This window comes from Eulemur rufifrons, chromosome 19 (assembly GCF_041146395.1).
Source record: "Eulemur rufifrons isolate Redbay chromosome 19, OSU_ERuf_1, whole genome shotgun sequence".
NCBI lineage: Eukaryota > Metazoa > Chordata > Mammalia > Primates > Lemuridae > Eulemur > Eulemur rufifrons.
Genome location: NC_091001.1, coordinates 19,680,680 through 19,741,881, shown reverse-complemented (window position 1 = coordinate 19,741,881; position 61,202 = coordinate 19,680,680). Strand labels below are relative to the sequence as shown.

General features: G+C 45.8%; 1 pseudogene; it reads right to left on the bottom strand.

Annotated features, from left to right (window-relative positions):
* Positions 1-9,341: 9,341 nt before the first annotated feature.
* On the bottom strand, positions 9,342-10,181 carry LOC138399423 (CCR4-NOT transcription complex subunit 7 pseudogene; annotated as a pseudogene).
* Between the last annotated feature and the right edge of the window lie 51,021 nt (positions 10,182-61,202).

The window sequence follows — 61,202 nt, the reverse complement described above, 5'->3', positions numbered from 1 at the left end:
CCTGTGTCCATCAGAGGGACGCGTCAGCATCCTGCCAGTCACAAGCCTTTTCATCTCAGGAGCTCTGCAAACAAGGAGCCTCATTAAAGTCCATTTTACAGATGAGGAAACTCTAATTATTATAATGACATTGCATAGAGAGTGGCCTTTCATCTGTGGATCACAAAGGACTCTTTCCGCATACTAATTAGAAGTCCCAGTGGAGGAGGCGACTGTTCTTGCCACGTTGCAGTCCTAGAAGGAGGAGGTGCAGGAAGGAGACTTAGGATCAGAAATGTGGGCGTAGCCCGTGTCTCAGCCAGGCTGGCTCAGGAGCCGCGTGTGTACATCACTAACTGGCAGTTAGGCACCAGGAAGGGATTTAGGAGCGACGAAGCCCGCGGAATGTCACTTGTAATAGTAATAAGCATGAGAGCTGCTAGGACTAGATGCCTCCTGCAAGATTAGCACAGTCCCTGAATGACAGGCGGGGTGAGGGAACTGTGAAGCATTTCCCAATGCCAGGGGGCCGAGGGTCATGGTCCAAGTTCTGGTTCAGGCTTGGGGCTTCCCAGACAGGACCTATTTTAGGACTCGGTGGCAGCAGTGGAAAAGAAGGTGGCTGTAGAGCTGTCATGAAGCAACCAGCAATGGGACCCCACAGTAGCTAGATACAGGGAACATGGCCAAGAAAGGAGCTATGTTTGCTTCCAAGGTTTTGAGCGAGGTTTTCCAGGGATCTGGGAAACCGATGTGCCTCCGCTATCCATGCTCTAGCTGCACCTGGGGAGCTGTCTAAAATGCTCACGCTTGGGGCCACGGCAGATTCTGATTCAATCAGCCTGGAGTACGGTCAGATGTGGCCTCTGATGTGACCCTAGTGGACAGCCGGAGCTGGGAACCCCTGTTCTAAACCCTCGTGTGTGGCCCACGACGCACAGCATCGCACCACTTGAAAAGCTGTGAGAAGTGCAGGTTCTCAGGCCCTGCTCAGGCCGGCTGAACCCAAATCTGCACCCTAAGTGCTTTTCAAACTTGAGTGTTCCCACATATCACCTGGGGATCTTGTTAACAAGCAGATTCGCATTCCGATTTAGATCTTCCTGAATCCTAAGTCTGAGATCTGCCCGGGGCCCAGCAGGTTGTCAGCACGCTAATAATTGACATTTCCACGGTGAGTTAGAGCTCACCATACGTTTGAAGTGACCTTCTTGTATTTTGCCTAACTCCCAACCTCCTCCCGCTCTGCAGAGCTGGCTGGCCAGGCGTCATTACCACCACGTTAGTGGTTCTGTTTGGCAAACTAGAGACTGAGGCTTCCTGAGCTGCCGCTTGCTCAAAGACCCACCGCTTGCTCAAAGACCCACAGCTAGTATGGGCCAAGTGGGGACTTGGGACTCCAACTCTCTGGCACCAGACCACATTGACTAGAGCCTCCTGTAACGACTTGCTAGTTGAATGACAGCTTACACCTCCATGAAGGGGGAGGATGATTAGCATGTGACTTGTGGGAAGGGAAGAAAGTGGTCCCGGAGCAGTGGTTCTCAGCCTTGGCTACACAGTGGAATCTTCTAGGGAGCTTGAAAAAAATCCTGAAGGCTGTATCCCAGCCCCAGCCCTAGGGATTCTGTTTTAGCAGATCTAGATGTGGCCTGTGCTTTGAGACGTCTTAAAAGCTACCCAGGTGATTCTAACATGCAGCGGAGGTTGGCAACCCTTCTACCTGCTGCCACCAATGACACAGTCTTGTCCTGCGAGTGGAGACAGCCTTCTGACTGCTCAAAGCCCTCTCCCCACGCCCTGGAACTGGTCCATTGTCCCTGGGCAGTCTTGCAGTGGGGATGCCTGCTGAGAAAGCATGCTCTTTCCTTTTTTGTTTTAATCAGTTTAGGTGACATTTGAAGCATGTTCTTTCAGACTCCCAACCTGCATCCTCATTTAGCATTGCCACATATGGAAAAAACAAAAAACCAAGATGCGAAATAAATTTGAATTTCAGACGAACAGTAAGTAATTTTTTAATATAAATGTGTCCCATTGCAATATGTAGGATATATTCATACTAAAAATTTATTTGTTGTTTATCTGAAATTCAAATTTAACCAGGTGTCCTGTGTTTTTATCTGGTGACCCAAATTCTCGTTCCCTGTGCCCATGGTGTCTGATATGAGAGTATCTGAGGCCAGGGTGTCTAGACATGGTTTGGGGCATCCAGCTTTGTCAGGTGAAGCTGCCAAGAGTGGTTGGTTTTCAGGTTTCTTTGTTAAAACTGCCCCAGATGGACAGACACAACACCCGCCTTGTCTTCCTGCCTGCAGAGTCAGTTTTCCGTGAATACGTCTCATGGGAGTGAGCAAACCGGTTTCTCCTCTCCCTGGCACCAGACAGTGTGCACCGACCATGCGGTCCAGCTAGAAGCTGCGAGCCCAGAACTTGAACATGGAAAATTTTTTTCCCTGGAACCATGTAACATGAGCTAAACAGCTATACATAAAATTTGGTAGAAATGTTGCAGGTAGCACATTCTAAGAAGGTTGGACATGAGTGATCTTGACTTAGATATGTAGCTGGTGCTCACACTGAACGCACACAACTGATGCGATCTAAGAAAACCAGTAATTGTGGAGTGAAGTCAGGGTGACGGCAATCTAAAATGCAAGGGTATAAATTAGTATAAATTGCCTGTTCATTCATTAATTCCTTCAGGAATGATTTCTTGCCCACCTACTATGTGCCAGGCATTGGGGGTACAAAGATGCACCCTGCTCTCAATTTGCTCCATTCTGTTGAGGGGAGACAGAGGAGTGAAGGCAATTATAATGCAAAATGATGAGTGCTTTGATGAGGGTAAGTACAAGGTGCTATGGGGACCCTTGGAGGGGACTGGCCCAGAAATGAAGGCCAGGAAGGGGTCTCTAGACGAAGACATGAAGCACAAATGGGAATTAGTGGGGAGAAGAGGATGGGAGGAACAGAGAGTACTCCAGGCAGAGGAAACAGCAGATGCCAAAGCCGGGAGAAGGGAGAGAAAGTGCAAGTTGTGGGGTGTAGCTGGAAGGCTTGAGATGGGAGCTAAGCAGGGGGCCAAAGAGGACATTGGTAAGCCCAGAGTTTGCAGCAATGGAAAGATATTTAAGCAGAAGCAAGATATGATCAGATGTGTTCTGGCTATAGCACAGAGGATAGATTGGAAGGGGCAAGGCTGGCATCAGGGAGACCAAGTTGAAGGCTGGTATAGACATCCATGGGAGAGAATGATGGGCCTGTCTGGCTGGTGACAGAGGGTGGAGAAAAGTGGGTAAGCTGGAGAGACATTATTGAGAGAGGGTCTGTAGGACTTGGAGAGTCCACAGGATGTGAGGGGTGAGGGAAGGCTAGTGTTTGATGGCTCCCAAGATAGAAGACACATCTGGCAGTGTAGATGATCAGGGCAGGAGATGTACCTCCAGACTCAAGCTGGCACCTGAGCTCCAGATTTGAGGACCCAATTTCTTTCTTGACCATTGTCATGGACAGCTAATAGGCTTTTCCAACTGGGTGTGACTATAGGGGAGGACAAAACTTTTCTCTCTACTCTTTTAGGTTCTGTAATAAGGGCCCTGCAAATTAAATTGACAAATGACAGATTAACAGGAGAAAAGGCATATAAATTTTATTTGATGTTAATATTTTAATTTTTATGTGTACATGAGGGTCTCATAGAAAAGGAAGTGAAAACCCAAAGAAATATGTGGGCCTGAGAACTTATATATTGTTTTAACAAAGAGTGATCAATTTGTGGAGAAGCGACAAGACAAAGGAAAAGGGTTTGGGCTTCTAGGGGAGGTAAATTCTGGCAAGGTAAATATATGGGAGAAACTAATGGAAGACAAGGGTCAGTTCAGTAGGGTTTGTTTATGCAGGCTGGAGTCAGTGCTGTCTCCAGCGATAAGAGGTGTTTCCTCTTCCTGGTACAGGAGAGGAGAGGAGAGGAGGGGCACCTTCACAAAAGGAGATTCATGCCCTGCCTTTATTTATTTATTTATTTATTTATTGAGACAGAGTCTCACTCTGTTGCCTGGGCTAGAGTGCTGTGGCATCAGCCTAGCTCACAGCAACCCCAAACTCCTGGGCTCAAGTGATCCTCCTGCCTCAGCCTCCCGAGTAGCTGGGACTACAGGCATGCACCACCATGCCCAGCTAATTTTTTCTATATATTTTTTTAGTTGGCCAGATAATTTCTTTCTATTTTTAGTAGAGATGGGGTCTCGCTCTTGCTCAGGCTGGTCTTGAACTCCTGAGCTCAAACGATCCTCCCCCCTCGGCCTCCCAGAGTGCTAGGATTACAGGCGTGAGCCACAGTGCCCGGCCCATGCCCTGCCTTTAGATAGAAGGAGGATGGTGGACAGCTTTTCCTGCATCTGGTGTTTCTTAATTGCTTTCAGCTCAAAGTAATCCTCATGCCAAAGTGGCATATTTTATTTAGGGTGGCATATTCTGATCCCCTTTGCAGCTGATACAGATGTCTTGTTCTCATCCTTCCTCCCCTCTGGATCCCTCTCTCCTGGCCCTCTCTCCTCCCCTCTTTCCTTTCCTTCAATTCCAGTCCTGCAGAGTCTACTTGACCTCAGGTGGGTCATCCAACCCCTCTCAGCCTTTCTCTATCAGTAAAATGGAGGTGCCAGTGAATTCCTCTAGCTTGTCTTCAAGGCATCTTGCTGTTCTAAAGTTTGAAGACTTGGGCCTTGGAGGAAGCAGAACGTACCAGTTATGATGTGGGCATTCACGTCTGACCAGCGGGGTTTTATTCCGGCTCTACCAATGCCAGCTCTTTAATCTAGGGCAAGTCCTATCAACTGTCCACGCCTTGTTCTCATGAATACAGTGGTAACGATAATAATGTCTACCCCATATAGCTGTCGTGAGGAGCTAATCTATTTAGTACAGTTCCTGACATGTAGTAAGCACTCAATACATGTTAGCTATTAAAACATAATTATATCAGGCGGGGCGCGGTGGCTCACGCCTGTAATCCTACCACTCTGGGAAGCTAAGACGAGAAGATCATTTGAGCTCAGGAGTTCGAGACCAGCCTGAGCAAGAGCGAGACCCCATCTCTACTAAAAATAGAAAGAAATTATATGGACAGCTAAAAATATATATAGAAAAATTAGTTGGGCACAGTGGTGCATGCCTGTAGTCCCAGCTACTCAGGAGGCTGAGGCAGAAGGATCGCTTGAGCCAGGAGTTTGAGGTTGCTGTGAGCTAGGCTGATACCACGGCACTCTAGCCCCGGCAACAGAGTGAGATGCTGTCTCAAAAAAAAAAAAAAAATAATAATAATAATAATTAAAAAATAAATAAAAATAAAACATAATTGTATTAATATAGCCATTATTATTATCAATGCACTAAACATGTGGCCAGCAGATGAGGATGATAATAACTAATGCTTATTGAGCACCTGCAATATCGCAGGATTTTTTCTGCATTTTATGCAATTCATTTACTTTTTGCACAACTCCATTTCACACCGGGGAACCTGCAGCACAGTGAAGTTAAGTCACTTGCCCAAGGTCACGCCACTAAGAAACGGTTCCAGCCCTTGGAATCCAGGAAGCCTGACTTTGAGGGTGACACCAGTAGTCACTATGTGGCACGTGGACCTGTCAGAATACACACGTTCAGCATTTCATTCAATCTCTGCTCATTCTTTTGCGACACCCTAAGCATCTCCTCATCCAGAAAAAAAGACTTGATGTCCATGTAGCTTAGATTATTTTCTCTACCTAGAATGCTAAATAACCCAGATCTGTGTTACTCAAACTGTGTTCCATGGTTCGTCACTTCTGTAGCAGTAACATACTGACAGAAATTATGCCCTCAAAGGGTTCTGTGTGGCCAAATGAGCTTGGAAAAGACTAGACTGAGCAAAGTTTACTCAGGATTTTAAAGCTGTGTTCCCCAACCCCCAGGCTGTGGCCAGGTACCACCCCACCTCCCCTCACCCCCCACCATCCATGAAAAAATTGTCTTCCATGAAACTGGTCCCTGGTGCCAAAAAGGTTGGGGGCCACTGCTTTAAAGCACCAATGGACACTATGAATCTCTGGGTGGGAAATATAAAGCAGTGTTTCTCTAATACATTGAACCATGGAACCCTCCCTCTTTGCTTTCACAAAGCATCTTGTGGCTCTTATGTTCCATGAAATATACTTTGGGAAATACTTACCTAGCTGCTAATGTTGAAACAAAATAACAAAAAGACTGGCGAGATTGAAGAGGAACAGGGCAACTAAAATCTACAGTTTGGCAGTAAAAGCCAAAAGTTTGAGTACCAGCTCAGAGGGAACAAAAACCTTATCTAACTTAGAGATCAGAGAGGAAGAAGGCAAACTGGAACATGGATTTTATTTGATTTTCACTGTTTAAGAAAAAAGGGCAGGGTGAATTTTTACATAAATGTCCAGGATCAGAGAATTTGATAACACCAGGCGCACATTCCTACATGACAATAATCGGCTGCCCTGCTTGGATTAGGCAAACTTCCTCAATTTGCTACAGTCCCCACCATACCTTAGATTATAATTGGTCCACTTCTGTCGTTTATGTTACATGGAAGTGTTTGAGTTTGTGACCCCTGGTCTAATTGCATCTTGTAAACTTCAGGCATATATTTTTATAACTTGTTCTTTTTTCCTCATCATAAAAGTTACTCATATTGGTTATAGAAAACTTAAAAATGTAGAAAAACATGAAAAATAAAACAATGACATGCATAATAACCACAATTCACAGATGATTGTTTATCTTCTGGTATGTTTTTTCCTCTTTTTCTTTGTATCTAGACTGCTACATTTTCATCATATTTTTGGATCAAACCATATTTGCAGTTTTGTATCTTACCGTATTCAGGGGACATTCTATCAGCTACTAAGAATGGTTTGTTCTGTTGTATTGCAATAATTGAGTTTCTAAGAAATCTCATTTTATTAAAAATCACTTACAGTGGGACCAGAGAGTTTAAGGCCTACAAAGTTTTAGACTCTCAACGAGTAGGGTAATTTTTCTTGCTGGAATGTCTATCTTAGAGTAGTTTTTTATAGTCATAGGGTACAGCTCTAAAAGTTAAACATTATTGGACAAATTCAACATTATGTGGTTCAAAAGTTCTAATAAAAAGGAAACTTTAGCTGGGCATGATAGTGTACACCTGTAGTCCCAGCTACTCAGGAGGCTAAGGCAGGAAGATCACCTGAGCCCAGGAGTTTGAGGTTGCAGTGAGCTATGACGATGCTACTGCACTCTAGCCTGGGTGACAGAGTGAAACCCTGTCTCAAAAAAAGAAAGAAAGAAAGAAAGAAAGAAAGAAAGAAAGAAAGAAAGAAGAAAGAAAGGAAGGAAGAAAGAAAGGAAGGAGCTGTCAAAGTGTATAGTGAAGAGCTTGAATAATGTTATTTCATTAAATGTGAGAATGAAAAAAGCAAATTTTCTAAATTCCTTTTTAAGAAAACATCTCTGAAGCCTTTATTTACAAAATCGTTAAAAACAAGTGATATCCTCTATTTTGTAAATAATGTTTTGTTTAAAAAGGACCACGCATATCATGAATAAAGAATGTATAAGGAAAACAAACCAAAGTGGCTGACATTTGAAGATTTGCTAATATTACTGATTGAAGTGTAGATAACACACACTGTAACTTGTAGTTTATCATTTCAGGATAGAGTTGAAAAATTACCAAAAATCCTTGGCTGGTCTGATGGTAGAGGGTTATCAGAACTTATTAACATTAGTGTCACTGAAGTTGATATTCAACCCCCCACTGCTAAATTTTTTGACTAGCTTTAAAAAAAAAAAAAGTCTTCTACACATGCTCTAGTCTGATCACATATTTTGTATGGCTAAATATTTGACAATCTCTTTTGTCAATATATATAAAACAGATTGCAAAGATATACACAATAAAATAAACAAGCATTATACTCATCAGGTAATTTTATCAGCTAGATATATCTGGGAAAAAATATATATAGAGAGTATTTTGTTGTTTTGTACCAAATCTCTTGATTTTTTTTTCATTATTTTTACTTACCACAATATTAATGAGAAAAAAATCTCTTGATTTTTTTCCTCTTTTAAAAAATTTTTCACTGATTAATCTTTGAAGCAACTATGAGAGCACAATTTTTGTCTTCTAATTTAATTTGGTACAAAATATACCTAAAGACTTGTTATCTTTGGATTTTACTAAAATTGATGTATGTAGTCCACAAATCGAGAGCATCATAAGTATGGCTACAAAGAGAAAAAGCAAGGTAAGTCGTGATAGACTGAAAAGAAGCAGATCAAGGAGAGTGCGCTGTTGTAAAATAACTCACCAGCTTGAGCACAAGTTTCCTGGCAGATACTAAACAACCAGTCCCACAGGATTTTTCCTGAAGAATGTAAAGCTGATTTGAAAATCCCTCAGTCACAGAGCAGCCTCCCCATTGCCAATTACAAACTGGCAGACACTACATGTCTTGGAAGATGAAACACTATCTCCAGACACAGCAGTTACTGAGCTCCTCAGTAGTTTCTTGTCTTTTTCTGTTAGTCTTGCTGAGTCAACAGTTTGCACAATGAATGTGCTTTATTCTGTGGGTCAAATACCGGTGATTACTGTATAAAGTTGGTAGATGGTCATTCTTCCAGCTAAGAACAAGAAAACCCAACATTTCTGATAAAGCAGAGGATGTGAGTCAGAATTACTCTCTAAAGTGCAAAATTGATGGTCCATAATCTCAAACAGCTAACACTCCTGCAGAATAGAAGGGAGAGACTTGAAATGGGGAAATAAATGACAGTCAGTGCTAGTTAATTTAGGAATAGAGACAAGTAAACCAAGTTCAGGTAGGTAGAGATTGTCAAAATATTCAATATGATATAGCTTTCCCCACTCTATTACATATCCTTGCTAGCAAGTATATTAAGTTAAGGGCAGCCCGGTGCAGTGGCTCATGCCTGTAATCCTAGCACTTTGGAAGGCTAAAGTGGAAGCCCCTTGCTTTAGGCCAGGAGTTCGAGAATAGCTGAGCAAGAGCAAGACCCCAACTCTACCAAAAAATAAAAAATTAGCTGGGCGTGGTGGTGCACGTCTATAGTCCCAGCTACTTGGGAGGCTGAAGCAGGAGGATCCCTTGAGCCCAGGAGTTCAAGGCTGCAGTGAGCTGTGTTTGCACCACTGCATTCCAGCCTGGGTGACAGAGTGAAACCCTATCTCAAAAAAAAAAAAAAAAAAAAGAGCTGGCATAAGAACGGTTAGACTTAGTACTGAAAGGCAGAAAATATAATGGGCTATGAAAGGGAAAAAAGAAAGGTATTGTCTATGGTTCAAGGATTCAACCAGAGATAAACCTTGTGCAACTTAAATAAAATAAAAATAAAAGGACTATCTCATGCCATGACTGCTTGTTGGTGTCTTCTTCCTATGTGTCCCTGTGCCACACTGCACACAGCATGAGCCAGAGCCAAGGCCATTCAAGTGACCACGGTATATGGCATCAGAGAACATTCCTCTCCTTTTGAAAAAGGCCATTCCTGTGGGCAGTGAATCAGATCCTGCCTGATGTTGTGGTCCTATCCGTTCCAGTGCTAACTGTTCAGCAACTTCCTGTTATCCACCTTTGAGATTTTTGCAGCTCTCCATGAGAAACTTCACATCATAAAGGACAGGAAAAAGCAATCGAAGGATCTCGAGAAGACGAGTTCTTCAGGCAAGCCAGAGTTGGTCGGGACCCCTCAGAGACGAGCACTCCCGACGTCATGAGCGGTTCTGCAAGGTACTGGCTCTCCATTCCTTCCTCCTCATGGCTTTCAACTGGATACCAGCTGTTGTCAGTAGCTCTATAGCGTCCTGGGCTTACATCTCCTCTGTCAAATGTAATTTGAAATTAAACTGCCAAGTTGAAGTTCCTGAAGGGTGTTTCCCTTGCTCACTGGTAGCTGTCAGTCCCAGCTGAACTGCCTGTAACAAGTCTACATTGCATTGCAGTCATCGGTACTGATAGCATCGCTCCTGAATTCTCCAGGAGGTCTCGCCCCACGCCTGGAAACTCGGTGTCCCTAGCAATGTCATTCTATTTTCAAATAACTGGACGGATTTTCTTCATTTCTTTACCCAGGTTGCAAGCCCGAACTTCACAATTTCTTTGGCTGTGATCTATAGTTGCTGCTGGCATGGTGAGGGCACAAGGGAGTCTAGGTGCCAAGACTCAAAATGTTATACTTGATTGAAGATTTGCTTCACAAAATATGCTTTTTAAAAAAAATTTTTTTCAGGTGCCTGTACCTGAAATATATATCTTTAATTTATGTCCCTATGTCACTGAGCTGATGCTCCTCCTCCTTGCACCTGTATGGGGCAAGGAGGGCGTCTATGGGGCATCTCTTCATACTATCATACTGAAAATATGATTATTTTATATAATAAGTGAATGTAAAGATTTGTGTAACTGATATAATGAATTGAAGGTATGAATTTAACTATTTCATCTACATTCCCCAAAATTTGTATATTCAAATTGCTCAAATTCACTGGAAAAAATGGGAGATATTATGGGCAGCATAAATAGTAATCATATTCGGCACTCTATTTAGAATCCTAGAAGTGAGAGGGTTTTGGCAGTCATCCATGTAACTCTGTCCTTAGAGTAGGAATCCCCTCTACAAATCACAATAAGTGATTGCCCATTCTCAGCGTGAAGGTCTCTTGAAGAGGTGCCCCCCGCCCCACCTAAGAGGTGCAGCCCAGAGCTTGGTTATTAAAAAGTTTTTCTTTATATGGAAACAAAGTGTCTTCTGCTGACTTCCACCCAGTCGCCCAGTTCTGCTCTAAGTCTAATTCCTTTCCATATGACAGCTTTTAACTATTTCAGGAAAGCTATTATGTTGCCAAGCAATCTTTTCTTTTCTAAGCTATGCGTCTCTAATTTTTTCATGTTTCTGATATATCATGGCTTCCAGATGTTTTTGGAAATTCAGAATGATTTTAGGATTACATGAACTTAAAAAGGAGTTAGATGAAAACAGCTTTGAATCAGAATAAGGACAAGGAAGGGAAAGGGAATCTGGCTCACAGGAGGAATATTTCATATCATCTCAATTAATCCTCCCAGCTGCCCAGTGAGACAGTGTTGGTGAAGACTGTCCTGCAAGTAACGGAAAACTTAACTCAACCTGGCTTAAGCAAAACAAATAAACAAATACATTAATAAGGAGCTGAAAAGCCCAAGAATTTTTTTTTTTTTTTTTGAGACAGTCTCACTCTGTCACCCTGGGTAGAGTACAGTGGCATCATCGTAGCTCACTGCAACCTCAAACTCCTGGGCTCAAGTGATCCTCCTGCCTCAGCCTCCTAAGTACCACCTTGCCTGGCTAATTTTTCTATTTTTAGTAGAGACAGGGTCCCACTCTTGCTCGAGCTGGTCTTGAACCACTGACCTCAAGCAATCCTCCTGCCTCGGCCTCCCAGAGTGCTAGGATTACAGGTGTGAGCCACTGCGCCCCCCAAGGAATCTGGATTTTTAACAGACACGGCCAAAGGAAACTTTCCCTTCATCCTCTGAAGTTTCACTGAAAAATCAACTCACAAAAGGCAGATTAATTGGAGAAGAGACGTACAAATTTTATTAGCGTGTGATTACCTCCCCCACCCACCATGGGGTTCAGAAGCTCATACACCGTCCTGGCAAAAGAGGTTAAGGGACAGAGGGAGAAGAGGAATTCTATGGAGGGGAATGCTAAGGGGAAGGAATGGATCAGGGAACAGAGATTAAGTTGTATATCATCTTGTGAAGGAACTGTTCAGGTGTGGTTACATTCTTTGTCTCACAGGGAGGGGAAGAAAAGATAAGTGTTTCTTTTCTTGGATCTGGATCTTAGGCAGATAAAGGCCTTCAATTTCATCCTGTGCTTTGGAAGAGATGGTGAGGGAGGGAGGAAGGTCAGGGAGTCCGAGAGACCTTGAGGCTTCCTCAGTTCAGCATGTCAGAGTGCCATATTTTTGGCTATGAGTTTCTGAGCCCCAACAAACTCAAATAATGCCTGTCGGTCCTGGTTTCTTTCCACCTCTCAGCAATGTAATCTTCTGTATTGCCTTCATTCTCGGTCAAAAATTTGGTGACCCCACAACGCCAGGCTACCTCCTCCCCAAGTTCAAGTTCATCAGGAAGAAGCATCTTTAGTTCCAAAGTCTCATTGTATCTCACTGGCTCTGACTACATCACATGTCTGCCTCTGAACCAGTGGTTGGTCCAGGGACCTGGGTAGTCCTGCTGGCCGAGTCAGCGTCCCATGTCACCTCTGAAGCTAAGGGTGGTGACACCACCATCCAAAATGTAAGGACTAAGTGGGGGAGGGGTGGTTCCCTAGAAGGAAATCTGGGTGCTGTTACCCAAAGAAGTAGGAATGGAACACCAAATCAGCCATGTTCACTTATTGTTTTTTTATTTTTTTTAGTTTTATTTATTTATTTATTTTTTGAGACAGAGTCTCACTCTGTTGCCCGGGCTAGAGTGCTGTGGCATCAGCCTAGCTCACAGCAACCTCAAACTCCTGGGCTCAAGCAATCCTCCTGCCTCACCTCCCCGGTAGCTGGGACTACAGGCACGTGCCACCATGCCTGGCTAATTTTTTCTATTTTTAGTTGTTTGGCTAATTTCTTTCTATTTTTAGTAGAGACGGGGGTCTCGCTCTTGCTCAGGCTGGCCTCGAACTCCTGACCTTGAGCAATCCTCCCGCTTCAGCCTCCCAGAGTGCTAGGATTACAGGCGTGAGCCACCGCGCCTGGCCTATTGTTTTTTTTTAATTCCCCATTTAAAGACCAGGGGATCAAAGCTCAGAGAGAGGAAACTATTTGTTCAAGGTCACTCACTCAGAAAAAGGCAAAACTGGCATTTGCGTGTACTTGCCGGGAAAGCCTTTCTTTTTTCTTTCTCCCCACGGCATCCAAGGAAGTTCTGCGGACTGTAACTGGACCATGGCAAATGCATCTCCACTTTCTATGATTCAGTAACTTTGAGTGCCAAGTAACTAATCTTAAACCCTGGTGATTGATAAACTGTCCCGAGTTGTTTGGGCTAAGCTATGCATTTCATACAGAATTCCTGGCAAACGTGTTGGAATGTCTCCATGATTGATCAGTGAGCTCACTGGCGTCTTCCCAGAACTCGGGGCATGCGCTGGGATTGGAAGCCAGTCACCCACTTCATCTTGATTTTCACTTCCTGGTAGTGATCTGGTACTGTTTGTCCTGCGCCCTTGTTTCAAGCAGCCTCAACAGCCTGCACAGTCTGGGGACACCAGAGTGGATGCTGGTGCTCCTGGGATGAGACGTGCTCAGCCAGTGCACTATTTTAAGATGGAAACGTGAATGTCTCTGTCACCACGGGCACCAGTCCCTATTATCATTCTGCAAAGCATTTCACACATTTATCTCTCTGTCCTGAAGACATTTGAAATGCCACCACTGATAGAGTTCAGAAAGTTAAACTATGTCCCTCATCAATAGCAGAATAAACTGTGATATAACCGTGCATAAAATACGTTCATACACAGAATACCATCCAGCTGTTAAAAAGGATACACTGAAGTGGCCATTTATCAGTGTTGGTAAATCTCATAAATGTAATATTGAGCAAAAAAAGCAAGTTATAGAAGGAGGCATGCAAAGTCATGGGATATTTGGTGTAGAGCTACAAAAGAGGTAAAAATATAAACACATGCACGGGCATTTTCAAATGCTAGATCCTTGAAGTCAGAGGGAGGAGTTTCAAATGGTAAAGAGGGAATGGAGGCATCAATTTTATTTGTAATGTTTTGTTTCTTAAGCTCAATGGTGGGCACAGAGATGTTTGTCATGTTACTCTCTATACTTCTTTTTTTTTTTTTTGATAAAACATTTGCTAATGAAACATATCTTCCTCCCCTCTGTCCCAGTCATGGTCAAGTTTCTACCTCTCAGACGTTGTATTTGTCAGGCATCAATGGCAGACATTATCCAAACTGGCTCCCTAGCTAGTTTAGGCTAAAGGAGAATTAATAGTGTTTACAGAATCGATCAGGAGGCTGAAGGTACCACTCTGAGCTTTCAGGAATAGCTATGAGAGCCACGAAGAATGGGAGTCAGGCACCAAGAGGACCACTGACTTTTCTGAGCAGGATGCTACCAGCTGAATTGGGAAGCCACCATGGACTCCGTAGGAACGGCACTTGCCATGAGAAAGAGTGGAAGCAGCAGAAGTGTGGCCCCCTCATTGCTTCCTCCTGGCTGGTGGAACCTCGGGTGCATCTGGAACCCTAGAACTTGGAATTGTAGTTCTTAACTTTCTGGCCTCTGCAGTGGAGGAAGACACACTAGCAGAAGGTAGGAAATAGTGAGTCACCGTATTTCAGGACCTGTATGGCTTCATTACAATCTCTTGCAGCTTCTACACTGGCTGGTCCTCTAACCCTTAACCCCCACCATGGCCCCCATTCTGAACTCCCACCCCCAGCCTCCATAAGAGATCAGGGTTGGCAGTTGGAGAGATTTTTGGTGAAAAACAAGATGCAATTCAGTAAGCACTGTTATAAGATGCTGTGTTTATGCATGTAGGACCCGGGCACAGGATTGGGACAAATGGATTAGATCTGGAAAGAGATCTGGGGTCACAGTGGACCACGGTCAGCTAGATGGTCCCAGAGGGAGGCAGTAGTGTTTAGTGGTGAGAGAGCTCAGCTCTGGCCTCAGACCGTTTTTGATGGCCTCTCCACTCGGTATGCTCTAACTCATTTAATTTCGCAGCAACGCTGGAGATGGGTCCTTTTTCTTGTTTTTATATATGAGGAAATTGAAGTTCAAACACAGCGTGACTTTGTGCTCATGATCACTACATGATGCTTCTCTTGGGATACAGGAAGGGCTTGGGACAAAGTAAGCACCTGGTGAGACCGAGGTAACCCTCAGCTGTTATAACCAGGTGGAGCCGGTGGAGAGAGAGGAGGGTGGGGAAGGAATAACAATACTCCGTTCAGTCAAACATGTGCTACCTGTGGCCTGGGGCCAGGGCATAGCTTCGCTGAGCCCCCTGAAGGTAGCTGTGTTATCTGTCACCGGTATGTCCCCACCTACAATGTCCCCAACTACAATGGAGAGGGCAAAGAAAGGAAGAAGAGCCTACAGCAAAAGCAGTTTGATTTTTGAGCAAAAGGGAGACACCTTGTCTACTAAAGAAAAAAAAAAAAATTAGCCAGGCATGGGGACACATGCCTGTAGTGTCCCAGCTACTCAGGAAGCTGAGGCAGGAGGATCACTTAAGCCCAGGAGTTTGAGGTTGCTGTGAGCTATGATGACACCTCTATATATTAGCTCTGGTAGCAGAGGGAGACCCCTGTCCTACCTCCCAAAAAGAAAAATAGCAGTAGATAGATACGCAAAAAGTATTTACTCAGCCTTCAGATAATGAATGCTTGGTGAATACGTGCATGAGAGGACAAGGGGGACAGGAAGGAAGAACAAGGTCCCGAGCCCCCCAGCCCCCATCACTTCCATACCCACCAAGCAGGCCAGCTACATAACTTGCAGGGTCAGCGCAAATGGAGAATGTGGGCCCCACGTCAAAAACTTATTTAGAATTTCAAGACAGTGACAGCAGAGCATTAAACCAAGTGCATGGGCTTTTTAAGCATGGGATCCTGTGAAACTGGGCAGGTCACACACACCTGAAGCTGGCAGCCGCTGGGAGAGCCTCCCCAAGCAGGAGAGAACTCTGGATGCTGGACGATGGCTACTCTACTGGAATCCCTTTTTCATTCTGATAAGCTGGCTGCGCAGGGTGACAAGAGATTTCTGTGGACTACCTCATATACGAAGTTCAATGGGCTTCTTATCGTCCAACTTCTAAGTGTTTATCAGGCATTTTCTCACGTGGGGAGCAGGGAAAGACATAGAGTCCATCTTCTTTGAGATGCTCACAATCTAGTGAAGGGGATAGTTTTGCAAGCAAACAATTAAAACACCATGCAAACCCTAGTGCAAGGGAGGTATGGAAAGGGTACATTCGGGAAAGGGGCCCCAAGTTGGCCTCAGGACAGCAAGAAAAGGTCCTCAATGGACCATTCCAAAAAGAGTGGACTTTGTACACAGTAGGGAGCTATGGTTGCGATTTGTGTTTTAGAAAGTCATGTTGGCACAGGGTGGACACGGGCAAGCTCATGCCGGGGAGCCCAGTCATGGGACTGCTCACTGCTCTGTTAGAGCACAGCCAGGTCCTGATCTACAGCAGTGGTGCCTGGCATAGAGAGGAGAGGTGGATTCAAGAGTTAATTCAGGCTGGGCACGGTGGCTCACGTCTGTAATCTCAGCACATTGTGAGGCCAAGGTGGGAAGATCGAGTAAGGCCGGGAGTTCAAGACCAGCCTGGGCAACATAGCAAGACCCCATCCCTACAAAAAATAAAACAATTAGCCAGGGATGGTGGTGTGTACCCATAGTCCCAGCTACTCGGGAGGCTGAGGCAGGAGGATCACTTGAGCCCAGGAGTTTGAGGTTGCTGTGAGCTATGATGCTACTGCATTTGCCCGGGTGACAGGTTTTTTAGTAGAAACATGGCAGAGTTGGAAAAGTAGGCAGTGGGTTAAAGTGAATAGAATGGTTATTCTACCTCTGAAGCAATCAAAACAGTACTGCTCGGGAAAAGGAAATTTAGGGCTGATGAGTGTTTCCAGTTCTGTAATTAAGGACAATCATTCTAATATAAACATGTGTTTTAAAAATAAAAACAATTTCCCTAGTTTTTATCACCAGACTATTTAGTAACTTATTTATTTACACCTTTAATAGCCTGAACTCAGGTCCTTAAATGAAATGGAGTGAGGGGATGGTGGGGAAGGAGGATCTCTCTAAAGTTCAGCTAAAGCTTTCAATTTGAAAAATAACCTTAATGGTTTAATTGCTTCATAGTCACCTTGTGTACACAACACAGATCCTTGAAATGATTAACAGGAGGAAAAGATGGGTGGCAGCCCATAACATTCTCCTTATTTAGAAGCATCTGGAGCAGACTTTATGATGCAGTCTTAAAATAGCTGCTAATCAGATTCCCATGTCAGGAGCCGAGTGTGGAAGCCCAGCCACATCCCCTGAGCGGTAATTAGCATTAAGCGACACTGTGTCCATTTCTCATTTCACAGTTTATAGGCCCCTTAGTTCCACCTCAGCAGTAATGGAGGGAAACTATTCAGATATTCATATATGCCAGATCACACCAGGTACCCTCGGGGGTGGGAAATATTCCTTTGGTAGAACCTAGCAAGGGAATTCTCGTCTGCTGAAGTACATGCCAGTTTTCAAGGTACCCAGCGCTGGTCTTAAAGCAAAACCTTTTCTTCCCTTCGACGTGGTGACGAGGACTCCGACACATTGGGTCTCCACCTCTGAAGCCACGTGCTTGTCTTGGCTTGGCTTTGGGAGACAGGCAAGGGGAACTGCAATGCCTGAGGCTCCTGTCTCAGAGCCGGCTGCTTCCTGCAGGAGGGTGCGGCTGTCGCAGTTGGAAGGAGAGATGGAGAGGGATTTTCCCACCGACCGGTTAAATGATGTGATCACACACTTTTCATACAGGTGCTTGCTCTGTGGCTTTGGTTTTTGAGTCCTTCCACCTGCAAGTTTGGGCAGCTGGGAGGATGAATTACACAATGAACCCTGATGATATAGGTCCCCAGAGAGCTGCCTTGGGGACATCAGCTTTTGTCAGAGGCCCACTGTCTCCTGGAGCTTGTGTCCCCTCCTGGGGTCACAGGGTCTGAGCTGACCTAAGGGATTTATCTGTGAGAATTGTTGTTACTATTTCTTAGAGGAACCCACCTCTACATGTTTGGAATCAGCCATACAAGACTCTTCTCTAGGACAATAGTTGATACAGAAATGTTTCCATCTTGTGACAGGCCCTCCTCTAGGGGTTGAGGAATGACCAAATTGGTTTAGGTTCTAAAAACTTAATCAAGCATCTTCTTAAATGGGATTATTCACATTCCTGTGGCATGTGAAGCGAAACTGGAATCTGCTCCAACATTTTTGTTGGAAGCAGGTGGAAGTTTTATAACCAATCTTTAGAGGAAGATGCCAGATGTTCATATGGACAAAGAAGGAAGCTCGCTGAGAGACTCAGCAGTAGGAGGGTATGAATCGGGTCGCAGATTGTACCTGGGAGCCAGGGTGGGACAGTTGCTGGTTTTGGAGACATCATTGAGAGGCTGCTTGTCACACGGCTTTGTGTCAAAGTGTCAGACCATGAAAAGCCTCCACCCTGGGTAACTTCTGGATGACTGGATGTAGAGCAAAGCAGGGCTAAATCAGCTTCAGCCCTTCCGTGAATTAGTGAAGTCATTGTTTGGTTATCAACTCTTTTGTGTGGGGGCAGAGCCCTTGATTGTTAAGCCAGGGGGAATAGAACCGCCTTCTCCGGTCAGAGCCCTTAACACATTGCCGACATATTCTCTGGGTGCTACTTGGACAGCCTCCAGACTGGCCGCAGGACGTGTTAATCCAGGCATCGCAAAAACTTCCTTCTAGAAATCAGGACTCTCTGAGTTTACCGACATATCTCTTCCACAAAGGGACGTGATTTGTTTTCTTCTCCCCAGCTCAGGGGAGCTGTCAATTTCTCTCTGAGGCAAGGAGGCTTCCAGCCGGGAAAAGGCACCTCTGGGATCCAGGAGGGTGAGATGAAAATGCAGAAAATGGGAAAGAAATGACCTTATGTGCCCTTCCTCAGTGAGTCCTTTCATGACCACCCAAGACACTCCATCCCCCACCCTGGCACTGTCTACCATACCATTCTAGTGTATTTCCATGTATATCACAACACTTCCTGCTATCTAAAATCATTTTGTTTATTTAAGTATTTCTATGCTTATGATCTTGTCTCCATCTAGAATGTAAGCTCCAAGGATCTCATCTGCCTTGTTGAACCCTCTACCCTCAGCGCCTAGGACAGTGCCTGTTCCACAGTAGGTACTCAGTAAATATTTGTCAGAGGAAGGAATGAATTGATGTGTGAGTGTACTGGGTCTGAACCTTCTATAGAGCCCCATGCTTTTTCTTGTTGCTGTTAATTTAGACATTTGGGTTAGAAACTTACTAAAAAGAATTGTGTAGTTTCTATCTACAGATAGAAGATACTAGAAAGTTAAACCTACTCTGAATGACTTAGGAACATCATTATGAATAGTGCTTACCCTCCTGGACTACCATCCACTCCTGTGACCCCATAAATGGTATTTTTTTTTTTTTTACTTCTACCCAAACCACAGTGATTGTTGAATTCTTGGCTCTCTCTGCCTTTTATGGCTTTTCTGTCTTCGTTTTGGCTGGGTTTCACCTCTTTCTTTCTACCAGGGAAGCACCTGCAATAGCTGTTTTCCTACTGTTCATTTATAACTTTGATGGAAACTGCGTGGTTGAGCTTGTGAGAAATGACTGTAAAGTACAAGTGAATAGGACCCACCTGAGAAGCGAGGGAATCTCTTGGTGATGTATGTGAGTGTGAAAGTGCCCTTGGTGGCATTTATTTAAGTTAAACTTAAAAAAAATTGGAGGGGTGCTTTAGTTCATGGAGGATAAGTTAGGAATATTTTGGTTGTAAGAAACAGAAACTGATTTTGGTTGTCTCAAGAAAAGGGGGGATTTTTGAGCCCTTTGGAAGAGCTCGTAGAAGGGAAAGGATTCTCCATCACCAAGGAACTTACTGCAGTCCACACAGGAAAGCAGGTGCAATAGTAGAAGAGGCTTCATCGTACAGTTCTTTCTGTTGAGTCTCCACGTTACCTGTACAGACTCTGAAGGACGTAGGGATTCTGAGGAAGGAGGTTCCTCCCCACTGAGGAGGTCACGTTAGGCTTTAAAGAAAAGTAAAATGGGCCGGGCGCGGTGGCTCACGCCTGTAATCCTAGCACTCTGGGAGGCCGAGGTGGGCGGATCGTTTGAGCTCAGGAGTTCGAGACCAGCCTGAGCAAGAGTGAGACCCCATCTCTACTAAAAATAGAAAGAAATTATATGGACAGCTAAAAAATATATATAGAAAAAATTAGCCGGGCATGGTGGTGCATGCCTGTAGTCCCAGCTACTCGGGAGGCTGAGACAGGAGGATCGCTTGAGCTCAGGAGTTGAGGTTGCTGTGAGCTAGGCTGACGCCACGGCACTCACTCTAGCCTGGGCAACAGAGTGAGACTCTGTCTCAAAAAAAAAAAAAAAAAAAAAAAAGAAAAGTAAAATGGGATTTGGAGCCTCAGGGGGCTTATAGTTTATCTGGGTAGAGAAGAGTAGGGGGCAGGGGTGGTCAAGGCTTGGGAAACAACACCAGGACAAGAATGGCAGCAGGATCCCCTGCGATATGTCTAAGGGCAAATAAGTAAGCCAGACTGTCTGGAGTGGAAGTTTCCAGAAGGGGAGTAGTCGGAGGCAGAGCTGGAAAGATAGGTGAGGCTAGATTCATAGGGTTTTGCATGGCAGGCTAAGGACTTGGGGTGCCATCCACAGCTGAGCAGTTGGCCTGGTAGGACAGAGCAGAGGCCCATCAGCAACGCTTAATCAATACTTACTTACATTGTCTTCTATGGGTCGTGCACTCATACCTGAGCCTTGCAGGTGTGACTTGCCTTCTTTATCTCTCAAAGTGACCACGGGCAGGTCTGCCATGATTCCTTTCCCAGAATCCCACACTCGTGTTTTGAAACCTGTTACCCAACTTGGAATGTGACTAAATCCTAAATCCCAGAAAAAGTGAGCTTGCCTTGAAGGCAGTTTTTGCCCTTTCACATAAGCCCATCATTCCACATAATAAAGACAATAAGAATGGCTAAAATTTTTGAACTTTGGCTATGTGCCAGACACTATTTTAATAGCTTATGTACATTTATTTAATATTCTTTTATGTTGTTATACTTCCTGGTTTTTTTGTTTTTGTTTTTTTCTAGAGACAAGGACTCATTCTGGGGGTGAGGAGGGTGATCTGATGCTCTTCTCCACCACCATCTATGCTGTGTCCCCCACCCTCACCCCAGCAAAAAAATCTTTAAAAAAAAAAAAAAAAGAAAGAAAAATGAAAAAAGGACTCACTCTGTTGGCCAGGCTGAAGTGCAGTGTCAGGATCATTGCTCACTGAAGCCTGGAACTGCTGGGCTCAAGCGATCCTCCTGCCTCAGCCTCCAGAGCAGCTGGGACTACAGGTGCACACCACCACACCCAGATAATTTTTTAAATTTATTTTTTGTAGAGATGGGGTCTTGCTGTATTGCCCAGGCTGATCTTGAACTCCTGGCTTCAAGTGATCCTCTCACCTTGGCCTCCCAAAGTGCTGGGATTACAGGCAGGGGCCACTGCACCTGGCCTACTTCCTAGATTGTAGGTGAAAGGACTGAGGCACAGGGAGACCACATAGCTAGTCATCGGTAGAGTTGGGAATCCAACACCAAATCCTGTCACAAATTCCAAATTGTTAATTACCAGGGCTGGCCTCACTGTTGCTTGAGGCTCATGGCGGAGCTAGAACTGCTCCTTGGAAGCAGACAAAGGGGTAGTGGTAGCCAGCTTCACCTCTCTCCAGGGCTTGGAAATTGCCAGAATTTGATGCATTTCTTTGTAGATACCAAACAAGTCATCTGAAGGGAAAGAGAGAGGTTTTCTGTTGTTGTATGTTCTGTATTGAATGGATGGATGGATGGTTGGATGGATGGATGGGAAGAAGCGTGGTTGCAGGTTAGCGGGAAGCTCACCTAATGTCTCAAGAAAGCATCATGCTCTGATTGAATAATAAACACCCTACCCACAACAAAAATGTTTTTAAAGAGAAGATAGCCCAGAAAAGTAGGGAAAATCAGTGACTGGCCCTTTATTCAAGCTAATTCTTAGTGGCCTTCAGTTTATATTTGAACATTTGTCCTTTAATATGTTGACTCTTGACCCAAAAATGTGCATGTATCATTCAAGGGCCAAGTTTTGAGTGCCTTTGCACAGTGCTGGGTGCTGGGGATACAGCAAGGAGTGGGACAGGCGTGGTTCTTTGTATATGTGTCCTATGTTTCTACGATGAAATAAGATATTTTATGAGATAATGCTTATCACAATGCCCGAAAGCTAGAACATAATCAGTGTTGGTGGAATGAATAAGTGATTAAATGAATGAATGAAAATGATAAAACTAGCATTTTTTCTTCTTTCTTTTTTTACCACTAAGCCTTAGTATGTCCATTAAAAAACTAGCAATTTCTCATAGAAATTGGCTTAGCAGGGGAGCTCAGAAATCCCCTCATTCAGTGTTTCCCAATCTTCTATCATTTGTATACCATCATCATGATTTTTGCCATATACACCAAATGGATTACTATTACTTATTGAATATTCATTCTTAAAGCCTAATCACTTGTTTTGCCTAAAAAATGTATTTGAAATGAAAATGTACCATTACTCGGACAAATGGGAAATCACTGTCACTGCTATTAAATAGAAACAACCCTGAAAATATATATAATGGAAAAATAAGACAGTGATGTTATTTAATTCTAGCCATGTATTTCTGCTTGGGGAAGATTCTGAGCCTATGGCCTCCTTTCTATTGCTTACAAAGGGAACTGAGCAAGTGTTAGAAAAATGTTAGTACCCAGCTGAGATTTTCTTTAGTACTGGCTGGGCGCGTGCCTGTAATCCTAGCATTCTGGGAGGCCGAAGTGGGAGGATCGCTCGAGGTCAGGAGTTCGAGACGAGCCTGAGCAAGAGCAAGACCCCGTCTCTATTAAAAATAGAAAGAAATGATCTGGACAGCTAAAAATATATATAGAAAAAAATTAGCCAAGCATGGTGGCGCATGCCTGTAGTCCCAGCTACTCGGGAGGCTGAGGCAGAAGGACTGCTTGAACCAAGGAGTTTGAGGTTGCTGTGAGCTAGGCTGACGCCACGGCACTCTAGCCTGGGCAACAGAGCGAGACTCTGTGTCAAAAAAAAAAAAAAAAAAGAGAAGAAAAGATTTTCTTTAGTACAAAATATATATACTAACAAAATGCCACTTAGAATTCAAGGAATCTTTCAATGACAGTATTTTTATTAAATTCATAATAACTACATAGCTTTGAAAAATAGCAATAGCAGTTAGGCAAGAAGTATTCACTCGGTCCTCAGGAAATGAATGTTTGCTGACTAGATGCATTAGAGGACAAGGACTTGGTCTTATTATAGTTGTATATTGGTCTGCGAGGGCTGCCAAACAAAAGATCACAGACTGGATGGTTTGAATAACAGAAATTTCTTTTCTCCCAGTTCTGCAGGCTGGAAGTCTGAGATTAAGGTGTTGGCAGGGTTGATTTCTTCTGAGGCCTTTATCCTTGGCTTATAGATGGCCATCTTCTCCCTGTGTCCTCACAAGATCCTCTCTCTGTCTCTCTGCCCAAATTTCCTTTTATTATAAAGACACCAGTCATTTGGAGGAAGGCCTACCCTTATGACCTCTTTTTAACTTAATTGTCTCTTTAAAGACCCACCAAATACAGCCACATTCTGAGCTGCTAGGGGTTAGGACTTCAACATGAGAATTTTGAGGGGACGCAATTCAACCTATAACAAGCTGTCTCCTTCCTAACACCAAGAACAATGCTTGGCACATAGTAGGTGCTCGATAAATGCTTGTTAAATGAGTGAATGGGAGAATGAATGGATGACTCTACAGCCCCCCTCGGGATTTATGATATCAGATGGTTCTACTAGTTTATTTTTTAATCTTTTCAGAAATGTTTTTCATATATGCTTATGAATAATATACAGTCTGGTTGGATTGTCTTAACAGAATACCATAGACTCGTAGACTAAGTGACTTAAACAACAGAACTTTATTTTCTCACAGTTGTAGAAGGCAGAAGTCCATGACCAGGCAGCTGCACTTTCGGTTTCTGGCGAGGGCTCCTCCTGGCTTGCAGATGGCTATCTCCTCACTGCGCAGGTGAGCTTCCTGGGCACTGCATGGCGTCTCTTCTTATAAGAACGGTACTCCGGTGGGGCCAGGGCCCCACTTGTATGACCTGATTTAACCTTAATTACTTCCCATGAGGTCCCATCTCCAAAGACAGTCCCACTGTGGGTTAAGACTTCCGCATAAGAATTTTAGGGGGACACAAACATTTAGTCCATAGTGACTAGCTTGATTGTCCACAAAGAAATCTATTCCTGGTGAGTTCTCAGAAGTACAAAGGACCTGCTCTTGCCCATTATAGATTTCTTTATTAATTCATTCATTCCTTGAGTATATATCTAGGTAGGAAGGGGAATTGGTCCTAGATTCTTTCTCTGACCTCATCCCTTTGGTTTCGCCTCTGATTATGTCAGAAGTTTCCACCTGCATCAAATACACAGGAGAACCTGGCAGATTACCTGCACATCTGCAGACCTAGATCCGGCCTTAGTGATTCCAGGAGGTCCCACCCCTGCCCAACCCTAGAGGCACATTAGAATCACCTGGAAAGCTTTTAAAAAACATTCCATCATCCAAGCCTCAGCCCAAACCCACTGAATTGCAGTCTCCAGGGGACAGATTTTATCAGCCTGCAGCAAGCACTCAGGAAGTCCGTGCCCTCCGGAGAACAAGCACATCACGTGATTGTAAATGCCAGGGGTGCCCCCACTTGCCTCAGTCTCTCAAGGTGCTGCCTGTCTGCTTCCGCCATCCTCCCCAACTCTCCTTTTCCCCACTTGGAGACACGCTCGTCCATCCACTCAACAAGACTCATTGAGTACCAATGTGGCAGCTATTGGGAGAAATGCAGAAATATGACATGGTCTTTCTTGTTGGGAAAAAAAAAAAGCTTCTTGTCTTGGGGGAAAACCAGAGGTATGAATATTTGCTGGGTGTAATGCCATTCATTCTTGTATTCATTCGTTCATCAGCTCTTTCTTGATTGCCTCTTATGTACCAGGCTGGTTGCTGGGGACACAGGGGTCTGTCCCCAGGAGCTGGAGGAAGAGAGGTTGAGCAGCTGTAAGATGTGGTGTGTGTTATGGTGGAGAAGGGCAGGTACTCTAGGGACACACACCAAGGGACTTAAGGGAAGAGGGAGCATTTCTTTGAACTGATATTGAAGTTGAGATCTCAAAGATGAAAAGGAGTCACCGAGACCAGCGTCGCCCTCATAAGAGCAGAAATCGTGTTTTTCTGGTACCCCTAAGTGCCCGGCTCACAGTAGGGGCTCAGCAAGTGTTTGTTAATGAATGACTAAGTGAATGAACAGTGGGACGGGGGACTCTGCACTGGGAAAACGAAGAGGAAAGTTTACTATTTCAGAAGCAAGGAATGTCAGAGGGACAATCTCAAGGTGGTGACAGGGAGGGTAGGCAAGGCCTAGGTCAAGGAGTCTTATAAATTTTAAAAACAAGCCTGGCTTCTGTGTTGGGGTTTAGGGGGAGCCACTAAAGATTGGGAAGCCTGGACAGATTCATGTTTTAGAAGCATTGTGTTGGCTGTGGAATTGGACCGGAGGGGAAGTGGGAGACTGGGGACCAACAGCTGGGCGTTGGTTGTCTGCTCTAGGGATTGGAGAGACGAGGATCATCCAGGCAGAATAGATTGGGTGTCCTGGTTGACTGATTAGATTTGGGCTGAGGTAGGAAGCAGAGGCGGCCCCTGCACAGCTGGTTTGGGAAGACTGGGGGATGGTCATGCCGTTCACTAGGCAGAAGGCCCTGGAGGCAGAGCAGGCCTGGGGTAAAGATGCAGAGTCTGTCTTAAGCCAGGCTGGGTTTGGAGTGCCCACGGGCCACCGAAGTGGAGATGCCCGACAGGCAGCTGGGTGGCTCTGCTGGGAGCCCAGGGGAGAGGCCTGAGCACAAGGCAGTTGTAGGAGGACTCTGCACCGTTGAAGGGGTGACAATGCAAGCCACACGAGTGGTCAATTCACTGGGAGGATTGTGTAGAGGGAGAAAGAGAGAGACTGAGTTATTCCGCAGTTTGCAGTGGCCTTTGCTGCAGTCAATGAGCTCCTGTCACGCTGGAGGCCTGCACGGCCCCTCCTTCACAGGTGGGGTGCAACCTAAGTCACAAAGTGACTTTCTGAGTTTGTCAAATCTTTTGATGAGCACAAACGATAGCCACCATTTACTGACAACTGAATATGTGTGAGGTACCCTGGCACGTATTAGCTGTGTGGCTTTAGGGAAATTACTTAGCTTTTCTGTTCCTCAAATTCCTAACCTTTAAAATGGGGCAAAAATTATTTACTTAAAGGGTAGTTGTGAGGACTGCACGAGTTACTTACTACACGTGGGCTCCTGGAACAGTTCATAGAACATCATAAGCGCTAACATTTGCTCTTCCTCAGCTTTCTTACTGTTGTTGCTGTTTTACCCTTGGAATTAGTAGCATCGTTTGCCCCTCTGAAAGGCTTAGAGAGGTCAAATAACTTGTCCAGAGTCCACCCCTAACTCCTGATTGCATGAAATAAAAATCACTGGCTCTTACTTAAGGGGGGTGTAGCCAGGGCTATCTCGAGGCACCTGATGTAAATGCATATATCAGTCAGGGGCTCTTAGTTGCAAATAAGAGAAACCAGCTCTGGTTTTGCTAAAACAAAAGGGAACTTAAAGCAGAAGGAAGAGGGCAGAGAGGGCTGACGGCTGTTGGCAGATGGGGCAGGGCCCAAGGCAGCCCGGAGGGACAGGCAGGAGGCCCACAGGGACAGCCTGGGCAGGCAGCCACCACTGCAGCTGCTGGGGTGAGTGGCCCCTTCAGTCCCTTGCCCATGAATCCTGACCTGGGAGAGGCCAGCTCAAGACATGTGCCTGTATGTGACAGTCCTGGGGTGGGGGTAGGCAGAAGAATCTGGCTCCCCCCAAAATACTGAAAGACAGATACTTGGAATGGCCCCTCCTTGAAAGATAACTCACTGTTTTAGTCCATTTAGGCTGCTATAGCAAAATGGCATAGGCTCATAAACAGCAGAAACTTTTTGGTCACAGTTCTGGAAGCTGGAAAGTCCAAGATCAAGGCACTGGCACATTCGGCGTCTGGTGAGGGCCAAATTCCTGGTTCAGAGACAGTACCTTGTCCCTGTGTCCTCACAGGAGGGAAGGGTGAATGAGCTCCCTTGGGCCTGTTTTATAAGGACACTCATCCCATTTATGACGGCTCTGCCCTCATGACCTAATCACCTCCCAAAGGCGTAGCCTCTTGAAACCATCAGGATTTCAACACATGAATCTGGGGGGATGTAACCATTCAGACCGCAGCCCACACAGCGGAAAGGGGGGCAGATTTTGGAAGGTGGTGGGTTCTGGACAACCAAAGACACACACACTTGCACCACAGCAGGCCTTGGCCTTGGATGGACCAGGGACGGGAAAGTCCACAGGACTATCTCCAAGGCCTATTTTTAGCCCTCTTTATATTTCTGCTTCATTCTTCTCTCTCTTTTTTTCTGAAAACTGACTTTCTCTGCATCCTAGATCATCGGGTAGAAAAGGCCTTAGGATTTCTTGACTGGTTCAGCCACTGGGGGACTGACATCTCTTAGTGCAATTTCAAAGTTCCAGGCAAGGGACTCATTGTCCAGCTGAGGTCAGGTGTCAATTTCTGGTCTAATCAGCTGAGATCAGGGGCAGAGACAATCTGAACCCTCTACCAGTTGGATTGAGAGAAAGGGACACTTTGTAGACAGGGTTGGAGACTTCTCATAGGGTATGAACCCCAGTCTCTGGGTTTTTAAGTCCCTGCGTGGACTAAACTTCCTCTTAGCAGTGGTTCAATGTTCTGAAGTCTAATCTTGGGGGAGCAGGCCTAGCCTGGGGTCACCCCCAGTATCAAGGTCTTCAGAGACTCTAGTAGCTCAGCAGAGGTGACAATAAGACACTTGTCATTGTCAGGCAAGAGGCAGGAGTGATCACTGCTGGTCAAGGCAACCCAGAAGATGTTGGAGGAGGAGGGTGGGAGGCGGAGGCAGTGTGTGCAGAATCTGGGGCCCTGTGTTCTGTGGGAAGGGGCACAAAAGGAACGAACGTCCAGTTTGCCGCTGTCAGAGAGGGGGGCCCTCACACTGCAGTTACCTCGGGCTCCAGCTCTTGGGGTTTGAGGCTGAAGCCAGGGAAGGAGGAGAGAGTTGGAGGACAAGCCCAGAATTGGGATGTTAGGCTCAGGAGGGGACCCAGGGGACACCGGTCCCCATTTGGCAGCTTCAGAGGTTCAGTGATGTGAAGCTTTACCTGGTGTCCCCGGTTGGTGGCAGAGCTGGGACCGGCACTCAGGTCTCTGGATGCTTCACTTGGGCACTCCTCACCCCACTGAACCATCCCCTGTGCTTCCTTTTTAGAAGAATGTTTTATTCTGAGTTTTGTGACCTAACCAGGAGGGAGGAGGTGAGCTTCTTTCAGAATGGCTGTGGTTTGGTGTCGCCTTGGATTCCACAGTTAATCCCTAATGTGAGCTGCTGGCTGTGAGATCCCTGTTTTCCCCTCCAATGGACCGAGAGAGGATTAAGGGTCCATTGGTCAGGCCGGTTATCCCTCCTCAGCACATTGTCGGGAACTGTCCTGTGAAGATTATTCTTGGGTCTGAACCATTTGGGGCCCCAAGGAAAACCTTCTAGGCCGGGTGTTGCTCCAGGCCTAGCCGAGATAGCGCAAAGTCATAATCCTGGGAATCTGGAATGCAGGTCCAAGGGGTGAAGTAACCCTGGGGAGGCTGGCTCACCTCGGCAGCCAAGGAAGCCCGTTCTGGGGCCCGCCAACATTTTGCTGAAACCAAATACATTTCACGTCTAATTCACTCCAGGGTTCTCCTGAAGATAATTCGTAAGTCCTTCTTTTCTCTTTTTAAGTTTGAAATCTGTTAGCATTTACTTTTGAATAGGTAATACATGTATTCAGATGGCTGCAAGTTCAAAAGTGCAAAAGGGTGTGCAGTACAAATTCCCCCTCCCACCCCACGTTCCCCAGGGCAGCCCGCTGTGTCTCCTGGGAGTAGCCCGTGGTAACTGGTAAGTTTTTGCCAAACTTCCTCTTGGGGGGGACCTGCTTGATGAACACAAGTTGTTGGTGCGAGGACTTTTCTGTAAGATAAACTGTTAGCTGGAGTTTAGTCCTCGTGGATCCCAGCCACAGTGGGCACCTTACCGAGGTGCCCAGGGCCAATGGGCAGAGAGAGCACCAGCTCTGAGTGCAGATGTCAGATCCCGCCCGGCTCTCACTCTTTCTGGGGTCCCAGGCAAGTCCTGGCATCTCTCTGAGCGGCCTCCTCTGCAAAACAGGATGGAGGAGTAAAAGAGCTTCCTTTGCAAACTGGTTGAGAGGATTACTTGAGACCACACACGTTCCTGGCCCCATTGCATTGCACACATAATTCTGTTTTCTAAAAAATTTATTATGAATATTATTTTTGACTGACAAATCATAATTTACCTATTATGATTTCTCATAATAGGTAATAATTATATTGTATGTAAATTAAATTATATATAAATAATTATATACATTTATGGGGTACAGTATGAAGTTTTGATATATGTATACAATGTGGCACAATTAATTCAACCTGATTAACATATCCATCACCTCACTTACCTATCATTTTTATGGTGTGACATTTGAAATTGACTTAGTTATTTTGATAGTCACCCTGCTGTGCAATAGATCTCAAAACCTATTTCTCCCGTCTGTCTGAAACTTTATACCCTTTGATCAACAACTCTCCATTCTCTCCCTCCCCCACCGCCACGTCTAGTTCTGCTCCCTATTTCTGTGAGTTCAACTTTATCAGATTCCACACATAAGTGAGATTGTGCAGTCTTTTTCTTTCTCTGCCTGGCTTATTACTTACTGTAATATCCTCCAGATTCATCCATGTTGTTGAAAATAACAGGATTTACCCCTTTTTAAAGGCCAAATGGTTTTCCATTGTTTATATATGCCACATTGTCTTTATCTATTCATCTATTTTTGTTTGTTTGACACACAGGGTCTCACTCTGTCACCCAGGCTGGAGTGCAGTGGTGTGATCATAGCTCACTGCAACCTCGAACGCCTGGGCTGAAGTGATCCTCCCACCTCAGCCTCCCGAGTGGCTTTGACGGATGTGTGCCACCATAGCCAGCTAATTTTTAATTTTTTTTGTAGAGACGGATTCTCTCTATGTTGCCCAGGCTGGTCTTGAACTCCTGGCCTCAATCAATCCTCCTGTCTTGGCTTCTCAAAGTGCTGGGATTATAGGTGTGAGCCACCGCATTCATCTGTTGATGGACACTTAGGTTGTTTCCATATCTTGGCTATTGTGAATAATGCTGCAATGAATGGGAGTGCAGATATCCCGTGGGTATGTTGATTTTAGTTCCTGTGGATATACATATATACCCAGCAGTGGGACATATTCCACACTGAGTCATATGGTAGTTCTATTTTTAGTTTTTGAGGAGCTTCCATACCATTTTCCATAATAGATGTATGTATTTACATTCCCATCCACAGTGTATAAGAGTTCCCCTTTTCTCAGCATCCTCTCCAACACTTGTTACCTTTCATCTTTTTGATAAAAGCCATTCTAAAAGTACATATAATTCTTCTTTAAAAAAACGGGGTCTCGCTCTTGCTCAGGCTGATCTCGAACTCCTGACCTCGAGCAATCCTCCCGCCTCAGCCTCCCAGAGTGCTAGAATTACAGGCGTGAGCCACCTCGCCCGGCTGAAAAGTACATATAACTCTTTTTTTTTTTTTTTTGAGACAGAGTCTCACTCTGTTGCCTGGGCTAGAGTGCCATGATGTCAGCCTAGCTCACAGCAACCTCAAACTCCTGGGCTGAAGCGATCATCCTGCCTCAGCCTCCCGAGTAGCTGGGACTACAGGCACGTGCCACCATGCCTGGCTAATTTTTTCTATATATATTTTTAGTTGGCCATATCATTTCTTTCTATTTTTAGTAGAGGTGGGGCGTCATTCTTGCTCAGGCTGGTGTTGAACTCCTGAGCTCAAACAATCCACCCACCTCAGCCTCCCAGAGTGCTAGGATTACAGGCATGAGCCACGGCGCCCGGCCCATGTAATTCTTGATATTACCCGTTCACGGTCTGACTTCCCCACTAGAACCTAGAGATTTCTAAGGGCAAGGCCGTGCCCATGACAACCACCACTGTGAGCCCACGCCCTAGCACAGCGGCCAGCAGCACGTGGCAGACACTCAGTGAATCAGCATCCCCGCTAGCGTTCTGAAGCACTTGCTCTGTGCCAGGCACTGGACCAAGCTCGCTACAGCGGAACTCACTCAATTCTCACAACAACCAGACTCTGAGGGAGTTGCCTCCCCGTCCCCACTTCGCAGATGAGGAAACAGCAGCGCAGGTTGTCCCTGGCTAGAGAGCAGCAACACCAGGGGTAGATTTCTGGCAATCTGGCTCTAACGCCCAGGCACTCCTGGGGTGACCGACTCTTCCAGGTGTTCCCAGAACCATCTTGGTTTAATTTAATTAATTAACTAATTTATTTATTTTTTATGATACATTTGGTACAAAATTCATTTTTTGATACAGGATCTCTCTCTGTAGCCTAGGCTAGAATACAGGGGTGTGATCATAGTTCACTACAGCCTCAAACTCCAGGGCTCAAGCCATCCTCCTGCCTCAGCCTCCTGAGTAGCTGGGACTACAGGTGCTCACCACCATGTCCAGCTAATTTATTTATTTATTTATTTACTTTTTTTTTTTTTGTGGAGACTCTGTCTCACTATGTTCTCAGGCTGATCTCAAACTCCTGGCTTCAAGTGATCCTCCTGCCCCAGCCTCCCAAAGTGCTGGGATTATAGTTGTGAGGCTGACCCTATCTTGGTTTTAAAACTGAGAGTCCCGCTTTCCAGGAAGGTGCCAGGCCAGGGTGGAGTGAGTGAGTCACGCACCTCAGGCACAAAATTGAAGGGGGTGCCAAAAAACTCAGTAATCAAAAGAAAAAGTATTTTAATGCAACATGTTAAAAATAATCAAAATGAATGCCAAAAAATTTAGCAAAATTTAAATAAAGAAAGGATTGAGGCCAGTGTGTCACCAGTCCCCTGCTCCCACCCTGGGAACATGTTTGGGTGAGAGAAGTGGGGTCCCCTTCCATAAGCCCCACCTCCTAGTACCGCCACCTCAGGGGGTAGGACTTCGACCTATGAGTTTTGTGGGGACACATATATTCAGTCTACAGCACAGGGGGAGAGAAAGCGGGTGGGCACTCCACCCAGAGCCAGCAACAGATGCCAAAGCCCATTGTGCGAAGCTTTGAGGAACTGAGAGAATTTCTCTGCAGCTGAAGGATCTGAAGGAGGGTGATAGGGAGAAATGAGGCTAGAGGCAAGGTCATGTGATAAGTTTTACAGGCTCTGCTGGCCTTGGGACTAGGAGAAGCCCCGGGCTGGGCTTGTTGGAGAAAACACAAGAGCTAGAATTCCCCCCAAGGGAAGCACGTGGCTACCAAGGGACAGGCCGTGGGAGAAAGGCCAGCACCTGGGGCAGGAAAGCATTTCTCTGCATCCACAGGAGAAAGGACAAGCTCTGGCAGGAGATGCTTTGAGAAGCCCATTTGCTGTAGAGGCTGCAGACCCAGGGCTTCACTGGCAGCTGGGGTCAGAGGAGGGAGAAAGCTGGGGTGTAACAGAGGACAGAGAATGAAACTGGAGCTGGTGGAGGATCTTGGGTGGGGGCTCGAGACAGCGAAGGATGCTACTGCAGTGATGCAATGTGACCCCTCCTTCTATCCCTCCCTCCCATCTTGAATTAAATTTGCAGCCATCACAAATTGCGGGGGCTGGGGTCTGTAATGACACTGCAAAGGGCAAGGTCAGCACGGCCCCCCCCATACCTCCTCTGGATTTTGCTCACATCGTACCTGCAGGAAATGGACGCAACCTCTCTTTCTGGGAAAGGTGGCTCATTCGTGACTGTTGGCCAGCAATTACGAGATCCCAGAGTAATTTTGCTATTGATTAGATGTCTATTTTTGTATTCACTTTAGATCTCTGTAGATCTGAGAGAGCACAAGGTCTCTCTCAAGTGTTACGATTGTGACTCTGCCATTTGGCAGAGATTTATGGAGCTCACTGTGGGGATCACAGAAAGCTGAACTCTTGATTTCCTTCCTGAACCTGTTTCCGTCTCATTTCCTGCATCCCAGTAAATGGCACTACCATTGAGCACTGGGTTGCTGAAGCTAAATGCCTGTCAGTCATCATAGATTTCTTTCTTTTCCTTCCATCTCATCCATCCGAGAGTAAGGTGGATTTGGTCTCCACTCATGGCATCCCACCATGACCAGCCGTCCTGGTTTGCTAGGGCTTCTCCCATGTTAGCACTGAAGTTTCTGTGTCCCGGGAAACCCCTCAGTCCCGGGCAAACTGGAGCTGTCGGGCACCTTAATCTTCCATGGCCACGCTAGTCCGGCTTGCACTATTCCATACCTTCCTAGCTGACCCCCAGCTTACCCTGAACCCACAAACATTCCTCACACAGTAGCAGCTCTGCTTTTAGACAACTGAGTCAGGGGCTAGCACCATCGGCGTGGGACCCTCCAATGCACTCGAACCAACAGCCAGCCCCCAGGACATTTTCTCCCGGCCCTGTACGATCAGCTTCAGCCTTCCTGGGGCCTCGGTCACAGTGCTTCTCCATTCGCCACACTAGAGCCACACCCTTCAACGTGCCAAGGCCCCTCGCCCATGCCTGCCCTTGCCGCCTCTCTTCCTGGCACGCTGTCCCTGTATCTCCACACGGGGCCCCCTCCTAGTCATTCAGGTCTCAGCACAAATGTCACCATCTCAGAAAGGACCACCCAGACCTAAATTAGCCTCCCTCCTGCTGACTTAGTGAAGGCCAAAGTGGATCTAATTAATAACTAATTAGTATCTAATTAATCTAAAAAGTATCTAATTAATAAATTCGATCTAACTTGGCCTCTGTACCCCATAACTCTGTTCTAACCTCCTGATGTATGTGGCCCTACCAAGACAATTTCATGTGTTTTGTTCACTTGTCTATTGCCTTCCATCCCCTCCCTGCATCCGCCAGAGCTCCCCGATAGCAGAAACCTTCCTTCCCTGCTTCTCCACTAAATCTCCAACACTAGAACAGAGCTTGGGACGCAGGCAATGCTTAATAGATGAGTGGAAGCAGGGCCCTTTCACAGGATACGAAACTGTGGAAGAAACAGTTTCCACCCTGGAGGAGCTCTGAGTACATAAGGCCTAGAGGACGCAGGCAGCAGAAGACAACACGTGGTTAGTGCTCTTTGAGTCGCTCAAAGGAAGAGAAGACCCCTGAGTCTTTCTGGAGATTGTGAATCTGGAAGGAAAATGGGATTTCCAGAGCAAAGTGAAGGGCACTTCAAGGGCATCCCCCACGCGTGGAAAGATGGAGGCAGGAATAGCAACACACACACAGGTCTGCCCTTGGTGCGGAAGTCCTCAATGCCTGTGTCGTGGAAGGGGCAGGGAGCCACAGAATGCTTTGGAGCAACACATCCAAGTGGTACTTTGGAGAAAGTCACTCATAGTGTGGGAAAGAGCAGGGTGGCAGGGAGAGCCCTCAGCCCAGGGCTGCTCCAGGGTTGGGCTGAAACTGGTGTGAGGGGTAACGGGGAGAAGGCAGCATTGGGGGAAAGGAAACCAAAACAGGGAACATTAAGCGGGAGGAATTGCTAGGGTTTTGTGGCAGTTTGGAACTTGGTGGCAAAGAGGAAGGAAATCTCTAACTAATTACTTAATTCCATTGATTTCCAGTAGAATCCATAGATCGATAGAATCAGGCCATTTCAGAAATCAGCAGAACTAGGAAATTCAACAGAAAGAGCAACAGGAGTAGGTAATTGGCCAAATATTTTTGATGAAGGAGAGGATAAAAGCTGACAAAATCCGGGTTGCTGGGAAGAAAGATCTCTGTGGGAGGTACGTGTTTGGGAGGGTCACTCTAGGAAAACGGTTTCGTGGACTGTTGCATGAGCGGTGCTTGTGGGACATCCAGGTGATGCCTTCAGCAGCCACCGGGTCCCACCGGGCTGGAGAGAGACATACAGGTCACTTCTACTGCAGGAAGAGGCTCCTACACTTCTTTGGGTCAAGGACCTTTGTGCATAGAAAGAAAGCTCCCCAGAGGCCAGGCGCAGTGGCTCACACTTGTAATCCCAGCACTTTGGGGGACTGGGGAGGGAGGACTGTTTGAGGACAAGAGTTTAAGACCAGCCTGGGCAAGAAAGTGAGATCCCATCCCCGTAGGAAAATGTTTTTGGTTAGCTGAGCGTGGTGGTGTATGCCTACAGTCCTAGTGTCCTAGCTACTTGGGAGGCTAAGGCTGGGAGGATCACTCGAGCCCCAGAGTTCAAGGCTGCAGTAAGCTGTGATGACACCACTGCACTCAACCCTGGGCAACAGAGCGAGATCTTGTACCTTTTTTAAAAAAGAAAAAAAGGCTCGCTAGAAAGATGCATATACCTCCAGGCTCAGTGGCTCATGCCTGTAATCCCAACAATTTGGGAGACTGAAGTGGGAGGATTGCTTGAAGCCAGGATTTCTAGACCAACTGGGATAATATAGTGAGACCCCATCTCTACAAAAAATCACACACACACACACACACACACACACACACAAAAGCGCATACTCACCAACTCAGAAAACCTTGCTTTGAAACATTCAAATTCAACCAGCATTCAAATGGGTGGGTGGTTGTTTTTCAGACACCAGGCCACAGACAGGATCAAATGGATGTTTTTTAATTTTTTTTAGATTTTTGTATTCTTTTTCTTTTTTTCCCCTGAAATTTTAGAAGGAATGTTTGGTTTTTATTTCTTATTTTGGGGGGTACCCTTAAGGATTGGGTTTTGTGCATGGAAAGGATTAGTCATAAAAGATTTCAGTTTTTGAAATATTTTATATTTGTTAAAGTTGTAACTTTTAAAAACTCAACTTTTTTATTCATCTTCTTAAATTCAGTTTGTGAATGTCTTTGTACTATTTATAAATCGGCCGAAGTTTAAATAACCAGTTTGAAAAGTGTTTCATTTATATAACTTTCATTTATACTTTTAATATACTTAATTTCTTTTCTTATATCACTGCAATTGTCTAATATAACAAACCCTTCCAAGATATCTAAGTAATTCTTGTAAATCTAACAAATTAAATCTAAAAATGTGTTCTACAGAACTGAGAACCTAGATATAAAACCATCTTCATATAGCCATCTAATCTTTGACAAAGCAGACAAAAACATACACTGGGGAAAAGAATCCTTATTCAATAAATGTGCTGGGAAAACTGGATAGCCACATGTAGGAGACTGAAACAGGACCCACACCTTTCACCTCTCACAAAAATCAACTCACGGTGGGTAACATACTTAAACCTTAGGTGTGAAACTATTAGAATTCTAGAAGAAAATGCTGGAAAAATTCTTATAGACATTGGCCTAGGCAAAGTATTTATGAAGAAGACCCCAAAGGCAATCACAGCAACAATAAAATAAAATAAAATAAAATAAACGGGACCTGAAGAAATTAAAAAGCTTCTGCACAGCCAAAGAAACTGTCACAAGAGCAAACAGACAACCTGCAGAATGGGAGAAAATTTTCGCATGCTACACATCCGATAAAGGGCTGATAACTACAATCTATTTAGAACTCAGGAAAATCAGCAAGAAAAAAAATCAAACAACCCTATCAAAAAGTGGGCAAAGGACATGAACAGAAACTTTGCAAAAGAAGACAGAAGAATGGCCAACAAACATATGAAAAAATGCTCAACATCTCTAATCATCAGGGAAATGCAAATCAAAACAACAGTGAGATATCATTTATCTCCAGTGAGAATGGCCTTTATCAAAAAGTCGCAAAACAACACATGTTGGCATGGATGCAGAGAGATAGAAACACTCATACACTGCTGGTGGGACTGCAAACAAGTGCAATCTCTGTGGAAAGCAACATGGAGATACCTCAAAGAGATACAAGTAGATCTACCATTCAATCCAGCAATTCCATTGCTGGGCGTCTACCCAAAAGAACAAAAGACATTCTATAACAAATACATCCGCATTCGAATGTTTATAGCAGCACAATTCACAATTGCAAAGATGTGGAAACAGCCCAAATGCCCATCAATACATGAGTGGATTAATAAAATGTGGTATATGTACACCATAGAGTACTACTCAGCTAGAAGAAACAATGGTGATATTGCACCTCTTGTATTTTCCTGGAAAGAGCTGGAACCCATTCTACTAAGTGAAGTATCCCAAGAACGGAAAAATAAGCACTACATGTACTTAGCATCAAACTGGTTTTAACTGATCAACACCTAAGTGCACATACAGGAATAACATTCATGGGGCGTCGGGCAGATGTCGGGGGGTGGGAGGGGTGGGGGGGAGGAGATGGGTGTATACATACATAATGAGTGCGATGAATACCGTCTGGGGGATGGACACGCTTGAAGCTCTGACTTGGGGGGTACGGGGGGCAAGGGCAATATACATAACTTAAACATTTGTACCCCCATAATATGCTGAAATAAAAAAATAAATAAAAATAAAAATATGTTCCGAAATGGTTTACAAACTTAATAAGATTTCAACTTAAATTCACAAGTCTAAGTCAATTGTTGAGTTACCTATTTTAAATTAAAATCACTGGGTTAACCTGTTGTAAATATTAATATACTAAATTATCTTTAACATTTCAAGAAATAAAAATAATAGATATGAACAGATTATTTCTAAATTTGTCACAAAAAATGTTAATATTCTAGGTTTGATTTACTTCATAGTTCTTAATTCTGAATCTCCCTCAGGGTTAGTTTGCTTTCCTATCAAGAGACAAAATCATGTCCCCCCAATTCTGAGCCTGTTTTTGTGATCATTATGTCAACGGCCCTACTCTACTCACGGAAGTCTACTTCTCCACCCAGACTGCCGCATTACAAGATTAGGTTTTGTTTTACTGAGTTAGATTTTGACTTTTACAAATTAGATCAGATGAGATTTTTGTGGACATTTTGTTTGTTTTCTGTTCTTAGGGTATTTTAAAATGTTTTTCTATCTATCCTCAAAGACCTTGAACTTGATGGAATTCTTCTTTCATGTTCACATCTGCTGGGGCCACACAGCTCAGACAAGGCAATCATGTCTGCCCCGGTCTCTCAAGACTTTGCCTGAGTTCACAGTCCCATAAATCTCAGGCCACGCCAGTGACAGCAGCAAAGTTGTGAGAGGCCTACGAACCCCAACTTATGGCGCCCCGTGTTGTGTTAACAGTTTTATTTCGAGAAAGAGAACTTACTCGCAGGGATGGAGGGAAGTCATGAGAGGGCATCAAGCAGTCAGGGACAGCACAAATTGAACCAGGAACTAGGAGGGGACCCAGAACAATGCAATGTCCCAGAAGCCAAGGGTGGAATTCGTTTCTAGGAAGGGGCATTTATCAATAATGTCAAAACTACACGAAGGTTGAGATGGATGAGGGCTTATGAAAGACCAGAAATCATGTGGATTACAAGAGCTTGGTTTCTGAACCTGATCGTTAGCTGACGCTTCTCTGATACTGGGCACAAAGGCCAGCATCCTCTACAGTGTCCCCTTTTCCTAAGATAAGTGGAAATATCTGCGTCCCCAGTACTATGTTATAGTTAAAGAGGCAGCGTTGTCTTTTCACGCAGGCCCTGTGTTGTCTTACCGGGTATTTCAAACTTCTGCCAGAGTCCCCAATCTGCTCCCCCGGGAACTTGAAGAAGACAGTGATCACTTGACTTTTCTTAAGGTCACTTTCCTGTGTCTTGCAGAGAGAGGAATTATTCTTCCCACGGTGAGCTTCCTAAGAAGTGGAGAGCTCTACCACACAGTTGATGGAACACAGATTTAGGGCAGAAGTTGCAAAGTGGTAGCCTCTACCAGTTTCGAACAAAACAAAAACACCGCAGTTAGAATGTCTCACCCAGGGCACTAATGACAGCCTGGGCTGGATCATTCTTTGCTATGGGGTCAGTCCTGTGCATTGTAGGGTCTTTAGCATCACCCCTCGCCTCTTCCCACTAGATGCCAGTTGTACCCCCGTTCCCAGTTGTAACAACCAAAATAACCAAAAATGTCTCAAGGCTTTGCCAAATATCCCCTGAGGGAAAAATTGCCCCTAATAGAGACCTTCTGCTCCAGCTTTTTTGTTTGTTTGAGACAGCGTCTCACTGTTGTCCAGGCTGGAGTGCAGTGGTGTAATCATAGCTCACTGCAACCTCAACCTCCAACACCTGGGCTCAAGCCATCCTTCCATCGCCGCTCAAAGTGCTGGGATTATAGGCATGAGCCACTGCACTCGGCTGCTCCAGCTATTTTAAGCTGAGAGGGGTGTAATTGAAGGAATCAGGAGCTTCCGGAAGCACAGTCAGGGTGCAGGAACCAGGCTGGGCTTCAGGAACCCACTAGAACTGGCCTTTCCCTGGCCCTGACACCTCTGCACTATCACTAGGTGCTCTTTATCTCTGCCTTGCCATGTAAGGAGGGGACCTTCACTCATTTCCATCCCCCCAGCCTCCACAGGACTTTGATCTTCCATCAGTGTCATACAGACCCGCTCATAAACCCTTGGTTCTACCCGTTACCAGCTGGGTGTTCTTGGGCAAGTTATTTAATTTCTTTGCATGCTGTTCTCCTCATCTCTGAACTGGTGAATAATACCTACTTGGACCAGATACTTAACTCTCCGTGTCCCAAGATGTGGATACTAATAATATAAGATAGTACTATGTAGGGCTGTTGTGAGGATTAGATAGTAAATACACCTCAAGTGCTTGCAGCTGTGCCTAACACAGTAGGGCCTCAGCTCATGTCCACTGTTTTTATTATTTTCAAAATTAATGGTGGCATATGCAAAGAACAAGTGCAGTGAGGTACATTGTAGGGGAACAATAAGTGAAGCTATCAATAATAACAGTATATCTAATCCCCAATAGCGAGGCCTATTTTCTTAGGAAAATAATTTTTTTTTTTTTTTTTTTTTTTTTTTTTTTTTGAGACAGAGTCTCACTCTGTTGCCCAGGCTAGAGTGAGTGCCGTGGCGTCAGCCTAGCTCACAGCAACCTCAAACTCCTGAGCTCAAGCGATCCTCCTGTCTCAGCCTCCCGAGTAGCTGGGACTACAGGCATGTGCCACCATGCCCGGCTAATTTTTTTTTTTTCTATATATATTTTTAGCTGTCCATATAATTTCTTAGTATTTTTGGTAGAGGTGGGGTCTCGCTCTTGCTCAGGCTGGTCTCGAACTCCTGAGCTCAAACGATCCGCCCACCTCGGCCTCCCAGAGTGCTAGGATTACAGGCGTGAGCCACCGCGCCCGGCCAGGAAAATAATTTTTAAGGTCTAGCCACAGGACCCCATGTGGTCCTCCTCTGAGGTTCGGCCAGGCTGCAGGGCATGTATGAAATAGATATGCTTAGAGTTAAGAAACTAAAAGATGGTTTTTTTTTTTTTGTATTTTTTTTTAAGAGTTAGGGTCTTGCTCTGTCACCCAGGCTTGGAGTGCAGTGGCACAATCATAGCTTGCTGCAGCTTTGAACTCCTGGGCTCAAGCTATTCTCCCTCCTCAGCTTCCCGAGTAGCTGGGACACTATAGGCACATGCCACCACACATGGCTAAGTTTTTTGTAGAGACAGGGTCTCTTCTTATTTATTTATTTGTTTATTTATTTTGAGACAGAGTCTCACTCTGTTGCCCCAGGTAGAGTGCAGTGGCATCACCACAGCTCACAGCAACCTCAAACTCCTGGGCTCAAGTCATTCTCCTGCCTCAGCCTCCCGAGTAGCCAGGACTGTGACTACAGACATGCACCACCACGCCCGGCTAATTTTTTCTGTTTTTGGTAGAGATGGGGTCTCGCTCTTGCTCAGGCTGGTCTCAAACTCCTAAGCTCAAGTGATCCTCCCACCTCAGCCTCCCAGAGTGCTAGGATTACAGGTGTGAGTCACCATGCGTAGCCCAGGGGCTCCTTTAGTTGCCCAGGCTAGTTTCAAACTCCTGGCCTCAGGTGATCCTCCTGCCTTGGCCTCCCAATGTGCTGGGATAACCAAGTGTGATTCAGGAATTTTTGATACTGCTAATTCTCAAAGTAATTTTTTCTTTTTGCAAAATGAAATGTAATGCCTTTCACTTTTCAGACCAGGAACTTAGCACTTTCTCCATGGAAGGATGAACAAAAGAGAAATTATAAAGAATCTCAAGCGTTTTCAAACTTTAGATAGGAATAAATATATTATTATATCTAAAATTTGATAGCAAGTAATTTCTCCCCAGTTTTTTCATCTGGAGGGTTATATTTTTTTGAAAAAGTTGTATGTATAGATGAGCTGGATGAACTGACTCTTCCCGCCCCTGCATCCCTCTCTTCTCATCTGCCTTGGGTCTCACTTGTCTCCTGGTCTCTAGTGGGTCTGTCACTCTGTCTCAATCGCTGCCCTGCTCTCATGCCTCAGTCTTTCTCTGCCTGCATCCCCGTCTGCCTTGCTGCTGTTTCTTGGCGTCTCAACTTCCCTTTCTTTCCTGTTTTTTATTTTCATTGACAGCTTTTTTCCCCTTCTGTGTCTTTCCTTTAAATGCTGAAGTACATTTATCCAATAAAAGGTTTTATGCTGTGCTCCTTAAAAAAAGTTCCTTTTGGCCAGGTGCGATGGCTCACACCTGTAATCCCAGCACTCTGGGAGGCTGAGGCAGGAGGATCACTTGAGGTCAGGAGTTAGAGACCAGTCTGAGCAAGAACAAGACCCTGTCTCTACTAAAAAAAATAGAAATTAGCTGGACAACTAAAAATATATAGGAAAAATTAGCCGGAGATGGTGGCACTTGCCTGTAGTCCCAGCTACTCAGGAGGCTGAGGCAGAAGGATTGCTTAAGCCCAGGAGTTTGAGGTTGCTGTGAGCTAGGCTGATGCCACGGCACTCTAGCCCGGGCAACAGAGTGAGACTCTGTCTTAAAAAATAAATAAATAAAGTTTCTTTTAATCTTACCACCCTAATATAATCATCCTTACAAATCTGGATACATACTGTCATTTTTGCTTTGCTGGGTTTTTCCTTTTTCCCCTTATCATATTTGAGATGTAATAGCAAAATACAATAGACTGGGTGGCTTATAAACAATAGATTCTTTTTTTTTTTTAGAAACAGGGTCTTACTTTCTCACCCAGACTGGATGGAGTGCAGTGGCATCATCATAGCTGACTGCAACCTCAAACTCCTGGGCTCAAGCAATCCTCCTGCCTCAGCCTCCCGAGTAGCTGGGACTACAGGCGAGTACCTCCATGCCTGACTAATTCTCTATTTTTAGTAGAGATGGGGTCTTGCTCTTGCTCAGGCTGGTCTTGAACTACTGACCTCAAAGATCCTCCCCCCTCGGCCTCCCATAGTGCTAGGATTACAAGCGTAAGCCACCGTGCCCAACCATAGCACTTGTTTCATTTCTTTTTTTTCTTCTGAATTTCCTTCCATGTTGTCATATTTTCTAGTCTTCTGGATGAGTTTTGGAATTGTTTTGCCCATGTCATGTCCTCTCTCCTGGTGGGGGATGCCAGGGTGGGCTGGCCCAGCGTCCTGGTCTCTTGTGCCCCACAGCACAGGTGTGTGAGCCGGACCAGCCTGCTCAGACAGGGCATCAGAACAGGGCCCCTGAGGTGAGTGTGAGAAGAACCAAGGACAAGCTCCAACGCAGCCTCTCCCAACCAGAGAAAGGAGGATTAAACCAGCACTAGGGTGGGAACCCAGTTGATTAGATCAGGAGGGTGGCAGGCATGGGTGGGGCCATGTTAGATCTATGTAAGGCCTAGTGTCTTCCTCAGACAGCAGTGGTTTCCAGCTCTGCTTTCCTGTTGGTTTTTTCCTCAGATAGCAGTGGTTTCCAGCTCTCTCCCACTGGATTCTTCCGAGGTATGCAAACTTGTTGGGTTGGAGGGATCTAGAACCTTCACCACAGTGTACCTGATTTCCCCAAGTGCTGGGTTCACAGAGCTGGTCTTTGGGGAGTGGTTGTGGGTTGGTGTGTGGCTTGGGATGATGGAGGAGGTCAGGCTGGACAGTCAAGGAGGTCTGCGCTCTCCAGCCCTGCAGGTCTGTGTGTGCTGGGAGTGGGGCAAGGGCGTGGTCCCTGTGTCCAGAGGAACAAGTGTGCTTGTGTGTCACTGAGCTCCCAGTAACGGATGCCTGTTGGAGAGCTTGGGTCTCATTTAGAAGGTGGGTCCACAGATCCATGCTTAGGCTTTCGAGAAGTTGGTAGAGTCATGGTTAATCGGCTGGACCAGAAACTAATTTGTACTTTGGGGAACATACTGAGGGTAAAATGTCTGCAAAATGGAGATAAAATTACCAGATAACTTAGGATTGTTGTGGGAATTAGTGTTAAGGCTTGCAAAGTTTGCAAAGCAGTAGGTCTTGGCATCCTACCTGACATCATGACAACTGGCATAGGTCATCTGCAAAATGCGGTGGATCAAGCATATGGGTGGTTGTGAAGATTAAAGGAGTTAAACCCAAACCCTGGGCTTAACCTTGGGCTGTCAGATGTCATATGCCTCATTCTTGGCAAATATGGTAATCTTCAAAGCCCCAGAGATATTCCATTTGCTCAGCAGGGCCTCTCTTTCCTCCTGCCCAGGAAAAGAGGGGCTGGGGAGGGGTCTTTGTAGCCTTTGGATGCCTGTGGAATGGTTTCCAGGCTAAATTAAGGGCCCTGCTTTTCCCTCTTGCTTCTGGGGGCTGAGGATGGGGAGAAGGGGAGATTCCTCAGGGTGTGTAGGGCCACCTCTCCCTTAGGGAGGTATCCACAAAACACTTTTTTTTTTTTGTTTTTTTGAGTCTTGCTCTGTCACTCTGGCTAGAGTGCAGTGGTGTCATTGTAGCTCGCTGCAACTTCCAACGCCTGCCTCAGCCTCCTGAGTAGCTAGGACCACTGGCGCACACCACTGTGCCCGGCCAATTTTTTCTACTTTTAGTAGAGGTGGGGTCTCTTGCTCAGGCTGGTCTCAAACTCCTGAGCTCAAGCCATCCTACTGTCTTAGCCTCCAGAGTGCTAGGATTATAGGCGTGAGGCACTGCACCCATCCCATAAGACCCTATTAATGAAGGAGGGAGTCACCCAGTTCCGGCAGGGGTCGCTACGAACAACTCTCCTGAAAGATGCAGAACAGTCTGAGGACGGATGGGGGTGAAGGTGACCATTTTTCTGGCTGGAGCTCTCATCAGGATTGAGAAGCATTTGCAAGCTGTGAGGTCAGTAGCTTTAAAGAATGTTTAGTGACAGAAATGTTCACCGTCTAACATAGGGGAAGATAGGGAAATCAAAGTTTATGTAGGAAGTGATAGCAATTCTGCTAACATCTCCACAGGCCATCTCACTTCCATGCCAGTGGTGCCCAAATAACCTTTGTTCAGAAGTTTTCCCAGCCCAGTGCCATGTTTAAGTTATTTTTCAGCTAAGATTCTGCCAGTCTGAGGAGGGCAACCTGAAAATAGGAAGCCTTATTTTGTTTGGTTTTTTTTGTTTGTTGGTTTGTTTGTTTGTTTGAGACAGGGTCTCACTCTTTTGCCTAGGCTAGAGTGCAGTGGAGTCATCACAGCTCACTGCAACCTCAAACTCCTGTGCTCAAGCAATCCTCCTGCCCCAGCCTCTGGAGTAGCTGGAGATATAGGCACATGCTGTCTTGCCCTGCTAATTTTTCTATTGTTTGTGGAGATGGGGGTCTTGTTCTTCTTAGGCTAGTCTCAAACTCCTGGCCTGAACCAATCCTTCCTCCTCGGCCTCCCAGAGTGTCAGGATTACAGGCATGAGCCACCACACCCTGATCTTGTTTTTTTTTTTTTTTTGAATAGAGATGGGGTCTCGTGAGCCCCGTGCCCGGCCTTTGTTTTGTTTTTGAATCAGGGTCTCCACTCTTTTGCCCAGGCTGGCGTGCAGAGGCACAATCATAGTTTATGGTAACCTGGAACTCCTAGCCTCAAGTAATCCACCCACCTCAGCCTCCCAATAGGAAGCCTTATTGAACCTGGAGGTAAAAAATTGACTTGCCTTCAAGTACATAAACCTAGCAAGTGCAGTTTGGGTTCAATAGTGGAGAATTCATGTTAAGGCGTCCTCAGGTTGGGGTGGGTGGGTCACATGTGACAACCATGTCACTCCTGATGTGAGTTTCTCTGGACATGTCCTTCTCTACAGTCACCCCAGTGAGATTCCCAATTCCAACACTCTATGAGTTTTGTAAATCAGGCCCCCGCCCCCCAATCGGTAGCCTGTTGAAGGATTCTGGCTATGTCCACAGAGTGGAATTTTTGGTTAGGTTAGTTTTGTTATGCCCCTGCGCTTTAAAGGCTTTAGGACAGGACCTGCCCTTTCCACTTTGCCTCAAGCCCTACATTCCCCGATCAGTTATCAGCTGATCATCCATACCTTGTCCTGCTTGCAATGAGTTTTATTTGAGTTTTGTTATATTGTCAGCAAATGTCCACTGAGTACCTATTGTGTTACCAGGGACTTGTTAGGCCCAGCAAACAAGACAACCCCCACCTCGAGGAGTTTATGGTAAAGAGACAATAGATACAGGCAATGGAAAAGTAAAACATACAAAATGTCATGGAGTAATATCTTTGAAAGAAAGGAAAACAAGGCATAGCAAGGGGCCACGTGGTCAGGGAAGCCCTCCCAGGAGAGGTAGCATTTGAGCAGAGACCTGAGTGAAGCAAGGCAGCAAGCTGTGCAAATATCTATCTATGCCTTCAGGCAGATGGGCCAGGAAGGCCAATGGCCCGGGGCAAGGGTATCCGAGCCACGTCTGAGGAGCCCTGGTGACTGATGAGGGCTGTTTCAGTGGCATATTGGAGGCAAAAGCCGGGTTAGAATGCAATGGAGGAAAGAGAAGTGAAGAGGGAATACGGATGACTCTTTCAAGGAATTTTGCTGTAAAGAGGAACAAGAGACATGGAGACAGTAGCTAAGAGCAACGTGAGGTCAAAGACAAAAGGATAGTTTCTAAAGGTGGGAGCAAACCCAGAAAGTTGTGCCAAGGGGGAAGATTCCTGTTGAGGGAAGAACTGAAAGATGCAGGGGAGAGAAGGGGACACTTGCCGGAGCTCATGAGAGGTGACAGGGGTCTGGTACAACTGTAAGTCTCTGTCTGATAGGAGCCAGGACTGTTTTTTTAGCCATGTGCCAAGAGGGAAGGCAGAGTATGTATATGGGTACGAACTCAGGAAGATCAGTTCATTTGATAGAAGGATGGGAAGGTCTCTTCTGTAGGCTTCCATTTTCTTGGCAAGATTAGAAATAGTAATTTCCACTTTGAATGAGGAAAGGGAAGTTTATGATCCCTGCTACTTGCTCTGCAAAAAACCAAGAAAGTCTCCAATAGTTTGCAGCCTACCGCTAAAGCATGCTCCTCCTCCCCTGTGAACTGTCATGGAGGCTGACTCTGGCCTCACCCTAGGCGACTTTCTCAACCAAATTTTTCCAGGGGCCATGGATCTGTCACTTTTGCACATCCACACTAAAATGTGAGGCCACCACACAGGCAATTTTGGTTCCGAACGGAATGAAACCAGACCTGTGGAGTCAGCATGGTCTGAGCTGAAGTCTGTGCAACTGCAAAATACTCCAAGGCCAGTAGCTTAGTCTTTTGTAGGAATGTAAGACAAGATTCCCTGGCCAGATGTGGTGGCTCACACCTGTAACCCTAGCACTTTGGAAGGCCGAGTTGGGAGAGTTGCTTGATGCCAGGAGTTTGAGACCAGCCTGAGCAAGAGCAAGACCCTGTCTGTACTAAAATTAGAAAAAATTAGCTGGGCGTGGTGGTGCACATCTGTAGTCCCAGCTACTCGGGAGGCTGAGGCAGGAGGATTGCTTGAGCCCAGGAGTTTGAGGCTGTAGTGAGCTATGATTGCACCACTGCACTACAGCCTGAGCAACAGAGCAAGACCCTGTTTTTTTTTTAAAAAAAAAAAAAAAAAAAAGGAGGCTGGACACAGCCTCAGGTTAAAAACAAAAAAGATAAAATTCCTCTATAGAAAAATTTAAAAACTAGAAGGACACGCACCAAAACTATAATAGTGGCTATTCATAGTAAGTTTCCCCTCTTTTTTGGAAATTCCATAACTTCCACAATGGCTATCGATTTCTTTTATAATCTTCAGTAACCATTTTTCCTCCCAAATAGAAAGTTTGGATCAGATTTCCAAACTGCAGCTCAGGAATCCCAGGGGCTTCACACCCAGAGCTCCCACACAACCCTCCCTGCTGCAGGTTATCCCAGGGTGGGAAAGGAGGATGGGGAAGGGGGGCCGGTCAGACAGTTCTGCTTTTATGTGTTTTACCTGTTTGCACTGAACAATCACTGGGCAAGATGATTTCTAAGGTTTGGTCCAACTTAAACATTCTGTGCAACCTAGAAATTGTCAAGATGGTTGCAGCACTATGATTTTATCTGAGTAAAGGTTTCTGCAGAATTACACACAGGATGGTACCTTGGATGCCTGGGAGAGAGGAGAGTGTTTTGTTAGCTTCCTGGTGAGAAGAGGTCAATGGGCGCCACAGTGCCTAGATCAGAAGGGTCTGCTCTGGACTTTTCTGAAAAGAAGGGAAATTTGACCAGACTTACCATAAGGAGAGGGACAATGTGACTTGTACAGTGACCCAAAAGTGGGAGGGCTCAATTCCTGAAGGAAGATGAGACCAGGTTGTGTTTGCCCCATGGTGTTTGTCACTGTGTGTTCCTGCGAGTCACATTCAAGGATCCCACCCCCACAGGTCAGAATGAAGTAACAGCTGGCGGTGGCAGTTAAAAATGGCAAGCCTTCCTGGCCTTCCTCGGGGTTATAAAGCCTCTCGCAAGGTAGAAAGACTATCTCAGTTTTATTATGTTCCTTTAAGGCCAAGGTGTCTGTATCATCAATGCTAAGTAGTGCTGTCCTGGACATGGAATCCTCAGACACCTGCCCAATGTGGTGTGGACACAACAAAGAGACGAGAAGTCCCCACTCCCCGTTCTGTGGCGGGACGGGTGGGAAGGCAGGGGCTGTTTTGGGGCGTTTGGGTGGGAAGTGTGATGCCTGCGAGCAGGTGGGCTCCTGGGAGCCTTCTGAGAGGAGCAAGGTTCTGGTTAAGGGGGGATTAGCAGGCCATGATATTGGTGGCTTGGGACTGTCCTCTCTGTCTTTTTTTTTTTTTTTTTTTGAGACAGAGTCTCGCTCTGTTGCCTGGGCTAGAGTGCCGTGGCATCAGCCCAGCTCACAGCAACCTCAAACTCCTGGGCTTAAGCAATCCTCCTGCCTCAGCCTCCCGAGTAGCTGGGACTGCAGGCTTGTGCCACCATGCCCGGCTAATTTTTCTATATATATTTTTAACTTTCTAAATCCTTTCTTTCTATTTTTTAGTAGAGACGGGGTCTTGCTCTTGCTCAGGCTGGTATCGAACTCCTGACCTCAAGCAATCCTCCCTCCTCGGCTAGGTGGGAGTGCTAGGATTACAGGCGTGAGCCACCGCACCTGGCCTCTGTCTTTCATTCATCCCACAAATGTCAGCTGAGCCAGACACCCTTCCAGGTTTGGGGAATGCAGCAGTGAGTAAGAGCCAAACGTCCCTCCCTCCCCTCATGCCGCTGTCTTCTGCTGTCACTAGGAACTTAAGCTCCGGAAAACTCAACAGTGACACCAGGCAGAGGTGGCAAGCTGGCGAGCCACCAGTGGGCTGCATCTGGCTTTTGTTTGGCTCCACCTGTTGTAGTTCTGGATTTTTTTCTTTTTAAATTTGAGACCACGCCTAAAAATTCTGAAATTCTACCTAAAAGTCTTCATTTCTAGGTTCTGAAATGTGAGAACAATAGCAACACTGGCCCTAACTCCCCGCAGCAAGTCAGCTGACGCTGAGCAGCGGCTGCCCCTCTGAGGGGGAAATCGGTGGGTGAGTTCTCCACTCCAGGACCTCGTGTTCCGCCTGGCCTTCTCCCCTGGAGGCCTGGCACTAGGCCATCAGTAGGGTGCTGGCTCGGCAGGTATTACACCTGCTCCATGGAAACGGTCCTCTGGGCCCTGCTTTTACATGACCCCTTTGCTTTCCTTACTCTTCAACAAACATCACCTGAGCAGCCACTGAGAACCAGCCCCTGTGCTAGGCAGTGTGTGCTCTTCCTCAGGGAAGGCTTCCTGGAGGAGGTGATGCAGAGGGAGGGCAGCTGAGGCTGCAGGTGTGTGCAGGGGCCATGCAGGTTCCACTAGAGCAGAGTTTGTGTTGTATCTCATAGACCAGCAGTTCTCAAACTTAAATGCACCCCAGGATTGCCTGAAGACAATTTCTGGGCCACGTCCCTGGACTTTCTGATTGGAGGTCTGGAGAAGGGCCTGGGAAGGTGCATTGCTAGCAAGGTGCTGCCGGCGCAGCTGGCCCGATGTGTGGTTTCGTGCCCGGGAGAGTACAGAAGATCCTTGGCGATGTGAGCTGTGTCCAGTCCTACTGCTGGACGGCTGCCCTGGTGGGTTAGATTCAAGTTAGCCGGCACTCACACCCATGCACGGAGTATGCTTTCTCTTCCGAGACCACAGGTCCAGAGAGATTGGCGTTGCCAGCCAGGCAGTGATGGATGCGCCATCCGGCTACAGTTTTGGGGCAGGCCAGAGGTCTGAGCTGGGTTAGGGTGGGAAACATATGAAGAAAGGAGTCCACAGGTAGAGAAAGAATATGTTAGCTTCACAGAATACCTCTACGCTAGAATCTCACCAGATGGGAGATGATGAAAATATATTAGTAGGCCTTTGAGGTTCTGGAGAAAATGGAAATGTCGGCCCTTGTCTTGAATTTCGTGCTTTAGGTGCTTCTCTTGTCTCACCCTGTGCCTGACCTGGGGCAGATGCATCAGCTCTGGAGTCGGACTTGAAGTTTGAATCCCAACTGGTTGAGAAAGTAATCTCGCCTGGATTTCTCATTTCTAGAATGGAGATGAGTCACTGTAAGGATTAAATGAGATAACACACGAGGAGCCAGATTTAGTGCTTGGAACACAGGCTCCCACGTCTAACTAAAGATAAAAAACAGCACTGAGCACCTGCCGCATCCTGGGTGTCATATCTGGCACCAGGTGTGACATCAGTCAGCTGACTCTTAAGGACAATCCACTAGATGTAAGGTCCATGGGTCAGGGACTGGGTGTTCACTGCATGTCCAGTGCAAACAGAACTGGACGCATTAGGTGCTCAATACGGGCTCTGAGACTGGCTGCTGAGGGAGAGCCTCCACCTCTGCAATGGAGGTGATGCTTCTGGACAGGGAGAAGGGGCAGGGGAGACCCCAGATTCCAGAAGACAATAAAACACAAGAATGGTTCGTCACACCAGGAGAGGTTGGGAGAAGGCTCAGTTGTGATAAATTTGAATGAGTGGCAGTGAAAGAGGATGGCAGGAGATTTTAAGGGAACATTTATAACCTAAAAAAACTGATTTCATGGGGGCAAGATTCAAATGCAAACTCAAGTTTGAGGTACTGAGGCCCTGACTCATTAAAGTGGCAATTGCTTTGTACCCACTGTGTGTTGTGTATGTGCGTGGAGTGTGGTGGGAAGGGTTTGAGAGGCCTGGAGGCCAGGGCTTGAGATCCCGGCTGTGCCTCTACTCAGAACAGACCTGTAACAGGAAATAAAGGGGATAATATGGACTGAGCCCTTCTATGTACCAGATTCTATAATGCTTTACATTTATGGACTTAAAGAATTATAAACTCTACGAACTTTATCATCAGGACCTGTTATACCTCAGGCAAAATATTCGAGTTCTCTCATTAGTACGAGAATGATTACCATGATGGATTTGTATGTCAAACCTTGTGCAGGGCACTGTGTCCTTAACATTTCCGTTCATAATGTGTGATTCTGTTACTAGCTGCGACTGTGACCCTAGAGGGCACATTTGTTACTAGGCACCAGGACAGTGTCTGACAGTTATAAGCACTCAGTAAATGAGCCCTCCATTATTTCTAAGGTTTTTCTTGGTTAACTTCACATAACATCATCTTATTTGAATACTCAGAACCCCTTTTGGAGGTGGGTTGATCAGGGATTATCTCCTTGAGAAGGAAATGGAGTGCCCCAAATCTCAAGACTCAAGAGTGATGGGGGACCCTGGGAACAACACAGAAGGAAAATCCTGAGCATCTAGTTTGCCTTTGCCTGACAAAGACTATAGGATTTAAGTGGTCTCGTTTCCCTTTTCTAGTTGATGACTAGAGAACTAAAAGCCAAAGTGGACTTAACTCCAGCAGGTGTAGATCTGCATTTTTGTATGGACCATATGAAATTAGGTTTTTTGACGTCTTTGACTTGCATGCATTGGCGGTGTTGCCTGGTTCTGCCTACTATGTGGCACTTGCCTTTCTTCTCCCTCAATCTGACTTCCCTTCGCTTCTCTTTGCCTCTTCTCTCTTACTTATTTTTGAATCCGTTGTACTTTGCATATGAGTAAGCTGCCTTAAATCCTTTTTGGGGACAGCATACAAATGGGAAAATGCAGCCACCCATATGCCACCATCAGAGGTAACCACTATGAGCATTTTTGTGTGTTGCTTTCCGGCATTTTCCTCTGCGCATTTATATACATATTTCAGCAAGGTTGAAAGCAGCCTGTAATGACGTCAGTCCTGTGTTCTGTTCCTTTAGCATTTCTCCATTTAAGCCTGATCCTTTGAAGTCTAGTGCTGTCTCATGACTGTGCAACACACCATTTGACATTTGTTGAGTTCTGGCCCTATCTAAGAGGATAGATTCGCTGCCGCTGGGCCTGGCTGAGCAATTCTGAGAGTATCAACGCTGCCACAGAGCCCCGAAGAAGCTCTCAGTGAAGGCAAAATTTCAAAGTGGTTTCGTTCGGTGTTATTTTTGGAGCCGCATTCTCAGGCTTTTAGGATGCAAGCCACTTTATAGGCCCCTCTCGCAGCAGCTGCGGCCAGGAGAGAAAGTGCCAAGGTGATTGCCCGCCGGCCCCCGGGGGTGGGTACCCGAGCGAGCTGGCCCAGAACTCGGCTGTGCCTCTGCGGGCCCCACCTGGGTGGCTGAGATCCAAGCAGGCAGTATTTGCTGTCCCCACCTCTTTTCTGGCTTCAGTAACAGGCAGCTTCTTCCCGCCAAGGACTTTGCAATGAGCAGGGCAAGGCGGGGGTTTTCCCATCCGTCTGAAACCCTCGGCTTTCCCAGGCCCGGTGACTCAGAGTGGGGCGCTGAGCTACGGGAGACAAAGGGGAGCCTGGGCTCCTGGGTGCCTTATCATAGCACAGCCATCTCCCAGGCAGAGTGCCACCCCCAGCTCCTCCGTGGAATCTCTCTGCCACTTAGACTTGGTAAAGGACTTCAGCCCCAGGGGAGGGCGGGGCACCCGAGTGAGGGCCCTACAGACCAGCCGTCCGTGCTGGTAGAAAGGGCACTGGGCCAGTGTCCGAACACTGAGAATATGTCTAGTGTCCGCATGAAGACTGGCAGTCCACAGACCTGCTTTCTTTGCCCTGTCCATTTTTTTCCCTCTCTTTCTTAAAAATACTTTTCTTACATAAAGCCCAAGTCATAGAAGCCTACCAGTATTTTTTTAATGGTGAATTTGACATAAAAACCTGGATAACTGGCTTTTCCAGAAAAGTCCAAAGATTAGACAGCATCAGACCGTATCTTATGCAAAAACTGGAGCTGAGTAGTTGCCGCCCAGGACAGGGCATTTCCTCTCCAGATTAACCCGAGCCCACCTCTCTGTTCCCACGCGCTGCCCATGTGTGTCTGAGGAGGGCTCCTGCCTGCCTGCTCCGGATCCTTATCTGTTCCCCACCTGCTAGGCAGGGCTGGCTGTGAGCTGGGGCTGGAAGGGCCTGCAGCACTGCTTAAGGACACTTCCCTCCCTGCCTCTCTCCCCTCGTCCCCCCCACCAGAGGCAGGGCCAGTGGGAGGCGCAAGGTGGAAGGCAGGGAGCTTTGGGGAGGCTGAATCTCCCTAGGCTGCTCCCTAGGAAATCATAGATCTTTTAAGAAGGAAATAGTGTGAGAGGACCCTGGTTTTGTGGCAAGAAGTGTGAGATGGTGATGCAGGGGGTGGGCTGACGTGGGCACACTTCAGTAGGCAGAGGAAGGACAAGATCGTCCTAGTACAGGCCACGCCTCCCCATAAACTGTCACTGTTGCATGCTGCAGTACACAGAGGGCGCACTCCTAGAAATTACACGGGGGATATGGATCACCCTGTGTTCTACATACTTAACATAACAGTATATATGCATATATATATTGTATGTGCATCTATACATTGATAGAGTCCAACTATCATAGTCATATAACTTTACAGTTAAAAAGTCCTTTCCTTATTTTATCTTACAAAATTTTCAACTCCTATGAGTTAGGTAGGGCTGATCTGAATATTGCCCCCATTTAACAGGTGAGAACTGAGGCTCAGATTAAGTGGTTTGTCTAAACTCATAAGTGGCGGAAGTAAATGGATGGGTGAGAGAGTAATTTGGAATGTTTTTTTTTTTTTCTGATTCTAAAATTAGTGTGATGGGCTGGGCACGGTGGCTCACGCCTGTAATCCTAGCTCTCTGGGAGGCCGAGGCAGGCGGATCGTTTGAGCTCAGGAGTTCGAGACCAGCCTGAGCAAGAGCGAGACCCCGTCTCTACTAAAAAAATAGAAAAGTATTAGCTGGACAACTGAAAAAATATACATATAAAAAATTAGCCAGGGATGGTGGCACATGCCTATAGTCCCAGCTACTTGGGAGGCTGAGGCAGGAGGATTGCTTGAGCCCAGGAGTTTGAGGTTGCTGTGAGCTAGGCTGATGCCACAGCACTCTGGCCTGGGTAACAGAGTGAGACTCTTTCTCAAAATAAATAAATAAATAAATAATAAAATTAGTGTTATGGATATGCATATATCCATAACAATAAAAATCTTACCCTCAGTTATCCCTGTTAAGGTGGGTGTACGTCCTCTAATCTTTTTTTCTATCTGAATAAAACCTGTAATTGTCCTCTGCTTTTTCAGTGGTACCCCACTGGCTCATGGTTGGCTCAAAGTGAGAATTTTATTACGTATTTCTGAAATAGTAAATGCCTTGTTTAGCCTATATTACAGCATTATATTATCTCAATGTGAAAAGGGTTGTGAAGTTTGAAGTTATACATTCATTTAAATTGTTTCCAATTGCTTGCCACTGTAAGCATTAATTACCTTTGTCGGCATCTATATGCAAAATATCTTTGGGGGCGGGGATTAGGCACTCTAGGAGCTAAGGCAGTGTGGAAGACCATTTTTAACCATGGTTGTCACAGAGCCAGCTTTGTCTGTACAGATAACACACACACACACACACACACACACACTCCCATACCTTTTTTTCATAACTCCACCCACATTGTATTCTAGAACTTTTTTTTCTGGTAGTCGTACATGGTGGGAATACAAGATGCCCCAAGGCTGTTGGGAGATCTCTGTGCGAGGCAGGTGCTTAAGAGTCACTCATATCTCTTCCTTTAGCACCTCTCAGGCGTGGTGGGCCCAGACCCCAACCGAGGACGGCAGTGAGACTCAGACCTCCTGGATGGCTCTCGGAATTAAGTTCAGATCTGTGAGTTCTCCCTTCGCTTTAAATCATGTCACCTTTTGATTGTGTTTAGTTATTTACTGTCATTATGAACTAATCTTAAATAATGTGATCAAAAGTTATAAAGTATAAATTCTCATGGTTAAAACTGTTGAAGTGGAAAGTGAAATAAATAATATCACAGAGCAATTTGGACCCCAAATCCCAACCCCTCAACCCAGGAAGAAACCATGTCTTTGGAGGTCTATTGTTGAAAAAGAGATCACACTCTAACTTATGAGGTTAATAAATAGGGAGACGGTGGCGGGGGGGAGGGAAATGCTCAGGGAAGCTCTCTTAAGACCTGACTGGTAAGGAGTGTCCGTGTGAAGACCCGGGAGGGGACTGTTCCAAGCAGAGGGGAAGCAGGAGCAAAGGCCCACGTGGGAATGAGGACTAGACGCAGAAAGTCTGCAATAGCAGAGGAATCTGCCCCTTCTCTCACTAGACCCCCCTGGCAGGATCCAGGCTCTGAGGCTGGGAGTGAGGAGCTGGTCCCTGTGGGTTGCCCCAGGTCTCTGTAGGACACCAGTGTGTTACTCTTCCTATTGTCATGAGATGTCCTTGTAAAGTGGGAGCTTAGTGCCAATGGCCTCAACTGTTTAGAACAAAGCCCAGCACTATGTAGTAAGAAAATGTTTCTGATGATCCAAAGTAGATGTTACTAAATCTAGGCAGCCAAAGAAAATAAAAGATGAATAGACTCACTAGATCTCTCAGGATTACTTACTCTGTACTCAGTTTTAATGACTTAGTTGAATCAATAAATGAGGAACTATTTTCTTACTCCACAACAGATGAGAAATAGCAAAATAATACTGGTGCTAGATGATGATGATGATGATGATGATGATAAAAGAGGGGAAGTTATTGGTCCATAGAGTTGTAGCGATAACTCAAGTGCCTATGAAAGGCCTGACTGCTAACACTATGCAGCAAGACAAGAAGTGGAAAAATGATGACATACACACACAATTTAAAAACAGCATAGCTCCCTGGGTCCATTTAGGATAGAAAAACAGCTGGAGACACTTAAGGAATTTTGGGATTGTCATTGGGTTTGGTAAAGTGATCATAGGTCACTGGGAGGTTGTTAAATTCAGTTTGGTCCCAGCAGGAAAATGTGTGTCCTCTATTTTAAGAGTTTATCACAGAATTGGTTAAACATTCTCATGACACCTAAAAAGTTTGGCTTATTCTAGAGGGTTTTCTTGTAGGAAACTAAATTCTAAGGATGGTAACAGAGAAGGTAGATTTTAGTTGAAAGCACAGGTGCTGGAGCCAGGCTACCTGGGTTTAAACCACTCACTGTGTGACCTTGGGCAAGATACTTAGTGTCTTTGTGCCTCAGTTTGCTCATCAGTAACATGGTGATGATAAACATATCTAGCACGCAGCGGGCAATATGTATGTGGTCAGCTGTGCTAAAGGCTAACATTTATGTGACAGAGCCAGGAAGCAGCTTGAACTTACTGGCTTCCAGAGACTTCGAGTGCAGTGGTATAAAAGAGCCTACACTCTTCACTTTCTCCCCCATATCATTTGATTTTTTTTTTTTTTTTTTTTTTTGAGACAGAGTCTCGCTCTGTTGCCCGGGCTAGAGTGAGTGCCGTGGCGTCAGTCTAGCTCACAGCAACCTCAAACTCCTGGGCTTAAGCGATCCTACTGCCTCAGCCTCCCGAGTAGCTGGGACTACAGGCATGCGCCACCATGCCCGGCTAATTTTTTATATATATATATTTTAGTTGTCCATATAATTTCTTTCTATTTTTAGTAGAGACGGGGTCTCGCTCTTGCTCAGGCTGGTCTCAAACTCCTGACCTCCAGCGATCCACCCGCCTCGGCCTCCCAGAGTGCTAGGATTACAGGCGTGAGCCACCTCGCCCGGCCTCATTTGATTTTTAAAACTGTTTAAGTATGAAATATTCATAGGAAAAAGGTGCACAGAATTAGTACCACCCATGGATTCAACCACAAAGCAAATGACCACACTAAGGAGGACCTTGTCAGTGCCTCAGAAATCCCTCATGGCCCACAATCTTCCTCACCCCCAGCACAGCGACTTCTGTAGTAAGCCCTTCCTTCTTTCCTTCATGGTTTGATCACTTCAGCATGCATTTCCCGAACACTAAGATTTCCTTTTGGCTGGTTTTGAAATTTCATGTAAATGAAATCAAACAGTATAAAGTCTTACATCCAGCTTTGACGTAACATTACATTTGTCAGACTCATCTGTTTAGTTCCATGCAGCGATAAATTGTTCATTTTCATTGCTGTATATTATCTGGCCACTTTTGACTTTAGAAATGGTGGTTTCATAATAGTATTTCATTATATGATATGAGTGTGTCACAGTTAAGACTCCCTTTCTATTAATGGAAGTGGACATCCGAGCTGTTTCTAGGGCTGTGCTGTTCTAGGCAGTCTCCTGGTGAATGCACGTACACATTTCTCTTGGGTATCTGCCTGGGAGTGGACGTTTATATACCTCTTTCCAATCTGGTTTGCCATTTCACTCTCTTAAAAGTGTCTTTTTCTTTATGATTAATGTGGCTTGTATTCTGTTTAAGAAATCTTTTCCTATCCTGAGTTTATGGATATTTGCCTATGTTGTCTTCTCGAAGTTTGATTGTTTTGCCTTTTACATTTGGATACATTTTTTTGTGTGTATATGGTGTGAGGTAGGGGATCAAGTCTCATTGGTTCCCACTTGGCTATCCAGTTATTGTAGATTATCTTTACCCAAATGCTCTATAGTATTTCTTATAAATTAAGCATTGTATTTGTTTTGGGTTCTCTATCCTTTTTTATTCCACTCATATAAGTCATTTGGGTAACAAAATATCCTCTGTAAAGGCAAAGGGTATAAGAAAATAGGGAAAACTTTGATTTGTGTGGGTGAAATTGGTAAGATTAGTTTGGATTAAGATCTTAACTCTGCTACATACTAGTCCTGTGGCATTGGGGTAAGTTGTTTAATTTCTTTGGGGCCCATTTCTTTGCCTTTATATATATATATATATATGATTCATAGGGGAGCTGTAAAGATTAATAACTTTATGTGAAGTGTTAGAATAGTATTTGCACATGGTAAGTACTCAATGAGTCAAAATTCATTTGGTGACAAACCCTAACCTAAATTGATATAAGAAATCAAATTTATTATACTTAGTATCAATATCTATACAATTTTACAGTAAAAACATCAATGAGTTTGATTGCAGGGTGCTATCCCACTTACTTTCTAAAAAATTGAGAGTTTTAAATTCTGAAACAAATCTGGCCGCAGGGGCTCAGTAAGGGATTTAGGGCCTATAGTTATGTAGCCTCGGGCAAACTCTCAGTGGCCTGTGAGTCTCAATTTCCATATTAATGACACCATCTGATCTATTAAATTCTACCTTATAGAACAATAGACATAAAAAAGTATTCTGTGATGAATTGGAAAAATGATATACATTTCTGATGAAAATATTTTAGAAGTTTGCATGTAAACATAGCTTGTATGTTTAAAATACCAAATAGTGGGAATATTTTGTATCTGAGATGAATTAAAATGGGAAAATATTCTTCAGCAAATCATGTTCCCCTAAAGGGAGACATTTATAGAGTGATAGACACAGACACACATACCATGTACCTTTCCTCCACACTTTGTACGAAAAGTAAGACAAAAACTACAACTCAAAACTAGAATGAAACAGCTAGCATTCATAATCTATTAGCAAAATCCATACACATTAAGAAAATAATCCATACACATTAACTTTTTTCTTAATCCGGATTGAATCTGTGTTTTGCCTTTTTCACAGGAACATAAATGGGAGACCTTTCTCTTTCCAAGTTTTTGAAACTTCAGTCTCTCCACGTTAGCTGGGAATGATGGGAAGGCAGTAAGGCCTGTGCCCCACATGAAAGCCCAGAGTCACTGGGGGAGGCCCATCTGGAGGGATGTCCAATTAAGACCAGCTCCCGTGAACCCCCAAGCTCAGGGCAGAGCAGGATGTGAACTAAAAGCCGTGCCAAACCCGGGACAAGGTCACGGAGGGAGTGGTGAGAGCAGACCGCTTCCCCTTCTCCAGCGTGGCCAATCCAGCCCTTTCCCATTGCAGGCCCAGGTGGTGCCTACAGTGCACCTTGCCCAGGGCTAGAGGCAGAGCTGAGCTCAGTGAACACAGGCCATGCAGGGGATTCCTGTCACCGGTGCAGACTCTGCTTTAGAAAGCACTCATCAAAAAGGTGCTGGTTGGCCACTGTCTTCCTAGGGCTGGCACTTACGTCCAAAACCCACTGGCAAAACCACCAACCCTCTAAAAACAGCAGCCCAGGCCAATTTGATTTCTCCAATGCCCACTCTCCAAGTAGTATGTCTTGGCCATTAGGCTCATGTAAATAGCACCCAAGGCTGTGGGATAAGGAGTCCCAAAGTTCCAGATGAGTCTAATCCAGGCTTCTCACCCATCTTCTGCCAACACCAGAGGTTCCCTGTGAAAACTAAAATGGTTACCATGTACTGAGTACTAATTATGTGCCAAGTACTGTTCTGTGCGCTTTAAATCCTTTAGTTTATTTTACTCTAACAGGGACCAGTATTCTCATTTTACACATGAGCAGATGGAGGCAGGGAAAGCAAGGGGGCAGAACAGGAATTCATTTCGTGGAGTTTGGCCCCAGAGTCAGTGTGCTTAACCGTGGACTCTCCAGCCCCAGAGAGAGCTGGACCCTGCAGTTCCTGGAAGCAGAGTTCCTGCCTTCTTCCCCTTGCACAGTGGAGAGAACTCTTGATTTTGGAATGAAACCAGCTAGTTCCAATGAAGCGCTTCTGCTATTAGTTGTGGGCAGCTGGGCAACTAGTAAGCTGGCCAAGCCTCACTTTCCCCAGGTATAAAACCAGGACAGCGCAGCAGAGGGAAAGGGGCCAGCTTTCAGAATAGGCCCCAGGTTTGCTACTCCTCTAGCAAATCCTGGCTGATCTTCTATCATGTCCCTAACCCCTCAAACCTCAGCTAGAGACGGAGGCGCTCTCAGCCCCAGGGAAGGCTTTTGTTTGCAGGTTGGAGACAATGTCTGCCCAGCAGTGCCCAGCACTAACTGGGGGGTGGGGGTGGGGGGCAGCTGTTGTGATAAGTAAGCATCAGCCTGGGCTCCTCCCGGGACAGATCCGCTCTCACAGCCAGGACAGGGAAAGACGTAGGCACACACAGGGGCACACAGCGCAGAGCAAGATGCGAAATAAATGCCCAGGTTTGCCAAACCTGGCACAAGCTCAAACAGTGGCGCAAGCAGACTCCTTCCCTGAGCCCAGCCTGGACAATCCAGCCCTTTCCCATGGCAGACCCGGAGCCCAGCTTGCCAAGTGCTAACTGCGGAGTCCAGACTCCCAGGGCAGAAAGCTCCCCAAAGACTGATAAGGCCGAACAATCCTGGCTTTGTTTTGGAAGGATTTACCCCTGAGTTTGCAACTGGCTTTTATCTGTGTCTCTACGTCTCTGACCTTAGAAGATTCAGGATCGGGGGAGAAGGAGGCAGGGGACAGGGAGCCCAACTAGCCCCTGCTTGCTGGGATCTCCTGCAGCCGGAGTTGGGGCGGGGCAGGTGCGCGCCAGCCAGAGCCAGGGCGCGCGGGGCGCCGGCTGGGCGCGGGGCCGCTCGGGCTGTGGGGACCCTCAGCTCTCTCCCCGCAGCCCCGCTGGCCGCCGGTCTTTCCTCCGCGCAGCGGGCGAGGTCACGATGGGCTCATTAAGCAGGCAGGTAGGCAGTGCCCCGGCGGCGGCGGCAGGCGGTCCTGGAATGTGCGAGGGGCGTGATGACAGCGGCCGCCGGCCGCTTTGCGCAACACCTTCGCCATATATACCCGCCGCGTCGCGCTCTACCTGGCGCCGCCACTCCAGCACCTGCAGAGGGAGCGCGGGTGAGTATCGCCGCCGCCGCCTCTCCTCTCGCTCTTTCAAGAACCTTCATTTACTTCTAATTCACTTAATTCCTTTCAATAGCCCTCCATGCTGACCTCAAAGAACTTGGCTAGCTTTGGGCTGTAGAAGAGAAAAAATAAGTAAATATATAACCTTTCCAAAATTGTCAGATTGTTTGTTCTGAAGGGTACTGCTCTTGCTGTTACTACAACTTTTATCGCTGTAGTTACTACTGATGGTGTTACTAATCAGGCACAGCAGGGGGGGTCTAATATCATAGATGTTTAGAGAGTCCTGGTTTGGAGAGGAAGGCCCAGGGCTAGAAAGCGCCACCTCGGAATCAGGACCACTGGGCTCTTTTTGCTGGGTCACTAACTAGCAGTCTGACTTCTTGCAGGTCCCTGTGAGCGCCTGGGCTGCAGTTTCTCCCTCTTTACAGAACGGGGAATGGGACCATCCCAGGGTCTTTCCTGACCTGAAAATTCTAGGTTTGTTGCGGCTGCCCTGTGATGTGATGCACCCCCCACCCCCAGTGTGACTTCCACGTGCTACGGTGCTTGTTTGCAGAGTCGTTTATCTAAGGTGACTAAGAGACAGTCCGAGTTTGCTGTTCCCATTAGGGCAGGTGGCCATCAGCAAAGTCTGGGGAGAACAGAGCCCACAGTTTCTC